At 40.5% G+C, this 72,089-nt stretch overlaps 1 protein-coding gene across 2 annotated transcripts; it reads right to left on the bottom strand.

Annotated features, from left to right (window-relative positions):
- Positions 1-26,964: 26,964 nt before the first annotated feature.
- On the bottom strand, positions 26,965-68,729 carry SYK (spleen associated tyrosine kinase). 2 transcript variants are annotated; one of them, XM_065740662.1, is made up of 14 exons: positions 68,554-68,729; positions 55,992-56,448; positions 55,474-55,634; positions 43,266-43,404; positions 41,580-41,661; positions 40,618-40,661; positions 37,698-37,766; positions 32,891-32,984; positions 32,560-32,737; positions 31,294-31,503; positions 30,672-30,861; positions 29,291-29,431; positions 28,934-29,046; positions 26,965-27,324 (listed from the first exon to the last, which is right to left on the bottom strand). In XM_065740662.1, exons 2-14 carry the CDS (start codon positions 56,403-56,405, stop codon positions 27,252-27,254), a joined length of 1,908 nt encoding a protein of 635 aa, XP_065596734.1. In that variant the 5' UTR covers positions 56,406-56,448; positions 68,554-68,729; the 3' UTR covers positions 26,965-27,251. The 2 variants fall into 2 exon arrangements, with proteins under 2 accessions (XP_065596734.1, XP_065596735.1); XM_065740663.1 differs by lacking the exon at positions 37,698-37,766.
- Positions 68,730-72,089: the final 3,360 nt, after the last annotated feature.

Below are 72,089 nucleotides of genomic sequence, written 5' to 3'. Positions count from 1 at the left end.
CTAAAGACTACATTCTTACAGACACTGTTGTGACCAAACTTCATAGAATAGAATGGCCTGGGTTGAAAAGGACCTCAAAGATCTTCTAGTTTCAATCCCCCTGTCTGTGGCATATATTTTGGTTGTTAAATATCTGAAATAGCATATGACTTTGTCAAACCACACTCAGTAAAGTGTAGATTGGAACAAAGAATGCAATTTAGGATCTGGAGTTTGTCAAAGAAGAAACCCATCCCATGCCACTGTCCCACCAAAGAAAGATGTGATATGCTTGAGATGAAGTCCTCAAAGGCCTCACAGAAGCCTCTTAGTCATTTACTGAGCTGCTAAGTATATGGCTGGATCACAGGGAAGGTACTAATCAAAGGGTTGTTTGGGTGGTCTTCTCCATTACTAAGTATACGTCTAATTTTGCAGACTATGCCAATCCTCTCTCTGCAGATGAGCAAGGGAAAAGATGGAAAAAGATGGAAGACCTTATTTTTTTTTACTATTTTTTTTTTTTTGGTGATATGTAAACATCATTTTCATTCAGCCCATAGCTTGCATGAAGATTCTGTTGGGCACCTCAGTAAAACTGAAAGGAATACTGAGGTCCCCTGCCATGTTGAAAAAGGTAAGGCTTATTCTCCAAAAATACTGTGGTATACAGAGACTTTAAAATGCCTTTCCCTGAAGACTTTTACAAGACATTCAGAGTAAAACTTGAGGGTTGTTCTCTCTTTTATGTGTATGATCGTGCCTATGTAGGACTATGCCCTTGAATAAGCAACAATCCAGGAAAAGACAGTTCCTGGGACTTTTTGGGACAGTTGCTTTGTCTTCAGGAAAATAAGCACCTACAGACAAACAAACCCTCAGCTGGTGGTGACTGGCAGAGACTTGCTGACTGCAGTGTCTGGAGAGACTGATTTATACCTGCTGAGAGTCTGGTACATGGGAAGAAGCGCAAAGGAAGCAGGGCTTGTGCATCTAAAGGTCGTAGGGAGCCCACATTCCTAGACCTGGGGATGCTGCTGGCCTTTCCAGAAGTGCAGAACACCCCATGGCCCTCAGACTGGATGCAAGCAGGATGGTGAGTCTGCAGAATATTCAGCTGGCAATTGTTGTTAACCACTGCATAGATATATTTTTTCAGGGTAATAATCTTGCCACAGATCATCCCAGTTGTTCAGAGTAATCCCACGTGGGCCAGGCAGTAAAACCATGCTAGACTTCTGCTTCTGAAAACATTATGTTCATAGTCAGAAAAGGCTTTTATTCTGTGGGCTTCAGGCTTAGCTGAAAACTGGTTCTGCTTCATTGTCCCTCTTTCTGTTTTTACGGGTCAAGTACTGCCAAAGTGAGCTGTGAAAATGACCCAGGCAACACATTCAAAGAAGCAGAAACTGCACACTGGCATTAATGAAATGATGGCAGCATCACTCAGTGCCTTGGACTGCTGCTTGTGAGAAGGCCAGTGATGCCTGCTTTGCAGGCGGTGTACTTTCCTCCCTTGGAAAATTCAAATGTACTGCAGTCATACATGTATACATGCATGTACATGTATATAAATGTATCTATATATGTATGTGTAATTTCTTTCACTGGTTATATCAGAATCAGAACAGCTCTGTAGCTTTGTAAGTCTGGTGCCTGTAATGATCCTTGCATCTGCTTTTGGACATCACAATATGTCAACTTTATTTACTAAACAGGGTGCAGAAATAGTAAGCAATTAAGCAGGGTGCTCTGAAATGCAATGGAAGTCCTCTTGCATTATTTAAACCTGGTTAATGCTTGGTGCTGTTAACTGAGAAGTGTCATATAAATGGCTTTGTTCCTTTTACAGAAGGCAAATTAGAAGGGACAGTGTAATTATATGGTTTTCCAAACTGGAAATTTTATTGCTTTTTATCTCAGAAAATAAGGCCAGATCTCCACTTTTAAATGTTAGTTAAGCCATAGCATATACTGATATTGAAGGCTACACTTTTTTTTTATATAATAAGGCACAAAATATTGACAGTAATTACTTATTAATATTTTTTCTTCTGGTTGAGACTCACTTTTTATAGCTTGAAATAACATTCTCTGGCTGAAACAGGTCTTTGCAGCTGTTTGGAAAAAAAAACAGAAATCTTGAACTATCATAGGAAAATAATGGATGAACTGCAGTTATGGTATGAATGAGAATAACGCAGAGGACACCAGGTAGTAAGTGATGAGGAAGTATGTTTACCCTGTTTGTACCTGAAACATACCAGGATCAGAGCTGTCTGCAGGTCTGAATGATTGCACACAACTTAGAACTCATAAATACCTTCCTATAAGGATATAAGTGTTTTAGGAGCTTGAGTTACAATAGATATCAATGGTATGCTTTTCACAAATGTCTAAAATATGACCTGCCCCCTTTTTTTTGTAATTAAGCACATGAAACTCTTGTATCCTGTACTTGTATGCAAGCATATTAGCCTTGAAAATGCTTCAACTTAATAATTCTTGTATTTCTTGTACCTCCATCCCAGGAGGAGTGTCGTGGAAAACAATTAGCATCAACATATGTGCTCATACAGTAAGCATATATAAAGGCTGCAGCTTTTCAGATGGAATTTTACATTGGAGTGAAGAACTGCCAAGACCTTTGCGTGCAGAAGGATGTTACCAGAACAGCATGAAAATGGCCACACTTGTTGAAACAAGCCAAACCAACATAATTTATTCCCAGACAATTGCATCAAATAAGTTTCATGTTAATGCATTTTTGCCTGTGAAGGAAGCTAATATACTGTGACCAAAACCAAATAGGAAAGCATATATAAAGGAGCAAAATTACTTTGTAATCTAGTTTCACTGGAATCAGCAGATGTTGAATACGATTCACATGATCTTATAGATCATATGAAAATGACAAATACTACTTATCACTTTTAACAAAGCAATTATTAAATGCCATACTTCCTAATGAGTTAGCTAAAATCTCATAAAAGCATTTGTCTAAGAGCTTCTTTTGAAGTCTTGGGAGACCTTCAGTGAAGTGTCTCACCTGTTCAGCACTCAAGCATTTTCATATGATACCATGTGCTATAGCCCAATCTTTCTGAGAAATGTAATAGGAAAGCTTCATGCAAAAATACCTTTCCTTCTGCCCTGTAAGGATTTTTCATGCAGCTAGAAACAGCTAGTTATAGGCACTGCACCTTAAGAAAATATTCCCCTATTTTTTTCTAAGGTGCATAAGTATTATTTGAATTATAACAGAGAGTAGAAAAAATTCTATATGAAAAAATGCACTGATGTCAGTACTGAGAAGAATAAATATCTGAAGAATTTTGTTGTGTTGTGGTTTTGTGGTTTTGATGCCGGTATTCCACATCAGAGCATCATGCAGCAGTTAAGGAGTTAATGCTGGGGGAGCAGCAGAGGGGAGGGGCGGAGCTCCGCACCGGATGCCAGGCGGCGCTCGGTCTGGGCGCGTTGCTCCGGGCTGCCGTGGAGGTTCAGCACGTGTGCTTCCCCTGCAGGTCCTCCTTAACGTAAGCTCATAGCTTTTGGTTTGGAAATTTTTATCTCTCTTTCAATTGTTCAATTTTATTAGATTTAGTAAAGTTACCGTTCCTTTTCAGATCGTGCCGTTGTTTTCTTGTAGACCCATCTCTTCCCGCCGTTTCCCCCTCCCCTTCCCGGAGCGCGGCTCTGCTCGGGCGGCCGCGCGGCCACTGACGCAGTTTCTTTTTCTCTCCCCTCTCCCTTCTCAGTTTTCCCTTGGGTCACTGTCACGGACAACACCGTGACATGTTGTAATACACCGACTTCTGTCCAAGAGCAATGCATATACATCCTGGACAAACTATTTTGAGTGAGAATGGTTATTCTTTCAATTTAAAAAATAACAACTTTAAAATACAGCTACTGTTTCCAAAATTAAGTTACATGTTCTTATCAGAATGCACTGACTAGGCTGTAGCATTTGACTATCCTGTGTCACTGATGTCTTTCAAAGGCTTTTTCCTTTTTTTGATGTGACTCGAGATTCTTGAAATAACCAGAACCAATTGTGGATAAAAAAAGATACTCTTAAATTTTCATGAAAAAGGCTTATTTTTATTGTCTACAGCTAGTCAATCCAAAGCAACGAACTTCTTTGTGGAGGTCAAGAACATGAAAGGACATCTAGAACATCACATGTATTCACACTGATTTTACAGTGCAAAAAGAACAGCAAAGGAATGAGACATGAGAAAACTGAGAGTTCTCATGTAGGAGTGGTGTATGAGGAGCAAAAATTCATTAGCTTTCCAGATTAAAACAGTTCCAGCTAACACTGTGATCCAAAAGGCAACCAAGTGGAGAACAATGCTGCATTGAGACAACAGGCTTAATCTTCTATTTATATTGTTTATGTACTTCTTCAGTCATATTATCAGACAGGTAATGTCAGATCAGAGTAATAGTGCTGTGGGCTTCATTCAGTGCTTGTCCTCTGCCATCCTCCCTGTCAACACCAGAAGACACCAGCACAGACAGCCACGTGAAGACTATGGCTCAGACAGGACTCATAGCGTCCAATTGCAGCTACTGGGAAATGCCACCCACTGTAAACACATTCTCTGTCCATCACTGGGATGTCCTACTAAAGCACGCAGTTCCTGGACAGCCACAGATACAGACTGACAACAGGCCAAAGAAATCATCAACTCTTTGTGCGCTCACCCTACAAAACAAGAGGCAGGTAGTTTCCTTGATAGTGTAGAAATCTATCTTTGGTAATTATCATTTTCTTACTTAATGCATATACTCATAAAGGTCAGTCAATCACCATAGGTGTAAGTTTGTCTTCAGATCACCAGAGGCCCTAGAAGAATGGAGAAAAAGAATTTTCAATGTTAGCTTTCAAGTAAAGAACCAGGCCTTCTCATACACATGAGATAGATTGAGGTAGATAGGCAAAATCACCTCACTAGAGGATGACACAGCTTAGAAAGATCAGAAGGAGAGGCTGCATATCCTTCTTTTTCTTCTACCGTGCAAGTTGGGATTTTCCAAGCTGAAAATTTTCATTACAAGCTTCACTACAAGAATAGTGCTTATTAAACTTGTTCCATTTTACTGCCTTGAACAAAAGTTTAATCTAGGCATCCAAAAGTGCTTTCTTTTTGTCTGTGTATGTGTGTCTGCCTGTCAAATTATAAAAATGCACAAGAACTCAAGATACTGAAAAGAAGCCCCATAAGCTATTTTTACACAGAAGAGCAGCGTGTTTGGTCTCTTCAGCTCTGTTTTAATTTCTGAAAGGTAGCTTCAGTTTTCTTTCAGAGCACGATTCTTGCTCTTTTGGCTGTTCTGTAAAACTACTCTTTCAAGCCTAGGCATCAACACATTCCTCTGTTCTCTCATTTTTCTCCGTCCATCTGCCTCAGACATTGCATTTGTTCAGCAAGACAGCTAAAGTCACTGCCTTTCAAACTTGTGCTATGCATTACACTTTGAAATCTGACTCTCATTTTAAAGGCAGCTTTGTTCTTCATCTACTCAGAGACCAGGAAAGAGACAATTTGACTGTAAAAAACCACATGATCTCAAATCAGACGCACAGGGTTTGTAGAATGGGTACAGCTCCACATATGAATTTTGATCCTCCATCGTTTGGGGTTCTCTGGATCTAGATGTAATATGAGCAGCTCGTTTTGACAGATTCAGAATGTTTCATTCAGTAATTGGAATTTCACTGCTACAGTAGTCTTTATTCAAACAGTTTCTCTGATCACAGCATTGAAGGGGAAGTCTTATGCTATACATAGTTTTATATGAAAAAGGAGGCTTATGTGATTATGGTAATAGTTCATAAAATCTAGCAGACAAAGAGTAATTTAGAATTCATTTATTCGTAACAGCAGAAGTTAATATTCTTCTTGCCTACAGAAGAGTTTCAAGCATTCATCTTTTCTCATCAGTTTCTGCTGTTTTGCAGAGTTGGTTTTTTTTTCAGTTTTACAGATGTACAGATGCCCTAACATTTTTTACTTTCTTCTTAAAAATAAACCAAAAAATTGTCTCTTCAAGATGCCTTTCCTTAAATAAATGGTGCTGATTCCATGAAGATGATATCAAAGCTGTCCTTCAACTTTCCTGCAGATTTATGTGAACGTTTGCACAGAACACTGCATTCTGTGCTTTGTTTTGCAGCTAAGCATTTTACAGAATAGATCACTTCCTTACTATTGAAGATTTAAGCAATTTAAAATTTTTCTTCATAAATTGAGTATTCCTCTTAATGCTTCAACTGCTTTAGAAACAGGGGTATAGTATGTCTGCATGTCTGTTTCTGTATGTAGTTTGAATTATTTTAACAAGGTACTGCTTTTTCCTTTTTACTTGTCTTGGTTTTGTTGTTGTTGTTGTTTTCCTGTCCTTCTGGTGATTTTCCTCTGTTTCTCCTTCAGTGGTCAATCCAAGATGCTTCATGCCTCCCTAAATTCAATTTTAATCTGAACTTAAAACAGTCTGGCAAGAGCTTCAAATATTAACTAGTTACTTAAGAACAAATTCTACACTTCCATAGCCTGACTTTGTCAAAACCCCTCCAACTGAAAGCAGAAAAAAATAGGAAAAACATGTAGCCATGAGAGAACGGAGGAACAAAGACCATAGGCACAATGTTTCAAATTAATCTCTGCATTGATTTCAGTGGAGCACTGTCTGGAACACAGTAATAAAATTCTACTGTGCGATATGTCAGTTACGTGCTGTCATTCCAGAGAGAGGCTCTTTAAAGTCCTGTTCCCCAGATTAAATGAATTTAGAAATAACAAACTGGCAGATCAAAGAAGATGCATGTTACAGATTTAATTAGGTGGGAATCTACAACTTCTGATGCTAGGCCCAATAGTTTTCCATGTTTTTATCCATAAGCTGAAAACACAGCTAACATTGCTGTTTGTAAAATTTGTAGATAACAAAAGGAACTGAGATTCTTCTAAGGAGATGCAAAAGTTCAGAAGAACTGAACCTGGCCATTTGCCTTCTCGTTAGTGAGATGGGAAACCACCTGTTCGGCTCATACAGGCCCACCTGTGTGTGCTTCACTTTTCAAGGAAATCTCTGCAGTTTTAGAAACTTGTCTGGTTGGAGCTGTTTCTGTTTAGGGTTTTGTTAAGCTTATGGCTAGGGAGCATTGCCTCAGTAACTTTAAGGAGAACAACCTTTTGGTTCATACATTGTTAAACAAAACCTGGGAGAAACAGAAATGAAGAAGCTTTTGTGGTCAGGGCAGATATGAAGTGGTTTTTAGATACTGGCGAAATGAATTCCTGACCTTCCTAACCTTAAAATTTATGAGTGTCTGGCTACTTATTCTGCCAGAGTAATGCCTTCTTTCTGAAGCTATTGGCTTCATCTAATCACCTTACATAAGTTATAAGTTTCTTAGTTAAAAAAAAAAATCCCAACAAACTGCAATTAAAAGGAAAATAAAAGTTCAATTCCAAGTATCTGCTTTGCTGTAGGAAAGACAAACCTTTCCAGAATGTACAAAAAATCCCTACCAACCAACATGCATATCAACCCCCACCTCCGTGTCCCTGTGATTCATCTCCTGCCTCACTTATTCTGCGCTTTCCCTGTACAGGCAGCAACACTGGCCCCAAAACAGGCAACCTTCAATAAGGCAAGATAAAATGATCCACTGAGATGAATACCACTTGCCTAAGAGGCAGATGCAGCATAGTAATATCGTTTTGTTGAGGTTTATGCTGACATCCTTACTATCATTTCCATCTCATTAGCAGCTTGCTGCACTGCAAAACCAGCTCTGGCTGTGAAGGTCTGTGACTCATGTGTTATCCTGGTGTGATGGGATGCATGTACCACATCCCCAGAGCAGTGGGAGGCAGCACCAAATGCTCTTTGCCATTTCAGTCTTCCCTGGATCATAGAATCATAGAATAGTTTGTGGTGGAAGGGACCTTTAAAAGCATCTAGTTCCAACCTCCTGCTACACACAGGGACACCTCTCCCTAGACCAGTATGCTCAAAGTCCCATCCATCCTGGCCTTGAATGCTTCTGGAGAGGGAGAATTCATAACCTCTCTGGGCAGCTTGTTCCAGTGTCTCACCACCCTCACACTAAAGAATTTCTTCCCAATATCTACTCTGAATCTACCCTCATCTAGTTTAAAATCATTCCCCTTGTCCTGTCACTACCTACCCTTAAAAAAGTCCCTTCCCAGCTTTCCTGCAGGCCTCTTGGACCCTTGTCTTCCTCAGGCTGAAGAATCCCAGCTTTCTCAGCCTGTCCTCATAGGAGAAGTGCTCTAGCCCTCTGATCATCTTCATGGCCCTCCTCTGGACCTGCTCCAACATCTCCATGTCCTTCTTGTGCTGGGGACCCAACTCAACTGGACATAGTATTCCAGGTAGGGTCTCATAAGAGTAGAGTAGAGGGGTAGAATCATTTTCCTTGACTTGCAGGTCACACTTCCCTTGACGCATCCCAGGATACTGTTGGCCTTCTGGGCTGCAAATACACACTGCTGGCTCATGTTGAATCTCTCATCAATCAACACTCCCAGGTCCCTCACTGGAGATCATCCAGTGCCCTCTGCACAAAACCTGCCAAAGGGATATGAGTTTCTGTCATTAAGAGTATAACTGATGATGAATTACAGTCAGCTCAGCAATAAGACCAAAGGCCATAAAGCAGAGCAGAAGCAGTGAGCGTACCCTCAATGTTTTCCTTTTGGAATAGGCAGACCTTGGCCAAGCTTGCCCATCTGCTTTGAGTTGGGTTTGCTGTGACTGGCAACATTATCAGAAAATACTACCCTGTTAATTAGTAGTAAGAGTACTCAAACAAGGTACATTTGCACGTAGTTCTGTTACTAAGTACAACTGTCCACATTTCTGCTGGGACAGTTGTTTTCTTCATAGTGTCTGGTATGGTGCTACTATATTTATTACTACATTTGTTAATTATTACAATAATTACTATTATTTCTGTCTTCCTTTTCTGTTTTAGCAGTTTTAAACTCAGCCTATGAGTTCTAATTTTATTTTCTTTTTTTAACTTTCCTCTCCCTCTTCCAGTGGAATGGAAAATGAGTGAAAGGCTGTGTGGTGCTCAGCTGATGCCAGGTTAAGCCACAACAGCTTAAAAAAATGAACAAATGAAGGCACGTTATTTTAATCCTATGTAGACCGGGAACATAAAATGTTTTTTTTTTTTAAACAAAACAAAACAAAACAAAACAAAACAAAATACTGCTTAATCATAATACCCCTACAAAAACAGCGTGATTGCTGGGGTGCAAGGTGAGCCTTACTCCTGTCCTGAATGTCCAAGTCTCAGTTTCCTGCTTGTTGGTGAAAGAGTGGGAAAGGCATTTCTCTAAGTTGTTGCGCTGGTCACCATTTCCCTTTCCCCTCCCTACCCTGGCTTTTTGGAGTTGTTGATTTCCTAGTGATTGCCCAGGAAAATCCCCTAGCACCAGTACCACTGATCCCAGCTCACACAGGTCAGCTGGGTCCACATTACCTGGTAGGGAGAAAAGAGACCCTGCAGGCAGTGGTGTACCACCCTGAGCCCCTGCTGCTTTCTTCTTATTGGATAGGCCCACCTAGCTTTTTGTAGAACATAACATTTCCCAAGTTGGAGGGAACCCGCAGAGATCATGAAACTCAACTCTGGTCTGAACCAGGACTACCTAAAAACTAAGCCTTACATCTGCGAATCTAATCCAGAAAATTGCTGTACTGCATGCTTCCTTTCCTCTAGATTTACCCAAGATTTATACTAAATGGATGCCTACAAGCAACCTTGAGATCTGGAGCCCTGAGTGAAACTGTATATATCTTTAGGAGAAACTGGACATTTTAAAAGTACTTGAGTGCATCTTGCAAGCAGTGGGATTTCATGGTTCACATTGTAGTGGGATGATTTACAGTATGAGCAATGGCTTTTATTTTTCCCCTCAGAGATCTCTGGTACCCAGTTGCAGTGGTCTAAGTTAATCAGCAGTAGAAAATTTACTGGGGTCAGGAGGAGGACAGCCTTGCTCAGAGAGTTGTTCAGAGGACAAAGTGTGATGGAAAAGATGGGGACAGTTTGGTAACTACTTGAAAGAAGGTGTGAAATATGTAGGCAATTGTCTGGGGTCTGGAAGATAAATCTAGTCCTTTTATCACCTGCAAATGCAGGCATTTGTTCTTGAAGCCAAATGAAACTTTTATTTCTGAAAGGTTCAGAAGCTTTGTGTATCCCATTACTTAATGTACAGAAGTGATTAATTGACTCCAAAGCCCTATTTTCACCCCTCCTTTACATCCCTTGGGTCCCAGCACAAGCCCTCTCACACCTGGATTCCGCCCGTTCTGTGTTGGTGCCCAGCTGGTTGCGTAGGCAGCAGCATGGTAAAACAATGCCCACTGTTGATGTCACTTGTTCTGAAGAAGACCAGCTGCAAGTGGGACGTGGATGTCAGTCTAGCAGCTCTTTTCCTGCTATCTCATAGATTCAAAGATTCATAGATACATTAGTTTGGAAAGGACCTACAAGATCATCTAGTCCAACCATCCTCCTGTCACCATCCCTACCCACTAAGCTATTAAAACAAATCCCTTAGTACCTCATCTAAACTCTTCTTGAACAGCGCTAGGGATGGTGCCTCAACCACCTCCCTAGGCAGGCCATTCCAGTGCCTGACCACTCTTTCAGAGAAAAAATTTTTTTCCTCAAATCTAATCTAAATCTTCCCCAGCGCAACTTCTGGCCATTGCCTCTCGTCCTGTCATTATTTATCAGGGAGAAGAGGCCCACCCCCTCCTCACCACAACCACCCTTCAGGAAGTGGTAGAGTGCAATAAGGTCTCCTCTAAGCCTCCAGACTGAACAATCCCAGCTCCCTCAGCTGCTCCTCATAAGACTTGTGCTCCAGACCCCTCCCCAGTTTTGTTGCCCTTCTCTGAACACGCTCCAGGGCCTCAATGTCCTTCTTGTAGTGAGGGGCCCAAAACTGAACACAGTACTCGAGGTGCGGCCGCACCAGAGCTGAACAAAGGGGGATGATCACCTCCCTGCTCCTGCTGGCTACACTATTTCTAATACAGGCCAGGATGCTGTTGGCCTTCTTGGCCACCTGGGCACACTGCCAGCTCATGTTAAGCTGAGCATCAACCAGCACCCCCAGGTCCTTTTCCTCTATACAGTCTTCAAGCCATTCTGCCCCAATCCTATAGCATTGCATGGGGTTATTGTGGCCAAAGTGCAGGACCCAGCACTTGGCCTTATTGAACCTCGTCCCATTGAGCTCAGCCCAGCTATTCAGCCTATCCAGATCCCTCTGAAGGGCCTCCCTACCTTCAGGCAGTTTGACACATCCTCCCAACTTGGTGTCATCTGCAAACTTACTGAGGGTACACTCAATCCTCTTGTCTAGGTCATCAATAAAGATATTAAACAAGATGGGCCCCAATACTGACCCTTGGGGGACACCACTCATAACGGGACACCAGCTGGACTTAACTCCATTAACCACTACCCACTGGGCATGGCTCTCTAGCCAGTTCTCCACCCAGAGAAGGGTGAACCTGTCCACACCACAGGCTGCCAGTTTCCCCAGGAGAATACTGTGGGAGACCATGTCAAAGGCCTTGCTGAAGTCCAGGTAGACAACATCAACAGCCTTTCCCGCATCTACCTGTCTGGTCACCCAGTCACAGAAGGAGATGAGGTTGGACAAGCACGACCTGCCCTTTGTGTGCCCGTGCTGGCTGGGTGTCAACGGTTTAAGGGCAGGTTCAGCCTGGTTCTGTGATGATTAGTGCCAGGGACCCACAGACCCATGCCCCAGGAAAGGGGAAGGGGGAAAGGGGAAAGGGAAAAGGGAGATGGGCCTAGAAACAAAACAGCGACAATGATTTGAGGAGAAACGCTTATTTACTAAATAAGATATTTGAAAGCAAAATAACACAATATAATGCAATATAATTGGAATTGAAGATAATAAATCAAATGAGCGAGTGTCCGATAAAGCTAACGCTGAAGGCGGACAGCAGCGAGCACCCACTGCTGAGTCCATCCCAAAGGAAAGAGAGTGTCCCGTGAACGCAGACAGTTTTTATCTTTCCCTCTGAGCATAAACACGTAAGAACGCAAAGCATCACAAAGTCCTCTGGGGAACGTAATTCTTCTCTTCTGAGACAGGTATACCTGGAACTATCGATGATCCACGGAGCTGGAGCATTAACTCTGTAACTCCAAATGCACTACATGATGTGGAATACCAATGCCAAAAATCATAAAACCATGACATTCCACTCCTTATTCCACATCACTACATCATGCTTGATATATATATATATATAGAACAATGATTAGCATGCATTAAATACACACACAGAGAACATATATATATGTATATACATGGAATTACTGACTGCACTCCCCCAACATCAAATTCCCTTGTGGTACACATTAAACATCCCCATTTTTCTGCATCACCCACCAAGTGGACCCAGGTCCCTGAGCAATGACAGTTCCCCGGAGAGGTTTGCCCTTTCCAGAAGCCGGAAGGACCCAAACCGCTTTTCCCTACATGTTCTTTACATGTACTACAGGGACCTTATCTCCCTCTACAGTAGGTAGAAAGCTGGATTGGGCAGGACCATCGTGATTGATGGATCCTTGAGTGTTGACCAACCAGGTGGCTTCTTCCAAATGCTTCTCCCAGTGCTTAAATGTCCCGCCATCATTGCTTTCAGCATGGTTTTTAACAACCCATTGTACCTTTCAATTTTACCAGAAGCTGGTGTGTGATAGGGGATATGATAAATCCACTCAATGCCATGATCTTTGGCCCAATGATTTACAAGAGAATTTTTAAAATGAGTCCCATTATCTGACTCAATTCTCTCTGGAGTGCCATGTTGCCATAGGACTTGTTTCTTGAGCCCTAAGATGGTGTTTCAGGCAGTAGCATGGGGTACTGCATATGTTTCAAGCCACCCAGTGGTTGCTTCCACCATGGTGAGCTCATAACACCATTGCGAGATCATGGCAAGGTGATATAATCAACCTGCCACACCTCCCCATATTTATACTTTTGCCATTGCCCTTCCCCCCAAAGAGGTTTCATCCTCTTGGTTTGTTTAATTGTGGCGCATGTGTCACAGTCACGGATAACCTGTGCAATAGCATCCATAGTTAAGTCCACCCCTCAGTCTCTAGCCCATTTACATGTTGCATCTCTTCCTTGATGACCCAAGGTCTCATGGGCCCATCGAGCTAAAAATAATTCACTCTTGTGTTGCCAGTCCAAGTCTACTTGAGCCACCTTAACTTTGGCAGCTCAATCTACCTGATGGTTATTTTGTTGTTCTTCAGTTGCCCAGTTCTTAGGAACATGAGCATCTACATGGCGCACCTTTACAACCATATTCTTTATTCAAGCAGCAATGTCTCTCCACAATTCAGCAGCCCAAATAGGCTTACCCCTTCGCTGCCAGTCATTTTGTTCCCATTGCTGTAACCACCCCCATAAAGCATTTGCCACCATCCATGAGTCCGTGTAAAGATAAAGCACTGGCCACCTCTCTCGTTCAGCAATATCTAAGGCCAGTTGGACAGCCTTTACCTCTGCAAATTGTCTTGATTCTCCTTTTCCTTCAGTGGCCTCTGCAACTTGTCGTGTGGGGCTCCACACAGCAGATTTTCATCTGTGGTGCTTACCCACAATGCGACACGATCCATCTGTGAACAGGGTATATCTCTTTTCATTGTCTGGTAGTTCATTATATGGTGGGGCCTCTTTGGCATGTGATACCTCCTCTGCTGGTGTTGTTCCAAAGTTTTTACCTTCAGGCCAGTCCTTGATCACTTCTAGGATTCCTGGACGGTTGAGGTTCCCCATCCGAGCTCACAGTGTAATCAGCACAATCCACTTACTCCAAGTGGCATCAGTAGCATGATGGAAGGAGGGAACCTTTCCTTTGAACATCCAGTTCAGCACTGGCAGTCGAGGTGCCAGAAGGAGCTGCGTTTCAGTACCGATTACTTCGGAAGCAGCTTGAACCCCCTCATACTCGGCTAAGATCTCCTTCTCAGTTGGAGTGTAGCGCTCCTCAGACCCCCTGTACGCCCGACTCCAGAATCCAAGGGGTCGGCCTCAGGTCTCTCCAGAAGCTCTTTGCCACAAACTCCAAGTGGGACCTTCCTTCCCAGCAGCAGTGTAGAGGATGTTCTTTACATCCTGTCCTGTCCGCACTGGCCCCAGGGCCACAGCACGGGCTATCTCCTGCTTAATTTGCTCAAAAGCCTGCTGCTGCTCAGGGTCCCATACAAAATCATTTTTCTTCCGCGTCACCCAATAGAGAGGGATCACAATGAGACTGTAGTTTGGAACATGCATTCTCCAAAAGCCCACTACACCCAAAAAGGCTTGGGTCTCTGTCTTATTGGTGGGGGGAGACATGGCAGTGATTTTGTTAATCACATCTGTTGGGATGTGACAACGTCCATCTTGCCACTTTATACCTAGGAACTGAATTTCCTGTGCTTTCACTTTGCTTTGCTTAATAGCAAAGCCAGCTCACAGGAGATCTGGATTATTCTCTCTCCTTTGTAGAAAACTTCCCCTGCTGTATTGCCCCACACAGTGATATTATCAATGTATTGTAAGTGCTCAGGAGCACCTCCCTGTCCCAATGCAGTTTGGATCAACCCATGACAAATGGTTGGGCTGTGTTTCCACCCCTGGAGCAAACGGTTCCAGGTGTACTGAACGCCCCTCCAGGTGAAGGCAAACTGGAGTGCCCTGTGCACCAGTGTCCACCAATGCCTTATATTTTTGTGGTTCTGATGTGCCAGGCCGTCGAATCCACACAGTTCAATACACTATTATCTCTTTCCCCCACCTGGCTGGGGGCAGGGGCTATTGTGGCTGGTAGGTGCCTCGCTCAGTTCTGAAGGAGTCCCGTTCAGACAGGAGGACATCTCACTCAAACTGGAGGGTGTCTCTTTCAGATTGGAGGGCACCTTGCTCAAATTGGAGACCATCTTGTTGAGACTGAGGGTTGTTGAGTTCGGACTGCAGGGCATCTCTTTCGTGTTGGAGGGCATCTCTCTTGAACCGGAAGTGTCTCACTCAGTCTGGAGGGTGCCTCACTCAGTCTGGAAGGCATCCATGTTGGATTGGAGGCTGTCTAAATTAGACAGGAGAGTCTGACTATCAGCTAAAAGACTCTCTTTCTGGATCTGGACACTATCCCTTTCAGCTCGGAGACTCTCTCATTCTATTTCCAAAACTCTATGCCTCTCTGGGACAGTATTGAATAAGGTCTGATTGGCATAAGCCAGACCCCAAATAATTTGGGCCTCCTCAGATCTGTCTGAGCCGCAACATCCCTGTCTCAAATATCTGCGTAAATTCTCAGGATCTTGCAAGTGCTCAGGGAAAAAGTTCCAGTACATCTTGAGCATTAAAATGGAAAAAAACAATGAAATGCAGCCCCTTTAAGAGCAGTTTTAAAAGAGAAAGCATTTTTTTTTCTTTACTAAAACAAGCTAGCAGCACCCACAAAAGTTTACATATATCCCAGAACAACTGGCAGTACGCTCAGACTTCAAGGTTGTATTTTGCCGTACAGCACCTGCAGTACAGATAAGCTTCCTAATGAAGCTCTCTGAGATCAAAGAGAAATTTGTTCTAAAAGTTCTTTGCCCCACGTTGGGTGCCAAAAATGTCAATGGTTTAAGGGCAGGTTCAGCCTGGTTCTGTGACAATTGGTGTGGGGGACCCTGGTGGAATATCAGTACCAAAAATCATAAAACCATGATACTGGGTCTGATCCCTTGGTTGCCATGCACGTGCCGTGTGATCTCCCTCAAGATCATCTGCTCCATAACTTTCCCTGATACTGAGGTCAGGCTGACAGGCCTGTAGTTCCCTGGGTCTTCCTTACGGCCTTTCTTGTAGATGGGAGTCACATTGGCAAGCCTCCAATCTTGTGGGACCTCTCCAGATAACCAGGAATGCTGATAGATGGCAGAAAGCGGCTTGGCAATCACCTCTGCCAGCTCCCTCAGCACCCTTGGGTGGATCCCATCTGGTCCCATGGACTTGTGGCAGTTCAGATGGAGGAGCAGGTCTCTGACTGTCTCTGCTTGGATCACAGGGGGTGCATTATGTGCTCCATCCCAGACTTCCAGGTCAGGGCAAGTACCCTGAGGATAACTGCTCTGTCTATTAAAGACAGATGTGAAGAAGGCATTGAGAACCTCAGCCTTTTCCTTATCCTCTGTGGTTACATTCCCTGCCGCATCAGATAAAGGAGAGAAATTTTCCTTAGTTTTTCTCTTACTGTTAATATATTTGTAAAATAATTTTCTGTTCTCCTTTACTGCAGTAGCCAGTCTAAGTTTGAGCTGGGCTTTTGCATTTCTAACTTCCTGCCTGCAAATCTTGGCAAGTTCTCTGTAATCTCCCCAAGTAGCCTGAAGGAGCCAAGAAGCATGGACACCACAGTGAGTAGGAGCTTCTGTGTCCCATGTGCACCTCACATTGCACATGCAGCTCACATGCAGCTCACAGGGGGTGAGCCTGTCTGTGCCTGTTCCTAATTCTGGTTGCTGGTCTCCTTTCTTGCAGTTACCAAGGCTGCTGTGGTTGCGAGGCTGACAGACACAAGCAAATACACTGGCAGACGAAAAGTGTGCTTTGATGAGAGTGGCAAAGGGAAAGGCCTTGCTGGCTGTGAGGACCTGGGGGACAACAGTGGCTATGTTGGTGCCTACAAGGGAGCTGGGACTTACAATAAGACACACAAGGACTGAAACTACTTAAGGAAGCAAGGATCTTCTTCCCCTAATACATGGGAGGAGAGGCAAATAAAGTCTCACTGAGCTGTCTTTCTGTGTCTACGTACTGCCAATCTGCAACCCGACAGGATGGGAATGGCTGGGATGCACACAGGATGACCAGCAGTGTTTGACCACAGCCTAAAGAGCACACTTACAGTGCATAGGATGTGATGTAGGCCATTCCCTGGGAAGGATAGGGGTCCCAATAACACTAGTTGTTGCCTTTTGCCAGTCTTGTTCCCTCAGGTTAAAACCCTGTGCAAATACAAGGAGGTATATTCAGTGCAGGAGCTGTGGAGCAGGATAAACACCATGAGAAAGGAAGGACGCTCCAGAAGAAAAGGAAAACAAGTTCAAGTAAGCTGTGTGATGGCTGACCCAAACTGGAGGAAGAGTATGTGGAACATACTCTTGGAACAACTCATGACCCTGATTGGATAAGTGCATGCACAGTTAAGGAGTACGTGTGGAGTATTTTGTTGACATGTAAAGGCGGGTGGGAAAGTTACAAGAGAAAACTTTTGAATGTATATAAGGGATGCTAGAGCCTGTAATAAATGATTTGGATCATCCACATCTGAGTCAGTGCCTTAGACACTGCAAATGGCACCCACTAAATAGGGCAAACCACACTGAGGCTGAGTGAGCCTGATCTGGCAGCACCACCCAGCTGAACTACAGAGAGGCTGTTTGGCATGTGCCAGCACCGTTATGCAGGACAGAAGGTGAGCAGTTGAGAACTACGGGGAGTTAACTAACGAAGGAGCAACAAGTATATCTTGAAGCGTTACGGATAACTTTGAAGCTTCAGAGTGTCTACCTGTCTACCTGTGTCTACCTCAGCTAATTTTCTTAAATGGATAAGCAAAAATTCCCCCGAGATTCCAATAACTGGGTTTTCTTTTAATGGGGAGCTTTGAGACAAAATTGGTACAAAACTCTGGGGGGCTTCTACTAAAGACAAAACGGCTGCCAAACTTTTACCCATATGGTGCCAAATTTCAGAAGCACTCAAAACAAATTTGGCAAGGAAGGGCAAATTCTTCTGACTGTCTCTCATCACCCCCACCCCTGCTACTGCCCTTTGGAATGGGAAGCAGCTCCTGACCAGACTCGATCCAGAATTCTAACCTCATCCCTGGCCAGGGAAAAGTAAAATTGTAACCCCCTGCCATTCTGCCACCCTCCGCAACCCCCCCCCACTGCTTGCCATTCTGCCCCTGGGGCCCACGTGTAATTTGGATAAAAACAAGGATGGACCAGGACCAGAGGATCTGTTTGATCCTGGTTGAGTAAATCCAGAGGACAAACTGAACTTTTTCCCTCCTGTCAATAATTTGAAGGAGGTGAGAAGGAGAAATTGTATTATTCCCACAGTGTGCTACAGTGCTTTAGAGCAGTGAAGGAAAGAAGCATTAGCATGGGGTGATTCTGAGATGCTGCAAGCCCTTCCTGTGATGTATCGTGCACATCAACCCCCCTGGTGGGCATCCCTCCCTCATGAGGTGGTGAAGGAAGTAAGGAAGTCAATGAAAGATTATGGAATTCAGTCCACCTTTGCATATAATCTTTTGTTTGCAATTGCTGACAGCTATGTTATGACCACTTATGATTGGAAAATTTTGTTACGAATGATTCTGTCTCCCACTCAACACACTGTGTTTATGACTGAATACCAAGAACAGGCTACATCCAGGCAATGAATAATTTGACTAACTTAAATCACACTGACATGGAGGTGCTCCTGGGGGGGGGGGGGGCAGGCAACACTTCAAGCCCAGTCACAGATCGATAGGCAATGCTTTGAAAATAGCCCAAAAATATGCCAATTGACAGTGGCAAATGGATTACAACCAGCGTGGAAAGCTAGACCTTACATCCTTATTTATCACAACATGATCTATTAATAGCAACAGAACAAGAAGAGAGTCTAAAGGACACTTGACCATTCATCCGGCAGGCAGTCCAATCTGTTGGTTTACAAATAGTTGAAGAAAAGGTGCAACTCAGCTCTCCATGGAAATACTTAGGGCAGAAAATCACGTCACACCATTCAGCCACAAATCCTCAAAACAGCACCTCATGTGCAGGCAGCAACTGATCTTCAAAAATTAGGGGCCATCAGCTGGCTGCAACAACTGTTGGGTATTACTAATCAAGAGCTACACCCTCTATTCCAGCCACTCAAAGGAGACCCAGATCTAAACTCTAAAAGACAATTAACACCAAAAGCACTACAATGTTTAGGTGTAATAACATCATTGCAACACCAGTACAACTATCGTGTCTGTTTGTCCCTCCCAGTATTTCCTATAATAATATCAAACTCTTATAAACCATATAGTTTTTCATGTCAGCGATACCTCAAGAAAAGATCCTCTCATCATCCTCAACTGGATATTTTTACCACATACTTTTTCAAAAACCATTACATCACAACTGGAGATGTTTGCAATGCTAATACAGCAAGGTCGACAGCATTTACAAATTTTACAAGCTTCTGATCCTGATTGCATATACATACCTGCTACTAAAAAAGATTTAGATTGGATGCTCGCTCATTTGCTCGCTTTGCAAACTGCCATGGCTGATTATACCAGACAAATCTCCACTCATCTCCACAAACATTGGTTACTGCATAATTTGAGAGATCTGTCCCTTACTAGAAATGTTTTACTTTCACAAGTTCCAATACCTAATGCTGCTACCGTATTTACAGATGGCTCTGGCAAGACACACCAAGCAGTGTCTTTTTGGCATGCAACTGCTACACGATGGCAGTCAGACATGCATATCATCAGTGGGTCACCTCAAGTTGTAGACTTGCTGTGGTGGCTTGAGCCATTTTAATTTTCGCAGAACAAAAGCTTAATGTAATAACCAACTCTTTGCATGTTGCAGGTATTGTTCAGTGTAATGAAGGATCTTCTTTTTAGGAAGTGAACCACCCTGCCTTTTTTGCACAGCTCAAGCGAGCTCTGCATTATGTGTCTCAGTGTACTCTTCCATATTATGCATATTTGATCACACACTACATTGCCTGGTCTGTTAACTGAGGGCAGCCATAAGGTTGATCAAGACACAGTCGCCATTGCTACCCCTCAATCATTTCAATAGGCATGACTCTCCCATCATTTTTTTCCATCAGAATAGGAAAGCTCTACAGAAACAATTCCAACTGGCAGTATGTCAAGACAGTAACATTATTCTAACGTGCCCAGATTGCCAGGCAATTGCCCCTTTGCCTCAAATAGAAATAAACACCCATGGCACAGCATCTCTTCAACTCTGGCAAACAGGTGTCAATCTTGTTCATGAATTTGGCCACCTAAAATATGTGCATGTAACAATATATACTTCTTCTTACATGTTTACCACAGCACATACAAGCAAATGCAGTTGTGATGCCTGTAAACATTGGTTATTTGCTTATGCTGCTATGGGGATCCCAGGTACAATAAAAACAGATAATAGACCTGCATATACTTCTAAGGTCACTCAGATTTCCCTCCAAGAACGGGGAGTTAGACATGTTACATGCCCTACTCATCTCACTGAACTTCAGCTGTACAGGTAAATTATGGCAGAATCTGCAGGACTCCTTGATTGTAGGACCCTTGGTCTGGACACAGCTCTTCAGTGCCTTTCCCTGCAGCCCCCTGCTGTTTCCAGGATGGATGCCTTTTTGGCTTTGGGGCGTGCAGCTAGTGTGCTTTTGAGGTTCTTCAGTACTTCCCAGCCCTATTCCCACCCCTTACAAAGGCTTGTTAACACATCTTGGGCAGCAAGCACCTGGCTTCATGCAGAAATCCATACCGGATCCACCAGCACTGCAGGCTGCTAACATCAGACTGGAGAGTGCTCAGGAAGAAGATGCAGGCAGCAGCAGTCTCACAGCTGTGCCAGTTTCTAGGCTTCATTGTGGTGCTGAGCGCCTCCATTCTTCCCTGCTGCACTTCAAACAGCTCAGGATCTTTACACTTTGCAGAAGACAACAAAGGCTGCCCTCAAAACTCAAGCAAAATTTCATTATATTTCTTTGTTAAGGCAACACTTTCCTTGCAATTAAATCAGACAAGAAATAGCCCACATAAAGTTCTGCCAATGCACACAGGAGTGTGTTGTAGTACTAGGTCTTTTAGTTGTTTTTTTTTTTAGGATTTGTTTTAATATAGCTGGCACAAAAAGAAAAAAAAAGAAAAAAAAAAGCTCTGTGAATTTAGGGAACAAACTGAGAGCTTTGTACTCATGCTTGTGTACTCTGAGTTCTATGAGTTCTGGTTCGCATTAACTGGGTACAATGTGACACTGGAGAGTGAATTTCTGAGACATGATTCAATCTGTACTTCATCCTGTAATCTAACTTGTGCAGCATTTCATCTCCAGCAAGAATCCCTAGTTTGTCCTGCCTATTTCTTATAAGCAGAAACCACAAAAAATTGAGGAATGCCATGCTTGCTTCTTACAGCAGCTACAGAGCAGACAGATGAAGAGGAAGTCACATTTGACTAGGGAGTTTAAAAGTAGTACCTGATTGCTACATGCTCATGGGGAAGATTTATTAAAAAAAAAAAAAAAAGAAGACATATATGAATCAATCACAGCATCAGTAACACATCCGCAAAAGAAAGGGGAAAATAAACGTTTCTTCTCTGGTTCTCTAGTACCCTGGGAGCCTGCAGAAGTATAGAACATACTCCACTGCCATCTGGTTCCAATTGTTTCTACGATTTTGTATTTCCTTTAAAGAGGCTATATTGTTCAGCAAAACAGGAAGAAAAAGGGTAGGAGTCATCCTCTGTCAGAGGCAGGGCTGCACGGTGCTTCTTCTCCTGGTGCTGCCTATCCCCTGACCTTTGGGGAGGTGAGGATGGCTGCTATACTCTTCTGCCACTAGTGGAGCTCTACAGATGTAAATTACTGGATTTGGGGAGTCTGGTAGGAACAGTGGAAAACTTACTGAAATAGAGTAGTAGTCATCCAGGAGTTCATACTGAGCTGTGGTTAAGACCTCTCATGGAAAAGCAGAGAAGCATTGGCTTCAAATTATCTATCTACTGGGGAAAGAAACATTGGACCTAGACATTCTGTCAATAATCATATTAAGGCAATCAGGATAAAATGCCTCTGAATCCCACTCCTTGGAAAACTCAGTGAGCTGGTGGCTGCGGTGTATCTCTTCATGTCCCTTCTCCTGTCCCTGGCCCTCAGCCTCTCCTATGCAGTTTTCTTGCTGTCTCTAGAAATATGACTCACAAATGAGCTCAGTAATTCTTTGCCAGGTGGTCATTGCTTCAGGATGCTGGATCACGTTGCCTGATATTCCAGTCAGATACAAATCATGGGATTGTACTGATGAAATCTGCACACAACGTAGAACAAGATCTGGAGATAAAGCTTTATGCCTGTGTAGCAAGGGGAGGTAGTAGCACAGGGAGTAATCTAACACAGGTAGGAGAAAAAGATAAGAATGTATAGGTGCACATGCATCAGGTGCAAACCAGCTCTTGCCCTAAAAGCTCATGGCGTCTACAGTAGTAGACAGACATAGGGAGTTAATCGTCCTTACACTGGGCTGGTCATCAGAATGATATTTAAAATCAAAGTCATAAATATTAGTGAATGACATTGTGCAATGCTTTCCCTCATTTTCCCTGCTTCTCTGATTAAGCATGTCTGCTGCCTCAGGAACCAGTGGTTAGACTGTGCAGAATAAATGACAGGCAAAGTAAGCCAGTTGGTACTTGCATGATTTACATTGGTTTTCTCCTTACTAAAGATAAAGCTGCTAATTTTTAATTGCTGACTCAATATCTTGTGTATTCAACACAGCTACAGCTTTTTTCCTTTAAAAAAAAAAAGATCATAGAATCATAGGGGTTGGAAGGGACCTCAAGAGATCGAGTCCAACCCCCCTGCCAAAGCAGGTTTCCTACACCAGGTCTCACAGGTAGGCGTCCAGGTGGGTCTTGAATATCTCCAGAGGAGATTCCACAACCCCCCTGTGCAGCCTGTGCCAGTGCTCCGTCACCCTCACCGTAAAGAAGTTCTTGTGCACATTCGTGCAGAACCTCCTGTGTTGCAGTTTCTGTCCGTTCCCCCTTTGTCCTGTCTCCACACACTTCTGAAAAGAGTCTGGCCTCTACACTTTGTCCCCCACACCTCAGATATTTATAAACCTGGATCAGATCCCCTCTCAGTCTTCTTTTCTCAAGGCTTAAGAGACCCAATTCACTTAGCCTTTCTTCATAGGGGAGATCCTCCAGGCCCTTCACCATCTTTGTGGCCCTGCACTGGACTCTTTCCAAGAGATCCCTGTCTTTTTTGCCAGCCCAGAACTGGACACAGTACTCCAGATAAGATAAGATGATAAGATTCTTGAAGGGCCTTATATGATGTTATATGTGATCTTTAGGCTGTGTCCATTTAATCCCTGTTAAGACCTCTGTCAGTCCATACCACGCTCACACCCTACCATGTGCCAGTGGGACATACTCTGTAGTGTGCTACTGCAATTTCCCACTTGGGGCATCACAAGGAACTTCAGAAAGACTTTGCTAATATCCACAACCAGCCCCTCACAGTATAAATCATTCGCAAACTGTACTCACGTGGAGCTTTGCTTTGCAGCAAGCAGTATCAGCAAGTTCTGCTGTGCTGCAGTGACACAGCAAGAATCAGGATGGGACGGAGAACCAGCAATATTCAGACAAGTTCATCAGTCTAAAAGTGTTCATGTATTGCCACCTCCTGGGAGGGCCATGTACAGCTGCCTGAGTGCAGAGGCCCTTAGATGCTCAGTTTTTTGAACTTGCACTTGTCACGCTCCAATATAAAGGAGGGAGACGAGGTTCTTTATATGTATATGTATACCCGATGGCGAGATTAAGACACAACGGGTCAAATGTTAGCCCAACCAGTTTATTACAAATACTAGTTGCTTAGGGATATGGGAAAGGGAAGGTGGGCGATAGAAAAGAGATGAAAAGCAAGGAAACTTGGCAGATAGCAAGAGAGATATAATCACCACCGCGGATCCAGCAAGGTTCGTAGTAAATACGTTGATCTCAGGAACTTGTCTGGTCACCACGGGGGATGGGAGATGGCAGCAAGCAGGCCTCAGGGTCCGTCCTAAGTCTCTTCGGGAGTTCTCCTCAAAGATCTTTTCTTTGGGAGTTCTTCTCCAAAGTCCTTACTTCAGTGAAGGCCTTTTATCCCCCATTTCTCAGGAGTTTATTTGTGTGACATGTCTGGCCCAACAGATAAGCCAGCAGCGGATGTTGCCTTCATTGCCATGCAGGCGCATTGTCTTTGTGGTGGTCAGCTTCTCCAAGCCGTACTCCCATGGAAAAGACTATTTGCACCTATTTCTGCTTATCTTTACAACCGTAAGCAGAGACAATGGCACCATAACACCCATCCAGATAACCGGCAGTTATCAGTCAGAGTCTTGTCACCAGAAAAGGCCTTACGAAGCAAGCTTTGAGACAAAGAAAAACAGTTTCTGTCTTTCACAGCACTCAGTTCATAAAGAACAATTATGAATATTTTCCATTATCCAATTAAAACCCCCAGTTCTTAACAATGTTTGAGGCATGTGGAGATTGGTGCAGGGATTTTTATACAATTTGGGTGGGTGTGTATTAAAAAGGTGTATATACTCCTGTGCTCTGAAGCAACCACACATTCATAGATTTGAGCTCTAAATTACAAAGTTGTAAACATACAATTTCCTTCAAGGAAAAGCTGGTTTTATGTGTTCTCACCTTCTACTTCTCCAATGGGTCATTCACATCAGTTCCCCTTGCCCTACACTGCAGTCTGCTAACCTTTAGCTCTGCTGTGAAAAATACCAGTGAAATGATATTTCTGGTATTAATACTAATAAATCCACACAACCAAAGAGACACAAGCTCCTTTATAACAGTGTAGTCCACCAGCCTCGTGGACACATCTCTGAAGCAGTGTCTCCCATGACTGGGAGTCTTCCAGTACCTGCTGGAGGAGCTGTTTCCCTTTCAGCCTTTTTTTATCATTATTATTCAGGCAATGTCATTATGTCATTCAGTGACATTATCCAGCACAATGTCATTGAATTAGTTGTAAAAACAACATGCATTTTTTTAAGGATTTTGGGGGATCAGTGGGCTTATCTGTTCTGTCAGGTACCACTCAGTGCCAATAAGGGAGCCTTCAGTCTTCCACAGCAATCACAGTAATTCAGCAGATATACAAGCTTTGCACATCATCAGCAATTTCAGAAATTTGAATAATTCTTGATAAAAAAACAGATAGTCTAAAACAGTACATTTAATCTCAATTCAAAAAACTTAATCCAGTTATTTCACAATATTTTATATTCTTAATGTAATTACAGAGTAGTGAAGCTAAAAACAAGTAACGCTAGAAAGAGACAACTGCTGTAAAGACAGGGGAAGAACTATTCCTCCAGTTTAATTTTCTTGTATTAGGCAAAACTTCTAAACACACATATGTATTGCAGGGAAATAGTGCTGTCACTCACTGAATGTACAATTGGTTTTGATTTGTGCAACTGTTTTGTGACTGATATCCCCATGAATGTAGTAATTGCACATGTAGAGCTTGACAGTTTCTCTGCAATAGGGATAATGATAAAAAATGCCTATATATAATCACAAGCAACATCTACATGAGCTGTTCTTGTAGAAAAATGTTTGTTAAAAATAAAACAAAAAAATGGAATAATCATCGATGTAATTCATGCCTGAATCACATTTAAAACAAGACCTGTTACATTCTGTATCTTTCAGGAGCATGTACTTTCTGTAGTATCTTGCACTGGATTCCCAGAAGTTAAACTACCAAAATCACCTAGCATTTTTTTTTAATAAACCATAAAATTAGTATAAAGAAGTACATCGCTTCACAGTATATCCACCATTTTTGTATTTTTATTTATACAAGTTACTTCAATTTCTCAGTGTAACTGACCAAAAATATCACTGCACTGCTCCTGTTCACATAACAATTAAAAATATATGTTCCAAACAGCTGTCTGCAACAGGTATACCTAACTCTAAATCTTATTTTTCATATTCCTCTAAAATGTTTGTATCTAGTAGACTCCTGAAATACACACAGGTGCCTGTCAAGTGGCTGCCTGTGGGGAATACACAGGAATAAATTTTGATTTATAGGATGTTTAAAATGAGATTAGACAAAAAATGCATACAAGTAAAAAATGGGGACAGAGGTTGATTACACGATTCATACTATCATTGCTATACCCACGCAGTAGCAGAAACTCTGCCTGGTACATCACAAAAGATATGGTAAAGCAGACACCTTTTTCTGAGATGTTCACAAGGATTAATAACAGAACAAATACTAAGGAAAGGACAAAAGTAAATTGAATATTCACAAGTCCATTTCAAAATATTTGAGCTGAGAGTGAAACTGAGCTTTGGTGAATAACCATAGATGCTTTCTAAGAAAGGCTTGAAAAAAGAAATAGCTGTTGCTTAAAACAGAACAGAAGGAGCTCTGGTATTTCCAAAAATACATACTGAAATGATATATCTAGGGAAGGCTGAAACAACATGAAGGAAAGTTGCTGTTCCTTCAACTTCCAAAGCACAATTGTCTTTTCAGGAACTTCAGTGATGGACTTCAGGTTAAAAGACAGAAAGAATTGCCTTAGGTGCTGACACCTTTTATCTCAAGCTGACAGCAAGCCCATGAATTCCCAGGTTTTACCATGAATAAAAGCAATTCCCAGTTGGAGATTCCACAAGAGATGAGGAAAGAGAGGAGCTAGTAACACCTAATGGAGTTGATCATTCCTTTTCGTTTTCTACAGTTTAGAAATTCACATCTCCCAGCTCCTCACTGCAAACATTACTAACGAGAAGAATACAAATATAAAATGACTTGGGAGTAAAATTAAACATGCTGTCAGTCAAAGTGACTGACGCTGTCACAATGAATTTCTTTTATGGTGAAAAATGTTTATGCTATTCCTTCTCAGAGAGGGAGAAGGCTGGAACAGCACAGTTTGAGAGCTAAGAATACTAACAACAAAAATTTAAATCCCCATCTGCACTCAAATACATCCTTTGCACATCAAATACATACTTCCTTTTGGAAGGCAGCTGAAAGACAACCTATTTAAAAATAGGTTTTACATGACAGAAGAATGTTAAGATTATAAAGCTGTAAATAAAATGGAATGTAATGGAAGTCTACTCATCTGCACTTATGTTATGCCGCTCTACTCTGGAGCTTGATATTCTGCAAGAAAGATAAAAAAAAAAGCACACACTGGGCTTAGCTCTCCACTTTATATGGTGAAGGTGACAGTACAAAAATCAGTCACTTGGTTTCAGAATCTGGACTGCTTCTCTTTGCTGAAGAAAGGCAAACTGCTGTTCCCATGTTAGTGGGAAATGTCATAATAGTAGTTCCGTAATCGCAGCTCCACAGCAACAAATCCTGGTCTGTCATCAACACTGTGGAAACATAACATGTATCACCACAAAGGACTGAGAAAGTTGAAGAGGTATGTGAGCCCTGTAATAGCTGGGACTTCACTGCAGTGACAACTCTGAGAGGCTGGTACAGTATTTTAAGGCTACCAAAATGTTGCTACAAAACGAATACCAAGAGGCTAATATCATTGCAGAGCATTCAGTCGGTGGATTTATTGTCATGAAACTTATTTTGTGGTTGAAGGTACAACAAGAAATGGTAAATCAACCTCATTTAATTTGCTACTTCATTTACTTCAGTATTAATCTAGAGGAAAGAACAATTATAATTTATTAGCTTCCTTATAATGAGTTCTACAGCCATACATATAAGCTTTGTGCCACTAAGAATAGACTACACTAGCACTGCATGGCTGTACTGTCTTGATTTCCTCTGTATCTCACCTGTGTTCATTTGGGACAATACGATGAAGCTGACAAGATGTTCTGACATATTCAATACATATTGAAATAGCTGCACCGTAAACTGAACACTGTGGGTTTTTTTGTTTGTTTTGTTTTTTTTAACGTTCTTTTCATTTCAAATATTCAGGATATCTGAGGACAACTAAATAAAAAGCAATACCCCTTATAGTATCTTTACTAATCATAATGAAAATTCCCGTCTCCCTATACAGCTACCACAACATTACTTTGGACCAAAAAAAAAAAAAAGGCAGAAATCATTTAACAGTTCCATGTTCTTTCTGGAATACTAGATGTAACAAAACTAACAAAGAAGCAAGGTACGGTCATGGTTTCATGATTTTTGTTGGTGTTCCACATCATAACATCATGTAGTGCACTGGGGGTTAAAGAGCTCATGCTTAAGTTCCATGGATTGTCAATAGTTTTGGGTATACCTTTCTCAGAAGAGAACTACGTACCCCAGAGGACTCTGCATTTCTGTTTTCTGTTCAGAGGGAAAGATAAAATTGTTCACAGGTCACAAAACAACTCCTCTTCCCTTTCTGCATGTGTCTGCAGCATGTGATTTCTTCAGCCATATCACCTTCAGCATTTGAGTAAGGCCTCCGGTTTCTGGACACTCATTTTATTTGATCTATTAGCTTCAATTCCAATTATATTGTGTTATATGGTGATATTTGATACTACAAATGAGGGGTAGCAGACCTCTCTAGAGAAATGGCATAAGTGACAAATTTGGATATTTGGAGATAATGGAAAAAAAATTTCAAAACAATTAAAAACTGAGAAACAGAATGAATAATTTGACATGGCTTTGAAATTTCTGTTCTGGAAACTAAAATGAACCAAAAACATTTCCTTAATTTCAAACTTACACATCAGACTGACATTTTGGTGGAATAAATTGTTTTGATAATACACTATTTTTTGTACATCTTTGCTGCAGCATAAAACGGTTCATCTGTGCAAAATCAGATTCTTGGACTGTACTCATTTCTTCATGTCATTCTCATTTGAAAGTGCAACTGACTCCTTCCTTTTCAGGTTGCTTGTAAGCTAAAATCTAGCTTATAAAATATGCTTTGACATAATCTTATTTCATGCTATTTAGCTACCAACTATCTAGATTAAAATATACTGCTATTAAAAGCATCACACTCACTTGTATGTCCAACATGATTTCATTAAGTCATAGACTTCCACTGGACAGGCTTCAGGACGTTCCATTCGTTCTCCTCTTTCTATCATCTGTGCAACTTCACCACCTTTCATTCCCTGAAACAGGATGATCAGAACAGTCTTCTGAGTTGCAAATGATTACAGCATACATTATTACAGTATAAAACAAAGAGAAGTCTGGAGTTGATCTGGGAGCTGTCCTTTGACTTGTCTGTTGCAACAGATAGGTTCTAAGGCCTCATTTGACCTGCAGCTATCTTTCCAGGTTGGAAAGAAAGGTGCTGGTTTGAATTTGCTCTAAATTTTTACTGTGAAAGAACTGCCAGATAGAATTACTCACTTTATAGGGTTTTTGGCCGTATGAGAAAGCTTCCCACATTAAAACTCCAAAGCTCCAGACATCACTTTTGCTAGAAAACTTGTAGAAATTCATACATTCTGGAGCATACCACTTGACTGGCCATTTTCCGTGACTTTGTGCCTAAAGTAAGGAATAACAGAAAACAAAAGAAGCAGACTTGAGACAGCAGTAAGTAGTAAATAACACTCCAGTTTATCTTGGATTTTCATGCATTTGTACTAAATATTTCCAATAAAGTTGTCCTAACAGAAATCGGTGAAGCTTCTTTGATACCGTTACAAAACTGTTTCTAATCTTCCAAATTTGAAGAAAGCACTGGAATTAATGCTATGGTACAGCAAAGCTTAGTTAAAGGACCTGAAGTCATGTTTGTAGTGGCATTCAATATTAAGCTCTGTCAAAGAAAGGTTTTTCAACACTTACAGAAGGTAGGAGACACCAACTCAGCCAGAAGGAGTCTTGAACCTTATTTTTAGATCTAAATATTTTAGATACTTATTTCAAAGCACAGCAACTGCTTTGTGGCAAACTGATTTGATTAAGCTGCAGTGTGTTACAAAAATGCAAGCATCAAACCCTAATGGCACAGTACCAAATCTGAGATAACCCTGCTGCATTTTGTAGAGTTGTAAATGGAACAAGCCTTTGATACTAGATCTCAACCCCTTGACAAACTAGGCAAGCTGGATTTGATTTAAGTGATTTAAGACACAGCTGCCTTTTCTAGCAGCAGTTAGTTTCCTATAGAAATGTCATCAGAAGGGCATATATGCTTGCTCCTCCTCTGCAGTGTTTCATGGTCTGGCTTATTGGTTTTAAGCTACTGATTAAAGGAAAGGCAGTAGGATGAAATGTGGCACTTATTTTAGCTTCTTTTGCTGTATAAAGATCATGGTAATTTAAAACCAATTGAACAAAATTTACCTAGGTCAAATGAACATTTACCTTCTGTACTCCTTTGATAAATGCCCCAAAACTGATTCTGCTAGTTAGGTTGACAGTTTGCCAGCCTGTATTTTCCTTTGACATGATGTAAACCAAGTGCTAAATTTGTATTTGCAACAAAGATATTTTCAACTTTTATGGAAGGAAATATCTGATTTACACAGTAATTTCATTCTTCTACTGTGAAATTTACCAAAGAAACAACTAAATAATGGAGTAGCTTTTCCCTTACTATTCATTTCTTAACTTTGATCACACATTTTGAAAAATCATGACAACTAATAGTAGGCTATAAAATAATTAGTATATATGCTATATTTCTTACTTCCAACTTTTAAACACAACTGCTCTTAAATAAAAAATAATCTTCTTAGGCTATATTAGTAAACAGCTTTGACATCTGCGCAAATCTTACCTTGTAATAATTTTCATCAGCACTAAGAGCCTTAGATAGTCCAAAGTCACTGATTTTGGCATAATGCTGGGTGACTAATAGCACGTTCCTTGCAGCCAGATCCCTATGAACAAAGTTATTCTCCTCCAGGTATTTCATCCCCATGGAAACCTGATGAACCAGCTCTGTTATATTCTTTTCTGTGACATGTCTGAAAATCATAATCGAATCTTTAAGCGGTCAGTTGTTCATTTCCATTATTTTTCAAGGAGTTCAAACACAAACTTGTACAATGAACTTCTTCATATAACAAGATCCATTTATGTTTAGCTAAGATTCCATTGGAAGAGGCAGCATAAGAATGTCTTGATCATATCAATAAACTGTGAACATATTAATAAACTGAAGAACATCTGAAAATTCTTTCTTTTATTCAAAATGCACTACTATAGAATAAATATTTGATACTTAGGATACATTTGCAATATAATTATGTCTCAGTGAAGAGTATCTACAATAGCTGATTATTACATAGATTATATTTCAAAGCAAAATGTCCTAACATCTTAAGATAAAAAGATTTGATTTTTCTTTTTTTTTTCCCTACCCCTTTCCCTGTGAAAAGGAATTAAAGCTTACAAACCTATTTTTTTGCAAAAATTTGTTCAGTGGTCCAAGTTCAGCCATTTCCATTACTAACATCCAGGCCTCTGCTTCACATATACCTATCATTCGGACAATATATGGATTGTCCAGTTGCTGCATTACATTTGCTTCTCTCAGTAACTCATCCTTTACAGTTGGATCATTACTTTCATTCTTAAGAATTTTTACAGCCACTGGCTTGGCTCCCCTGCAAAAGAGAATCTCCTTGGATTAGTTGCTGAAAAATCTACATGTAAATGTACACAATCGTCAAGTGATGTTTCTGCACACATAGTTTGAACTGTGACAAAAGACAGAACTGAACACTTGGATGGGAATCTGATTACAATGGGAATAACTCTCTACCAAATGATCAGAAGATAGCTAAGCAGAAGAAAGAAAATAGAAATAACGAAAATTAGAAGTAATCATTAGAAAATCTAAACAAGTCTGAAAACAAAGGCACTGAACAAAATTATCTTGCCCATTTTGTACAGAAAGATGTGTGTTATGATGAGAGTTCCCAGTGGAAAAGCTGTAAGGGCTTTCTCAGCACTCGTGTTTTGGACTAAGACACTGCAGCATTGCAAAGCCCAAAGGCAGTGCTCTGACCTGCTGAGAAACTAATCCTGCTTCTGGAACCTACAGCACACACATGTGAAAAAGTCACCGATGAGCTGACAGAGCTCAAATGTGAACAACTACTGATAAACAAGACTACAGCCCTTCAAATCCCCTTAGATTACACTGGAAAATGAAAAAATCCTCCTTGGTTCTGAAAATCTGGGTTAAAGAACTGCCTCCAGCTTTGACTGGTGAAAGCATATATGTAATCAGCCCATGCATTTAAGCAACATACTGATAACATTTTATTATGAAAATGCATGGTCAGGTGACCTGGCTCTTGTCAGTATAAACAGGGTCTGTTCCTACTGTAATTCCATGATAACAGAGGCCACATTTCCTGTCCACTTGAAAAGCAACGTTGCAGCTTCATGAAACAGGTATTTATCGTATTTATTTTAGATGAAAGTCCAATTGCTAAAGGTGAGCTGTATGTGGCTCTCTACACTATATCTCACAGAGAGAATATGCAGACAAGGAACATGAATGCCCACACAATATCTGCAGAAGAGCACAGTGCTTCTTACTCTACTGTATTTGACAGAGTCAGAGAAGCATAGGAGGCACTTCCGCACTTAGACAAAAATAATAGCTGGGCAGTGACTATGCTGCACTTCATAAAACAGAAGGAAACACTTACTTTTTCATCTTATAGAACCCTTTCTTTACAGTACCAAAGTTGCCAGAGCCAAGTTCTCCTTCTTCCAGGGTTAACAATTTCCTGTCAAGAGTGACATTTTTTGGTTTAATTTCATCTGGATCAGCATATGGACTTTCATAAACCTCAGTGTCCATGGGTAAGGCCTCTCTCTGATCACCTGTAGTTCAATGAATAAACAAATCAGAGATTATGTGAGCCTATTTTGCACTTACAGGTGCTACATTCAACATATCCATGCTACACACATTTTAGAACATTTTCAAAAAGTGTGACTTTTATCCAGTGACATCCTTAATAAATTACTGCCTACCTTTCTCCGCTCCTATTAGACCTCTTGCCCTTTGCAGTACATAAGGATTAAAAGGTGTCTGGTCATCAGATGGGGGACCAATAGGTGTCTGGAGCTGTAGCACACAAATAGAATTTTTAAACTGCACATATATAGGTAAGTTGAAAGTATTTTTTTTCCAGAAGATTATGGCATGATTGCAAGAGAAACACAGATGAGAATCAAAGAGTAAGATAGGGATTAAAAAAAAGCTTATTTAACTCTTGAGGCTATTCCTTGAGTAAATACGCAGGACAAATAACAAATATATCGATGCCTCTCAAGAAGTTATTGGAAATATTTCACAACATTTAATCTGGGAGATGTAACTGGAATGGGTCATGCACAAATCTTATCCTGCAGATGTTAAATTTACATGTGGTTTTAAATCTGCCATGTAATATTATAAAATTTAAGGATTTCCCTTTGATTTGTCCTTCTTCCCCCTCCAAGTTATCTCTCACCATATCTGGCCCTTAGAGACATTCCCAGAACTAATGAAAAAAACAACCCTATCCTTTTTATCTTGTGGATGTTATGAAATAACTCCACTTGAAAGAAAGAAGGGTAAAAAATTATTTTAATAAGTTTGAATAACTGAACATCATAGAGTAATCTGTTTGCTCTTTCTGGTCTGAATAAGGAGAAAATGACCTGATCACTAGTATATAACTTACAGATATGTAGTGAAGCTGTTCAGGGAGAAAATTAGAAGAGTCAAAGCCTAGCTAGAACTGAACTTGGCCACTAAAGCAAAGGAAAACAATAAATATTTACGTAAATACATCCACAGCAAGAGGAGGGCTAGGGAGTATCTCCATCCCTTGTTGGACGCTAAGTGTAACTTGGTGACAAAGGATCAGGATAAGGCTGAGGTGCTTAATGCCTTATTTGCCTAAGTCTTTAATAGTAAGACTTGTTGCTCCCTGGGAACACATCCCCTCACACTGGAAGATAGGGATGGGGAACAAAATAGGCCCTGCATAATCCACGAGGAAGTGGCTTTGGATCTGCTTCAAAAGCTGGATGCTCACAAGACCATGGAGCTGGATGGACTGCACCCTTGAGTGCTGAGGGAGTTGGTGGATGTGACTGCCAAGGCACTCTCCATTATCCTTTGTCAGTCCTGGCTAACTGGGGATGTCTTGGTCAACTGTAAACTGGCTAACGTGATGCCCATCTTCAAAAAGGGCTAGAAAGATGACCCTGGTAGCTACAGACCAATCAGTCTCACCTTGGTGCCTGAGAAGGTTCTGGATTGGATAATCTCAGGAAACATCACAGACCAGTTAAATGTCACCCAGGGGATCAGGCCCAGTCAGCATGGGTTTATAAATGGTAGATCCTGTCTGACAAACCTGATTTCACTATATAGCAAGGAGACCTGCTTAGTGGATGAAGGTAAGGCTGTCAGTGTGGTCTACCTGGACTTCAGTAAGGCTTTTGACACTGTCCCCCACAACATCCTCATGGAGAAGCTGAGCTAGTTTTGTTAACTAATTGTTACATAATTATGGAATGATATTCGTTATTGTTGCAGTTCAACTAAACAGCTTATCAATGCGTTATCATTGTATTTTGGTTTAAATTGTAATTTGATGTTTCAAAGGTACTTTTTTATAGCTCATATTAGTAACAGAAGAATATTGGCTAGCATTCAGAAAACTTCAAATAGCAATTCTCTTCCATAGTTCTGCCAATTATGTATTCATGGCATGTAGCACCCTTCAATCCTTTGAACAAATTGTTCAACCAGTAAGGACAGAATTTTTCTCTTGCAGTTAAGAGTAGCTTTCTATAAATGGAAGAAGGAGGTATTTCTCCCTGCATGTACGGTGGTCTGAGTAATAATATAAAAAACTCTGCTTTTTATTGAAATGTCATTTAAATTCAGAGTCCTTTCTGACCTATGCTTTAACAGCAGCAAGTTTAATTGAGCAGGTCTTTCTGTGGAAGGGAGCTTTGTCTTAATACAACCAAATTATAGCCTAGGGGATTGCTCTCTGCATTCTTACCAGAATAGAGAATGAGCAAAACACCTATGGATTTGCTCTTACACTTTAAACAGAATATAGGAAAAGAGTCTGCCAGAGGAACCTATTAAAAAGGCACATATGTGACATCTTGTGGTATGCACACTGGTAAACTGTGAAGCATGGTGTTATTTAGGATGAGAAGTAATGGTGTTATTTAGGATGAGAAGTAATGGCTTTAAGTCGTGCCAGGAGAGTTTCAGGTTGGATATTAGGAATAATTTCTTCTTGGAATGAGTGGTGAAGCACTGGAATAGGCTGCTCAGGGAGGTGTGTCACTGTCCTGGAGATGCTCAAGAAATGTGTGGATGTGACACTGAGGGATCTGGTTAGGGGACATGGTGGGGATAAGTTGATGGTTGGAATAAACGATCTTCTTACAGGTATTTTCCAACCTTAAAGATTCAATGACTCTATGATCTTATTGTCATTTTATGTCCTCATACTAGAACGTTATTTCACATGAATGGATTTTTCAGCTAGTGTTTAATATCACTTGGTTAATTCTCAGATGTACATAGTTAACCTAATCTTGCCACTCTTGCCTTAATAAAGGACTGGCTATACTGTTGTAGCAGTCCTGTGCTAATATCACAATATCCACAATAAGAGGAAAGCAGAGGAGGCAGAGTTTGCACTCAACTGAAGATAGCTTTGCAGTAGAAGGAATACCATTTTCTATTTATGGATAAGGCCAAAGCGAGATAACCCCACAGGAGCTATGACAGCATCTAGTTTAATGAGATCCACTTACTGTTTGCTTTAAAATATGAATGAAATGGCTCAATTTACTCAATCTCATTTTTGTAGTAAAAATTCTTATTTTGTAGTAGAGATTTTTCATTTATGAAATTAATCTGTACAGTGAGTGTTATTTCTTTTTCTTTTCTTGTTAAGAATTCTGATTTGAAATAACCCAACTGTATATGCAGGACAACAAAAGTCATCTTACAGCCTTAGCAGCCAAGTCCTCGATGACCTTCGGCTAAAACTTAATAGTAACCACTAGATGGCATAAGTTCACTTATAGTCTCATCAGAAAAGAAAAATTTATGAGTACAGCAGCTATAAAAAAATTGTTCAGAGTGCTAAAAAGGCATCTAAATAACCAGTCTGTGAAATGAACAAATAATTCTTAAAAAATCATGCAAAACTAACACATTTTTCAAGTCTGAAAAAATATAACATTGTAAATCTTATATTTTACTGTCTGAAAGGTTTTGATGCAAGAAAAGCAACTCTAAGTGACGAGGTGTAAAGGTTTAAAGTCAATTTTGTGTTTGGGCTAAAGGATGGCAAATCTTAGGAATGTTAAAAATCTGACCTTTAGATAATAAAATATATCAGTATGATGAAATTTGTGCTTTTTAGTATTCCAGGGTAACTACTCAAAGTTGTAGCAAATCATATTTCTGAATTATTTTTTTTTTAGATGATATATCCTTTTCTGTCAATATGCTTTAGGTTCTACTGGTGTGTGTGTGTTCCCTAGAAGGTAGAATATAGGTACTGGATTGCAGGACATGACCAGAAAAAAGGCATGGGCTTTAACAGGTGAACAGAGCAGTGACCAAAACCATGTCTAGATGATTCAGCTCCATTTTTCTGAACAAAGCCAAATCACAACTCTCTTGTCTAATGTATAGGAGTATAATATATAGCAAGGTATTTTTTTTTTTCAGATAGCTTTAGAATATATCCATATATTATGCATTTAATTGTAAAAGATGACAGAGCACAGAAAATTAGACAAGGGTCCTATAAGGCCTTGGAGGATACACAGATGATGACAGCTACTACTACCTTAGTGCAACAGTGAAGTGAAGTTATAGAGAAAAAGAATGTATATATATATATATCTATATATAAATCAGGATTACCAAGTACAATATCAGTAAAACAGCTTTTCACTCTGAACAGCAGTATATCACTAGGGCTTTTTGTGCCACTCATTTTTTTTTACAGAACAAATGGAATTAAACAAACAAATAAACAAATAGCAAAATGAAAGACTCATAGAACTAGTTCTAGGTAGAAAATGGACACAAAGTTATTCTTAGCATGAAAAAAAAAAGCCTATAACTGCATGCTTAACAGGTATCCTAATTATTGAACATTTTCTGTCCATGAAACATTTTTACTAGTACCAGACTATTTCTCTTGACTCCCTGGCATCTTACCACCTTTCCCATTCTCCTTGGTTTTGTAACACCTCATACTTGTTTAAATGTAATTTACTTCAATGCATAACAAGATTTGTGCACAAGTTCTGTAGGAATATATTTTGTGTTTGTTATTAATAAATGGTGTCCTTAAATGTCTTCTGTCATAGCTTAGTGAACAAGCCAATTTTCTGATTAGGAATTGTATTTTCCTTTAGAAATGTTACTTCGTTTTTTTTAAGTGACTATATTTTGTGAAATATATTTTATCGCTCACATTTTTTATTTTTATTTTTATTTTTTGCAGACATGCTGAGAACAGTACTGATACTATATTTTGGGATGTGAAAAATCACTTAAAAATAGCCTCTGATTTTCAAAACTTCTTTACAAATTGCTTTAGTTCTATAAAATTAAGGCTGCAATTGTGCAGATGATTTGTAAAGAAGGCTTACAAAATCTTCACAATCTGCTTGTTAGTAGTCAAGACACACATTTAGTAGTAGCAAGCAAAAAGGAAAAAGAAAGAGTGAAATTAGTCAAGTGTAAGTCCTTTTAACTCAGTCGATAACCTAAAAAGACTGTATGAGGCACCTTTTTGCTGCCAGCCTTTGGAAAGGTGTACGATTTGAGTCTTGAGATAATTCCACCTCTTGCCCAACTCTAGAAACCACAATATCAAAGAGGAATAGTAAATGTGTCAGGAAAATTACTAAAGCTATTTTACAAAACACATGTAGTATACAAGAACAAAACACTTCCAACATTTCTCTTTTATATGCCTGGTAAGTATACACATGAAACGTCAAATAAATGTAGTATATGAAATCCTAACAATAAAATTGCTTTAAATTACATTATTCTTAAACCATCTTGAATCTGTACATATACCTTAAACCAGCTTTTTAATTCAAGCAGGTTGTCCTTTCCCCAGTTCTTTTATACAGTATATTTCCTTTGACTCTGTCACTGAACCTCTTCCAAATATATTTAGCAACATGATTCAGTTTATAAGTTTAGTGTGTTGAAGGATGACTCATTTATCAAGCAAGATTTGAAGCACTCTGCTCTTACAACAGACAATATGGCTATTGAAGCAAGAAGTACAAAAAATGACGTTAACTGAAAACAAAGATGAACAGGCTTTAGATTTTTAATGTGTGCTAATTATATAAAACGTTATAAAGATACTGTTAAAAAATTCAAATATTCATCATTATTTATCAATATTTCCATATGAGTCATGAATTTTCCTGATGCTTTGCTCTGGATTATCTCCTGTTGGATAGCATTTTACAGTACAGTACCAAAAACAAGAGAAAGCAATCCAGCTGAGACCTTAGTAGAAGTGAACACACTGGAAACACCTGTGATGTTTCACTTCCATCTTTCACTGTGTTGCTGCATGTTTCCCATCCTGTTTGATCTCTTATAGCCACCACATCCTCTGAAAAATTGCAACTCTCATGCTGTATTCTGCAGTTGATCATTGTTCCTATTGAATTTCATTGTCTGCTTTTTCCAAAACTCCTTGATTTAAACTTACTGGCAGTAATATAATTAAAATACAAATACACATCTTCTGCATAAAGGTTTCTAATTTTCCTTTGTTCTTTTCAGGATACATTTCTGGTTTTACGATCTGAATTCATTACTTCCAGGCTCTGCATATACGAACACCTACACAAATGGTCATTAGTGAGTTACAGTTTTTGCACAAATTTGTTCTTGCATGAGAACCAGCAATATTAACTGAAGTCCTTCAGCTCCATCAATAATAATATTAATTTGAATTTTTCAATTACATGTTTTTATTTCTTTCAAATTCTTTGTGTTTTTTCTTCCATCATGGTAAGTCTTCAGTATAACGACTACTGATCAATTCTGAAAACACACGTGCATGATCAAGCACCTTTTATCAATGACCTGCCAAGGAAATACAGGTTCAATACTGGAAGTGATTCCATCCAACAGTGACTACTTATAACCAAGGTATGTAATACTGACAAATCATCACGGCCCCGTCTGAGTGGAAAGGAGTAGGCACATGCGAGTGGATAGTAATAGATTTTAAGCTGACGTGACCAGTAGGTAGGTTCTCCCTTTTCCATAAAAATTGCTCAAAAACAAGCCTTCTGGATTTTTTAAGATTGGCTGATCTTTTGAGTTGAATTATGTTAGGCAAGACTTAATCATAGCTTATTAGCAAGTCTTTTACCTGTAAAGCACCATTTGCAACTAGAGTCGTTATTACTGCAACACACTGATAAAAAAAGAGAAGATTTTGGCCCATTTACTTTCTTTACTCAGTCAAAAACATCTTTACTCAGTCAAAAACAATTACCTAGTCAAAAATATCAGTGTAGTCAGATATTTTTTTCTTACTACTGCTTTGAGATGTTGAACATTTAAAGTAAGACTTTAAATTATTTCTTGCATTTAATTTCACTTAAACAACAGAATTTTCTGTGAATAGCCTAATTTTTATGTAATATTACTAAACTGAATGTGCTTGCTCTGTCACTGTAACTGTGTATATACTAGATTATATGCAAGTGGCCTGATTAGTGTGCTTAAACACCCCATTCATACTTGTAAACAGCATAAATCCAAACCTCGGGACATTTAAAAAGCAGCACTTATTTTGACAGTGTAATTCCATTACTTTAAATGGGTGCCTGATTTTCAAAAACAGATATGAAAATGATTGGTTATGGGCCAACAAGAACTCAACAGCAAAATAAATGTAACGGGCTTATTTGAATGAAAATGTTTCTTTTTCTGTAATTTGGAACTACATCAGCTGTAGAGATCCACGTAGCAAACTCAAAAACCAAGATGATTAGGCTGTACAGAGAGTGGTGAAACAACTAAACTGAATACTCTGTCTCAGATTAGATCAACTATAGATGAATGAGAAGGTGTTACACATCTCTCCTCAGATGACACCTGAAATCAAAGGAGTCTAAGAGTGCAGGCAATTCTAATCACAAATGGGCATGCTAACTCACTGAGCTGATGAAAAAAAAAATCCATTAATTTCACTTCATGAGGAATCAAACCATCATGCAAAAACGAATGTTAACTACATACACAAGGTATGGAAACATCTGATTTTACTCAGTAAAGTGAGCCTTCATTTTTGCTTCAGCCACCAATGTCTTGAGATGTACAATTTAAACAGTGTAGTATCTGTCCTCCTGGTGTTGATACAGTCACTAAAGAACCTGGCCCTTAACGTTCATTGTGGCATTTTACATATGAAACATACTGATTTTCTCATACATTACATATATAAAAGAGAGTCACAAAATTAAATGCTTAATATCTCAGTACAAAAGTCTTAGGAAAGCAGTATGCATGACAAAATATTTATAGGCTTATTTTCCATCTCCTGCTTATAAACAATCTCTAGAAAAAGATGTTCTCTACAATAGGATAAGCATTAGAATTCCTAGAAGATTATGTGACAACAAGGGTTCTTAAATAAATTTATTGCTAACTCACCACCTACCTTAGAAGGGGTTCCAGGAAGAGGGCGAGTGTCAAAAACATTATCTGTAAAAGAATGAAATATGTGAAGATACTAAAAATGGTAAAAATATACCACAATTATAATATAATTTAAATGAGAGACCAACTTTTTACTTTCAAATCATATTGCAGCATTTCTCTTAGCCCATCTTCTTGGGTTCTGGCTTTAATGTGCATCACTCACACTTTGATACTTAATGCCACAGAGACAAAAGTACATGCAGTGCCTTAATAATGATTCCAAAGGAGCATGTAAAGTAAGAGCATGTATGTTCAGCATGTCTCTGGTTTCCAGTAAGAAAAACAGAAGAGGGCCCTTACAGAGAGAATGCCGCTTCCGAAAGAGAAGTGTCAGAAGAGGATTAGGCAGAGAAAGAGGGAGTGGATGCGATTTCATTTGTGTAAACACACATAACACATGACATTAAAGAAGAAACAGGTCCAAGACTGCACCGGCCCTTGGGACACCTTTAGTCCCAAAGATATGAGTCCCTCCAGGCACTGTAAGCAGGTGGCATTTTAAAGACTATCTTTCTCAGCATCAGGTGTAGCCAAACCTTCATCTCACTGCACCCAAATGCCTTAACCAGCAGTGCTGGCATCTCCCTGGAGTAAAGTGTGCTGGAGGAGTGTCAGGACATCCAGCATGGTAGCCCAAGCAAAACAAAGTGCCACTCTAAGTAGTAAAGTGCATTTTAGATCTGATGTTGGTTTTAGATCATTTAGAGGCAGTATTCCTCCCACAAAATAAAGGATCTGCTTCCAGTCCGTGTGATTTGGAGGACTTCAAGTCACTTGAAAATTTAGTATTTTATTTTATTTTTTTAATTCAAATTTATATTACACCTATGGCAATCAGCACCCATCCAGTTTGCAAGTGCAAAAATTACATACATTTTATATGATCTATATATACATTCCAAAACAATAGGAATAACTTACCACTTTCTGAGCCATGCCGTGGACAGGGAATGGACAGAACCCTTAATAATCCATCTGGTTTGTATGAATAATGCTCAACTAACTACCAGAATGAGAGAGAAAAAAAAAGAGAGAAAGAACAAAGAGATACCAAGAGGTAAGAGTGGTATAACTGACTGTCTCCTAATCATGTGCTTATGTACAGTAATTGATTTGTTACAACAAATGACCACAAAATCACAGAATTGTAGGGGCTGGAAGGGACCTCTAGAGATTGAGTCCAACCCCCCTACTAAAGCAGTTGCCCTAGGTTGCACAGGTAGGTGTCCAGGCCGGTCTTGAATGTCTCCAGAGGAGACTCCACCACCTCTCTGGGCAGCCTGTGCTGGAGAGGCACAAGGCTGTACAGACTCAGGTCTCTCAGCCTCTCTATATAAGAGAGCTGCTCCAGGTCCTTTATCATCTTCACAGCTAACCTTACTGTGGATATACTAGGCCACATTTACTTTTCTCTAGCAGAGGTGTGTGTCTCTGAAGGATGTTTGTGACTGAATCTGGAACCCAGTCCAAGAACAGGATTTGTGACATACTATTTTCCCCACCTGGCTCTGCCATCAAAAAATTATAGGTCTGTGTAAATAATTTAGTTTTAAACCTCCGAGTTTCACCTTTGTTTGTTGCTATAGTGAGTTTTCTTTGTTTGTTTGTTTCTTGTTTTGAAAATGCTGTCTTTGGCCTCAGACTCATAAAGGGATGTAAACAGTTAAGAAATATAAAGTACCAGTTTTATGCTCCTGCATTATTCATGCTTTTTGTCATTACATCACAGAAACATGACTCCTATTTTGGCCTTGGTGTATTTGGGTAGAAAGGAAGAGGTTTGCAAATGAAAGTTAAAAATACTTGCACATTTTGCAAGTTGCTTAAAATTTCCAATAACTCAGGGAAAGAAAGATGCAGGGCATCCACAAGAAATACTAAGAGTTAATATACAGAGGTAGAAACTTGTTTTTAAAATTTATGACTCTTTTTTTTTTTTTTTTTGTTAGAGTTTTAAGAAAGACGACACAGAATTCTTCATGGCTTTTACTTCCTTTAGCCTTGTCATCCTAACCGATAATTTCTCCAGTATTCAATTTTATTACCAACTATGTCATAGTTAACTATCCAGTTCTCAATTTTTTTATTTTTAATTGAGTTTAGATATCTTGTTGTGATAACCATTACAGACCACACTTGTTTAGACTATAAAGTATGGAATTTTAAAGCTAAACAGTGCATTATATGTACAGCACCCCAAATCATCTCATGTGCTTTCTAAAATGCTGCTTATCATTAGTATGAAGGACATAAGCCAAACACCACACCTAGCATGTTACTAACAGTATGTCTTTTACAAATTAAAATAAACTTCCATTCTAGAGAATGTCCAGTTAACTGAACTATCATTACAGCAGTTTAAAACTCAGTGAAGCTACATCACATTTAAACATGATTAATATCTTTACATTTACTTAGCTTTCTACACTAATTAACATTTTATTTGTTTTGCAAAAACACAGAAGTCATAAGGAGGACAAATAAATTGCTCATACATGCTGCTATTTAGCTAAAGACAGTTGAAACACAGCAAAGTAAAAGAAACTGCCTAATTGGGTAAAATTGTAACATGATGGATGATGCCCAAGTGATTCAAATTGAACAGACCTGCCAGAGGGTGTCAAATCTTTTTCCATCTGGTATGGAGAGCTTTCCTGTCTTATCTCTGTCAATACGGTAATGCAGTACTTTTCCATCATTCAGCAGACACAGGGCATAGGAGCCATTGCTGTCCCTTTCTCGGATTCTGTAGGATTAAGAGAGAATTTTAGGGTTACTCTTTACTATCAATGAGGAGTTGGATTGAACATGCTTTTTAAAATCACATTTTCCTTTAAGCTTTTGAATTTAAAAGCAGTAAAGCCTGCACAGCAATTTCAGAAGACATTTTGTTAAACCATTCACTTATTTCTTAGTGTAATTTGTTTTTAGATAGACTTCTGTACTGTTTCTCTTTTTTTCTCTTGAAAGTCATTTTATCACAACAGAAAACCCAAGAAGCTCTTTGCTAGGCAGCTACAGAACACTGTGCAGTACACACTCTGCTCCCTGAGCTACGAAGCACATAAAAAGCTGAAGCACTGCAGGCCTACAAAGCCCATGGAAATCCACTGTGTATAAGTAGCTATACGTCAATTCATCAACAGTTGACCTAAAATTAAAAACAATAGATAAGTGTATTCATTAAAATAAGATTCTCTCTTTTAATTCTTAAATCAACAGATGATAGGAAGGGGAAAAAGAAAAACACTAGAAGAAGATAATGAAGAACATAAATAATAGGAAATTTTTCTTCGTGCAGTAGACGAGCTTTTGGAACTGAAAACAACTGTATATTTCTGTAATCATTAAATATAATTTCTGGAAAGACAGTAATTCCTTGTTTTTGATTTCACATAAAATTCACATGAAATTTCACAGTTTTTTTACAGATCGTGTCTAAATTTCACTAGGGAAAAAAAAAGAATATAATACAAAATAATTCCCTAAAATTCATAGGTACTGAATATTGATATCCTGCTTTTAGAAGATCTGAGATGGCTTTCCTGTGCTGCACAATTGTATACTCAGGGCTAGCTCACATTGAGACAAGATGTTCTCTAGTGACTGGACCTACAGTAGGGAAGAATTTGCTACTGTCATAGTTGGCCTAGCATTTCTAAGTTCAGACACCAGCTTTTGGTTTAAGCTGCATGTACTCAGTTGCTGCTGACAGCACTACTGAGGCAACACTAGAGTTAACTGAAAATTTTCTGGAATATATATATATTTTTTTCTTATGAAAAGCCCAGATTCAGCAAAACATACATTCTCAGTTCCAGTGCACACTGGAAAGGTGCCCACTCTCCATTGAGTTTTTCTCCTTCCCTCTTCATGCTACTCACTTCAATGGCAGGGGGGTTGAAATTAATTGTTCGTTAAGGTCCTCTCCAGCCTATGACATTCTATGATTCTATGCTGATCAACTTTGACAAGCTATGAAGCAACACACTTGACCACTTGATTTCCTAGGGCAGTGTGGGACACTGAGCATCTCACTGATTTCCCAAATCAATGGAACCTAGATTTGAATGACCCTCAAGAGGATTTTCAAAGCACTGCTCAGAAAGAAAGGAGAACAGTGTATACAGAATTCTTTTTTTTTTTTTTTTCAAGAGGAATGACTGTTGCCATCAACTACATCTGCCAAATGGATCCCAGATTTTACACCAAAACTAACCTTAGTTGTCACTATATATACCAGTGGTTATTATCTAGAAAAAGCAAGCATTAAATTCTGTTCCTCAGTCACTCAGCTCTGAACTGAAACTGTTTTACTACTCATACAAGTATTCTTCACGAAGAGCGATTTTTGTTGCCTAAGACGTGGACAACAGCTAAAGGTAGAGGGAAGTAGAGATTTTTTTTTCTGAAACCAAAGTAACTTGCATGCTGTTTCCAAAGCAACTTGAAACACATGGTGGTTTTTCATGACATGCAGGTGTTTTGTTAGCATGCTGATTTCCTGTGCTGACTGACCAGAGGAGAGCAACAGGTTCTGCTGAAATGAACAACTTTGTCTTCCTCTGACTTGCTCTTAGCAAAGACTTGGAAAGATGTTTTTATAATAGAAGACAGTGTTTCTAAAACACGAATATCATTTCATTGTGTTCAGAATATGACACAAGTTAAGACTGTAAAAGTTTAATTGTTTGCTTCCCAGTACCAAGTTTGCTTCATGTTTCACATGTGGAAATGGTGCCTTCAATATGATTAGTCCTACTGAAACTGATTCCCTTTTGCAGCAGTTGTTGCTATCACAGGAGGTACTCTATTAAGCACACAGACATCAGCAAGAAAAGTCCTGATTTTTTAGGACCATGGCACAGATCCAAACAGCTCTATCAATATGCAGTGCAGGATTTAAGCAAAATTCATGTTTGTAAAGTTTTCTCAAGCTGTGCCCAGACAACTCAAGTACAGTTTGGATCTCTAACAAACTCAGCAGCAAAAGACACTTGTACCGTTTGAAACATGTCTGAAGAACAAAAGTGCTTTGAAACTACAAAATACAAGTCTTCATTTGTCAATCACATCACTTATTCATACAAAAAGTGCTCCCACAGAACTTACCATTACAGCTCAAACTGGAAACTTTTCTGCCTCCATTGACTATCTATCATAGGACAGATTTCTCAATTTAATTATAGTCTTGTAGACTGTGATAACAGCTGCATAGGTTAGGTTAGCCCTCAAGAACTGAAGCTGGATATACAGTATCCAGTATTTTACATTTATTATAAAAAAAAATAAAAAAGAATCACATAAAAAGGCTTCTCAAAATTAAATTCTGAAACCTATCAAAAAAATCTATATTGTGACATCATCTTAATACTGCCTGAGTTACTCAAAGTCATCGCATCAGTTCTAGGGGCTCTCTTCATAAGTGCAAATTTGATTCTATAAGAAGTGAACATATTTAGAGTGCGAGCGCGTTAAAAAATATATATCCAAAATTCAAACTGCACGATGTGTTTTAATGTCCTCTGAAGTTAAGCTTGATATTTTCTATTCTCCAATACAAAATGAAAGCAAAAAATCTCCTTAAAAAAATTAAAAAAAAAGTATTTGTACAAGAAAGGATGACAGCAGTGAAATATCACGCAGTCTTCCATTTCATGCCATCATACATAACTATGGACCTGCATAAAAACTTTGGGAGAATAAAGAAATAACATAAAGAGAATAAACAACTGTGAATAAAAACTAGTGAAATGCCTGAAATCTTCTTGCATCCCTTTAAGGATACCTGCACCTGCTGCTTTCCTAAAGTGTCTGTATACTAATGCATGCAGCGTGGGATATAAACATAAAATGTTTAGAGATCTGTGAGCTGTCACAAGGCCACAGAGCAGCTGGAATGTATTGAACATCATCTGGGGGAGGGTGATGTACCAGCAGAGAACTATAAGCAGCTGGAAGAAGGCTCACGATCTCAGGCACTGATTCTTATGGAGGACTTCAATTACTCAGATGTTTGTTGAGAAAACAACATGGCCAAGCATGCACACTCCAGACGGTTCCTGCCATGTATGGAAGATAACATTCTGATGCAGGTGGAGGAGCTGAAGAGGAGTGGGGTGATACTGGACCTTGTTCTTACTAATAAGGATGGACTTGGGGAAGTGAAGATCAGGGACAGATTGGGATGTAGTGATCACAAGATGGTGGAGTTCAGGATCTAGAGTGGAAGATACAAACCAAAAAGTAGGATTGCTACCCTGGACTTCAGGAGAGCCTATTTCGATTTCTTTTGGGGCATTCTTGGAGCTATCCTGTGGGCTGGGCTGTTAGAAGGTAAGGGGGCCTGTGAGAGCTGGGCAGCATTTAAACAGCTCTTCTTCCAAGCTCAGGATCAGTGCATTTCTCTGAGTAAGAAGGATTTGCTAATGATACAAAGTTGGGAGGAATGGCTGACACACAGGAAGGATCTGATCAATGTCTATAAATATCTAAAGTGCAAGAGGCAAAGAGATGAGGCTGGACTCTTTTCAGCAGTGTGTGATGATACAATGAGGGGAAATGGCATAGGAAGTTCCACACAAATGTGCATGGGAACATCTTCACAGTAATGCTGACAGAGCACAGGCACAGGTTGCCCAGTAAGGTTGTGGAGACATTCTCTCTCTGGAGACATTCAAGACCTGCCTGGACATCTACATGCGCAACTGGTCTAGGGAGCTGCTTTGGCAGGGGGGTTGGACTTGATGATCTCTAAAGGTCCCTTCCAGCCCCTACAGTTCTGTGATTCTGTGAATACAGCTTTTCCACCCACTGACATAAACCTTGAAACCTCAACAACTTCCATGAGTGGAAATTTGAATTCACAGATATAAAAAAAAATCATTAAAGTATTTGAATTTTATACTACATATATTTTCAAAAAAGGAATGTTAGAAATAATGGAGAAACTCAAATTGCTATGGAGTGCAATGCAAAATAAGTGATTTTAATTTTCTGACATCAATGCTTGAATATATGCTTTTCTGTCTGCAATTATTAAGTATTTGGAATATAATTATAAACTTTGTAAATTGCTACACATTCTTTTTTTTTTTTTTGGTAGAGTCTCTGTATTCGCTTGAAAGCAACCACAACAATGCCTCATTTTTTTCTGCTTCCAAGTGAAGAGTCACATGATCTTTCTTAATAAATGAAAAAAATCCCTGAAAGTAAAAAACAAACAAATAATAATAACAACAAAAAACCCTATTAAAACATGGCTCATTGACTGTATTAAAAAAAAAAAAAAAAGACACAGCATTTTAGCAGAGAATAAGGGAAAACAATTAGCTAAATGCTTGATTTAGGAATGGTGTGAAATTAATATCACTCTTATATCCCAGGGTGTAAGTAAGTTGGGGTTTTTTGTTTGTTTGTTTTTTTCTTGGTAGTGCTTTCCCTTCTCAGTGATAACAGCTTCCCTGATGCCAAAGATACTGACATTTCCCATAAACATCAAGACACAGCAATTCCCTGCTCATCTGTCCTTATGACCATCTTTCTTGTGAAGTTTTTCATAACACTGTTCTTCATTTTCACTTCAGGTATCCGCAGCACACTGCACACAATCCAAATTTGAGGACAATATGGAATGAATATGGTGCCAGCTGTAATACGACCACACAAAGGTAAAAACTGACTGTAGTCTTCTACTATACCACTTCTCCTTCCCTCTTTAAGAACGTATTGAAAAGCACTTCAGAAATGTCAGCATACTACAGAATTTAAGAGCTTGATCAGCCACATACTGTTGTTATCGAAAATATAATGCAAAATTTGATCTCCTTATAAGACTACTGAGATTTTCTGCGGCGATGAAACAACTTGGCAAGCAGGACTGCATCACCATTGTCACTGAGTACTGCATCCAGACCTGCAGCCCCCAGCACAAGGAAGACTGAGCACTTGGAATGGGTCCAGAGGAGGTCCACTAAGATGATCAGAGGTCTGGAGCATCTCACCTATGAAGAAAGGTTGAAGGAACTGGGCTTGTTTAGCTTGGAAAAGAGAAGGCTCCAAGGAGACCTCATTGTGACCTCCCAGTGCTTGAAGAGAGCGTATGAACAGCAGGGGGAATGACTTTACATGGGCTGACAGTGACAGGACATGGGGGAGTGTTTTTAAACTAAGACAGGGGAAATCTAGGTTGGATGTTAGGAGGAAGTTTTTCACTCAGAGGATGATGACACACTGGAACAGATTGCCCAAAGAGGTTGTAGATGCATTCAAGGCAAGGCTGGATATGGCTCTGGGCAGCCTGCTGTACTGGTTGGCGACCCTGCCCATAAGAGGGGTTGAAACTAGATGATCTTTGAGGTCCTTTTCAACCCAGGCCATTCTATGATTCTATGATTCTCTTTTGCTCAGAGCAAAACATTCTATACTGCCTCTAAGCCCTACTAAATAGCTTTCCTGTTAAATTGCATCTGCTATTGGGATTTTTCTCACTATAGCTATTTCAGTCAGTTAACAGACCTTTTCCTGATACCTCTGACCACCTTTGATACACGCTGCTCCTGAAGTGCACAGCATAGAGTTAGCCTTGAGAAGTCAAGGCCTTGTTGCAGTGGTTTGCAAGTGGCATCTACCTATGGACCTAACGGAGGACAAATGAACAGCTCTTCTGAAGACCTCTTCCCTTCTTGTGGAATGAAATATAACACCTCCAGGAGCATGGTTAAAAGTTGTTATTTTGTCATTTGTCTTATAAAATTGCTATAACTATATAAGCCCAGAAACTGCTTTGCATCTCAAAGAGAAACTTCATCATTAATTAATGTCCCTGAAATTAAGGTCATGCTTATTAGTATTATTTTCATCTTGTCTGATGTCAACCATGCCAAGTTCTAACGGTGGGTACAAACATAATAATGATAGATGTACTTAAAGAATACTTTACAAGGTCAGGTAAATGACCCACATAGCTCAGTACACAGCCACTTAGTGACAAATGAAGACATAAGAGTAACATAAACACAAAAAGCTACAGGTATCACTAACACAGAATTTTCTCAGACAAAAGAGAACTGCACTTTAGAACTTGTTATTCCAGAACAGTGGTAACAGTGTTGACTGCTGTGACTTGTTAGAGCCAGCTGGGTCCCTGAAGGTCATGAGATGACATGGTGAGTAGTGCTGTGCGCCACCTTCATGGTCTACACTAGTCCTGTTTGTTTTAGAATGTTTAGTTACATATTAAAGATGATTTTATGACACTAAGATAACGTTTAACTTTTCACATATTATATGAATTACATATGGCTATGGACTGATATAAAAGGTTTATAGAAGTTAAACTGCTAATTGTGTAATGTCTTCACTTTCCTTAAGGATGAGCTTTTATGTTAACAGTATTTCTGAATACTTTGTATCTTCCTTTCAGCTTCAGAATTTCTGATTCTTAACACATAAAGACATATGTTTAGTAGTTTGCCTACCTTGTACATAGTTTGCCTACTAGCAAAATTTAGTCTATTTTTCAACTACTTCATGCATACATGCACTCATATTGATAACACTATTAATAATAGCAATAAAAACAGTAATATTATCTACGATCACCTAGATAACATGGATCACCATATCTATAATAACCTACTACCACATAAAGCTGAATGAAAAATTAATGCTCATCAAAATTCTGATAAAAACTAGAGTCCTATACAACATGAAAAGTAATGCTAATGAAGCCAACAGAGGCTTGAAACTAAATTTAAATCCTCTATTTTCAGTTGCTCTTCAGATCATTTAAGGGATGTCATATTTGTCTCAATTCTGATGCTGTAAATATTCTTCCAAATTTTGTAGCTATAAAGGCAATCCTTTTCTTGTGTTCTTTTTGGAGGAAGTGGGTAAATCTTCCAATTTTATGTCATGTCATTGTCATGGCATAGTTTCTATACTTGGATTTGAAAACAAACTCTATAGCACTCGAATAAGCTCTTATTTCCATTACTTTTCAGTCATGACAAAAGCTTTTAGAAGACTTTTGAAAATTCTTTAGCAATACGTTCACAGTTAGCTCAGAACTCCTCCAGCAGCTTGAATGAGTGGCAGTTCTAGACTTATGATCTCATTTGGGACATCCTGAAAAGCAATCAGAAATCTTTTCAAGTATTTCCACAATTGTTGTGTATAAGCATCTAGATATAATGATCTTGTAGTGATGCAAGAAGTCTAAGGATTAGATGTGGTCTAATGGAGATCCCTGCAATAGATTTTGCTGCAACAAACATTAAACAGAAGATTTCTGGTGTGATTACTTTTTAGAGAGCTTTGAAAAAGAACACACAGAAGTATTATAGCCTCCTAAAATTTACTATCTTTTCCAAAGCAAGTTAATATTTGTCATATGCCAGCATTATTTCAGGCCTGATTGTGACCTTGATTAATCCCACAAGTTTTCAAAAGCTAGTTTCTATTTATGCTCCCCAACTGCCCTCTAATTTCTTGCTCAACAAGTGACCTTCTTTTAGATAGTAAATATTTCTAAATTTTACCCTTCAGTCAGCTATTAGGCTTGAGTGTCTCAATCAGTGTGAGAAAAAAAGTCCTTCATCAGCTATATTTGTAAGCAAAATTCTCAGTATTCAGACCACAGATGTGCAGAAGATTCCAACATGCACTGTTGTGCCTGAAAACAAACACAGTGCTCCTCTCTAGCACTCACTGTAATTTCACTTCTACTGGTTCAGTTAGCTTACAAATTATTGGTTTATTTATCAGTATCTGCTTAGCAATTTCATTTAGGCAACACTCTGCAGAAAACTAAAAATGTCTCTGAAATACACAACTGCTTTTTTATTTACTATGAGTCTCTAGTCTCCTGATCTGACCTCAGAGCTAGAAGAGCTCCAGAATGGAAAACAAATTTCTAGTACAAATAACCAATAAATTACCTCTCTTGCTGAATTATGAAGCAGTCAATGATCTTACCTTGATTCTTCCCTAGGAGCATGAGATTCCATAGCAGGTAAGTGGATACTGAGCTCTAAACCGGCCAGACAGGCAGCTCATACAAGAACAATTAGTGTGTTTTATAGAATCTATCCTGCAGATGGAACAATATGTATTGCTGACCTTAATAAGAAGAACATAAGCTGAACATATTATCAGTTATATTTTGGTACTTTTAAAGCTCCAGAGACACTTCTCATGGTTTAAACAGAACATCAAAGCTAGAATTTTCACTGAGGTAATCTCCCCAACATCAAATAATCCTTCTGAGTTGTGGTAGAAATACATAAGTCACATACCCATTGACATAATCAGTCCCAAGGAAGGTCTGACCATGCCTGCCACAGTTCATCAAGCATCACTGCAAACAGTGAATCAGAAATGCCTCCTAGGCCATCTAAGTGAAGGAGGAAAATGCTGGAAAATAATTTCTATTTAAAGCTGTAGGAATACATAAAAGAAGATGAAAAAAGACAACAGGGTCTAAAATGGAGACTGGAAATGTCAGATCTGCTAAAAAATGCCCTAACTCCAAACCACATCTCTATTCTTAAGAAACGTTACCTAAGGGATCTGCTTTTTTAAGAAAACTAGTTTCCTTTATTCATCCGAAGAGAAGCACTATGACTACACACAAACCTATAAGTGCTGAGGTAAACTGGAAAAGATGCAAGTTTTAATATATTATCAATGTCATGACTCAGATGATGCAACAATAATTTGGTAAGATTTTGCTCCTATTGACAGAAAACAGTAAAAGAGATGAGCAAAGTCACAAGGGAATGAAAAGAAGGAATGTCATTGCCGTGCTGTAGTAATCTACTATGTTGATTACTTAAATCAAACCAAATGAAACCTGCCTAGTACTCCTGAAAAAAGTGTTCAGAAGTGGTGAATCTGTGACATTCTTCAGCTGCACAAACTTGTAACATTTTTTTTTCTTATAATCTGCCAAGAAAACAGCTGAGTCGGTGACCTGTAGGGTGTCATCCTAAGAAACAGGGCCAGAAGCAAAAATATGAAAGTGCACTGAATTGTGGGTGAAAGTGGTCACGAAGTATAAAAACCTCAGAGATTGAGACAGGGAAGATATTTCAAGAAATTATGTTAATACACTTGAAGTATTAGTAGGCAAGACATGATAGGAAATAACTCAGCCTGAAAGGAAGATTTAGAGGACCTAAAATAAATAATTAAGATGGGATATTTAAACTGTCTCATATAAAAAACCATGAAGGCTGCAACTCCATTAATTTGCCCATTAGTTGGGCTAAATAGTGGCAAATCAGTAATGCAAAAACAGTTGGTATTGAAGCATATCCACCCTGTGCTCACCTCTGGGATTCTACCTTGGACAATCTATAGAAAAGTCAAGGACAGATGAATACGGAAGGTTACATACACAGATGAAATTCTGTGTGCCTTTGAGATTCGTTTTTTTTTTTCTTAGAGGGTGAGGGGTTGGTTAGGGAGGAGAAGGGAGGATGGCAAAAGACATCTCAGTGAAAACATAAGAACCTCTGAAATTAGGATTTCCAGAAGAACTATTTTGCTGTAATGTTTTGCCTGGCTCTGATCCTGACAAGATGACAACTACAAGCCACCAACTCTAATAGTGAGTCTACATTAACACAGAAAGTGACAAGACACAAAACAGTCACCACCCCCAGTAACACTGACAGCTATGGGCACCAGAAATGGTTAACACAGGCAGCCTATTAGTATTTTTATGTTATTAGTAAATCACTATGTTGGCTGTTGGTGGGAAGGCTTTGGCTTAGGAGCACAGTGGGAGGAGGCCAGAGCTGCCCTGGGTGGGTCTCAGCTCACACTGGCCCATTACAGATAGCTCCATGAGATATCCCTAGGGCACTTCTCAGCCTCTCAGCTGTGCTCACCAAGTGTTACCCCCTAAGCAGGTGGATGGATCAAGAAGGAAATGCATACTGCCAAAAGCCATCATTGCAACAGGAAGTGTGAGAAGAAAGGAGCAGTAGAGGGAAACTATTATGGACTGACTAGAACCCCAGACCCTATCCCTCTGTACTGTCTGGTAGAGAGAGGAGCTGGCCATGAAGAAGTGAAGATGAGTTTGCAAAAAAGGAAGGGGAGTGTTCTGTGGGTGGTTTATGTTTTTGTCTTTTTACTTACTATCCAAATTCAGTTTAATTGGTAATAAATTAGTTTTCCCCAAGAACTGGTAAATGGTTTCTCAGTTCTCTGTCCTTGTTCTGACCATCAAGCTTTTCAATCCTATTTTCAGAATTGTCATCCAGCTGAAGTGGTGGAACAACTTGGTGGGCTAAGGTTGACCTGCCACAGCCACTTAGTACTCGCGGCTTAACTCAGCAGGCAACTAAGTATCACAAAGCTCTTTGCTCACTCCCCTCCTCTTATGGGATAGAGGAGAGAACTGGAAAAAAAAAGTAGAAATTGTGGCTTGAGATAAAAATTATTTACTAAGACAGAAAAGGAAGAAAGAAATAACAGTAATGATAATCATATGTATATATATATATAGGAATCATGGAATCACTTAGGTGGATAAGACCTTAAAGGTCATCAATACCAACCATCCACTTTAAAGTCCACTGCTAAATCACGTTCCTACATGCCACATCCTTGTGTCTCTTAAATTCCTCCAGGGTTTGCAAAGCCACCATGTCCCTGTGCAGCCTGTTCTGATGCCTAACCATGTTTTTCATGAAAAAATCTTCCAGATATCCAATCTAAACCCCTCCTGGTTCGAGTTGTTGCTGTTGCCCCAAAACTGAGCACTGTATTCAAGGTACAGTCTCACCAGTGCTGAGTACTGAGGGAAAATCAATTCCCTGATCGATCCCCTGAAGCATCTGATACAAGCCAGGATACGAGTAGCCTCAGCCATCCAGGCATACTGTCAGTTTATAAGTTCATAAGTTCATAAGTTCATAATGTTGGAAAGGACCTATAAGATCATCTAGTCCAACCATCCTCCTATCACTATCTCTACCCAACTACTAAATTAAATCTTTTAGCACCTCATCTAAACGCTTCTTGAACAGCGCTAGGGATGGTGCCTCAACCACCTCCCTAGGCAGGCCATTCCAGTGCCTGACCACTCTTTCAGAAAAGAAATGCTTCCTCAGGTCTAATCTAAATCTTCCCCGGCGCAACTTGTGGCCATTCCCTCTCGTCCTGTCGTTATTTATCAGGGAGAAGAGGCCCACCCCCTCCTCACCACAACCCACCTTCAGGAAGTGGTAGAGTGCAATAAGGTCTCCTCTGAGCCTCCTCTTCTCCAGGCTAAACAATCCCAGCTCCCTCAGCCGCTCCTCATAAGACTTGTGCTCCATCTTAAGCTTATGTTCAGCTTATGTGCTCCATCTTAAAGCTTATGTTCAGCCAGCTGTTGACCAGAATCCCCAGTTCCTTATTTTCCAGGAAAATTGCCAGCCGATCTTTTATAATGCTGCATGGGGTTATCATGATGCAAGCGAGGCACTCAGCACTTAGCCATGCAGAATGCCACAATAACTGGATATGATCCACTGATTTAGCCTATTTAGATCCATCTGCAAAGCCTTCCTACCCTCAAACAAATCAACAATCCCCATTAGTTTGGTGTCATCTCCCACCTTTACGTAAGTGAAAACCCAATTTTGGAGACATTTGCCTAATGTAGGATTAGTTATGTCATGTAATATCTATCATGATGGACTAGGGTCTCATTGGGAATAAGCCACCTCTTTGGGCATATTCTCACTTGCTATTCATTCAAGTGATCTATGTAGTGATGCTAGCAGCAAACAGCAGTAATGCAGAAAAAAACACTCACAAAAATTTTCCATTGTTTCTTGACCCAATGAGGATCCGGTGCTCTGATTCTTCCCGAGAGATCCTCCCATGGAACCAAGGCATCTTCTCATGGGCTGTAGTGGCAATCAGTTTCTCCAGCTGAGGCTTTTGGCTAATGATAGCTTGTTCAAGAGCGTGACCCTAGAGTGTTAAAATAATGAGTCAGTCAAACTGTCTTCTGCAGTAGAAAATGTACAGATAGAATCCAAGAATTGTATTGCTTTTGGGACATCTAAAACATGTACATAATTTATTTTATATGAAGAAAAATACTAGTTGCTACACAGACACTAATAAAGAAACTATGATAGGGTAATCTAAATGTCACAAAGCTGCCTCCTCTGATGCGACTCGATGCCGTTCCCTTGGTGGGTCCTACCACTGTTATCAGAGAGCAAAGATCAGCACCTTCTCCTATGCTCCCTTATTGTGGAAGTTGTAGGCTGTCATGAGGTCTCCCCTTAGTCCCTACTTAATGGCAAATTCTCCTGGATTTACCTGCAGATTCCATGTTTGTTTGACATACTCTCTGATGAGGTTCTCTTTTAAATCTTCAAAGGGCCCTGTTTTGGGCTCGATGCCTGGTGGTCGATTGAAAGATTTTCTCAGTAAACAGATAAGGCCGTCTGCTTCCTCTGAATGATAGTTAATGAGTTCAGCAGGACTTGTATGCGATTTGCCTCCTGCAATAGCATATGTCCCACTCAGCTCTCTCTCAATTGTGTAATGATGAACCTTCCTTCCATAGGCCAAGGATAATGCAAAGCCCCCTAAGTAATTCCGGCTTTGGCGAAGCAGGTATAGTCCATCGTTCATTCCTCCTTGCATCAAATACTCCTCAGCTTCCTCGCGTGTAATATTGCCAAAGAAGTATGGCAAATGGTTAGCAGGGTTAGCCATGTTGGAAGCCATGATTTCTTTTTTTCTTTCCAAGTAGTCAATTAACGTTTAATGTCTGAAATGAAAGAAGGAAACATGAGTATCAGCAAAAATAATTAATGTGATAGTGTCATCTTGAACAGCCTTCATTTCAAATTCCTTATTTTGGAATAATACAAAAGAACACTGACAAAAAAATACAGAAAATAATGAAGTTCAGTATTTCCGAAGAGTAATAGTGAAGACAATATAAATAGCTTAAATTATTTTATTCTTAATGTAACAGTTAAAATTAAAAAAATATCTTATAATTATGTATTTCTAAAAAATGTGTGCAGTGTCTCTACAGAACTCTAGGTACAGGAGTACAGTGCTTGTTTCCAGTCTTCCCTTGAGTTACCTAAATCTTTGACACTGCCATCAGAGAAACTTACTTTTATTAAATCCTAAGACACATTTACACTGCCTGGACAGATAGGCACTGTGCTACAGAAAAACACTGTTGCTTCTTTGTCTTTACAAGATCACTGCACATCTGATATTCTTTTTTTTTTTTCCAGTGCATGTAAACAAAGAAAAATGTATGCACGCTAAGTACAACAATCTAGGACATTAATGTAGAAAACATTATTGGTTTCATTCATCTTACTGTTACTCTCTCTTCCTATCTTCAATTACTTTGAATAAAGGCTGACAAAAGAATCAGAAGCTCAGCTATTGTTTCAGTTGGTGTGCAGGATCTTCCTGTAGGGAAGGATTGGAGGGATTTTTAGGAAAAATGGAGGGATTTTTAGGGAAACCAGGCAGAAGTCCACAGAATCAGCATTAAAAAAAAGCAGGTATATGTGAAGAACACTCAGCTTGCAGCTGGCTTAAATGTGCAACTGAGTCATGTGAAAGTGGGTGGAGAGAATTTTATGGAAAATCATGTAAGAAAGGAGGGTCTTTGGTGCAACCCAATGAAGAATCTTTTGTCACAGTGTGCTTCAGGCTGACATTTTCCCTGGCAGCATGGCTCTGGCCTGCTCCATTCACAGACAGCTCATTAGCAAACTGCGGCCAATCTAATATTTCTTCTCGCACATGGGGCAAGAAACAGGTGAGAAATACCTTTACTACTCTGTATATGCCAGGTAGGTGCAGTGTGGGAAGCACAGAAGTAAATTAAACAAGGATCCCACAATACAAAAAACAATACAGGAAACTATAGACAGGACTCAATCAAGACTGAGTCATGTCTTTTGCAGATTCTCTGGTTTTCTCTCACCTTCCTGAAGAAGGGAGACAGAACAGCTGCAGAAGTACTACAGCCCTACAAAATGGATTTGTATACAGCTTATTCATATGGTTTGCCACAGCTGCACCCCAGCAGAAGGCTAGTGCCAGGAAATGTGTAGATGAAGTCCCATGTACACATAAAAGGAGGGCTGCTAACAAGAAAAATGTGGAGACCCAGACAGATATCATGCAACAACAAGCTAGTGCACAGGTCTCTGGCTGCAGTGAGTGCGGTGCAAGGTGGCGGAGATAGCACTTGTGTTAGATATGACCAGATGAATGATGTGCTCAGCTAGTAGCTGATCTAAGAAGGAGTTGGAGAGGCTGAGGAGTGTTAAGGAGTGGGAGAGGGAGATTGATTGGTGGTGCCAGTTCCTATCAGCCCTGAGATGTAGGCAGCCAGCCGAGATTCCACATGAAGCACATAACCCCCTAATTCCTTGCAAACAGGTAATGGGGGGGAGGGGGAACCTGCAGGCTGACAGTGTTCCTTCTTCAGTGAATGCCCAGTTCTCTCCTCCCCCTAACAATAGTGATGATGAATTAGGGGACAGGGAGCAATGGCAAAAGGTCTCCGTTTGGTGATGTAGGTGCATCTGCCCAGGGATTTCCCTACCTCCCCAGCTGCCCCTGAAGAACAGCGACAGTGCTCTGCAGGGACAACTGGATGATGGTGGGGATGATGTTTCTTCCCACTTGGATGTGTCACTGAAGTCTAGCCAGACTATCCTATCCTTAGCATTAAAACCTCCTCAGCAAAAAAAAAAAAACAAAAAAAAAACACCACAGATCATTGTCATTGGTGAATCACTGCTGAAGGGAGCAAAAGTACCAATATGCAAACCAGACCTGCTACACAGAGAGGTCTGCTGCCTCCCAAGAGCCTGGGTTAGAGATGTAAGGAAGAAACTTCCTTCCCTAGCATGGCCCTCAGGTTATTATCCCCTACTGCTGTTTCAGGTAGGCAGTGATGAAATAGGAAGAACTTCCTTAAGGACTATGAAGAAGGATTTCAGAGCCTTGGGGTAACTGGTCAGGGGCTTGGGAGCACAAGCTGTGTTCTCCTCTATCACCCTGTTATTGGGAATGACAAGCGACTGGACATGATGGGGCGACAAATAAATACTTGGCTTAGAGCCTGGTGTGCTCAACAGAGGCTTGGGTTTTTTGACCTTGACTCAATTTACGTGAGACCAGGCCTGTTGGCAACCAATGCAAACAGCTTATCCCATGGGTGGATTACTGTGAAAGGAATTGGCTAGGTTTGTTGACAGAGCTTTAAACTAGGAATGAAGAGGGGTGGGGGTGAAACTGGGGTCAGCTGAATGCTCAGAAGTCCATGTGGCCAGATGAACTGCACCCTAGAGTACTGAGAGAGTTGGTGGATGTGGTTGCCAAGCCACTCTCTATCATTCTTTGGCAGTCCTGGCTAACCAGGGATGTCCTGGTGGATTGGAGACTGGCAAACATGACACCCATCTTCAAAAAGGGACGGAAAGATGACCCTGGTAGCTACAGACCTATCAGTCTCAGCTCAGTGCCAGGGAAGGTTATAGAACAGTTAATACCAGCAGCCATCATGGAACAATTAAATGCCAACCAGGGGACCAGGCCCAGTCAGCATGGGTTTATGAATGGTAGATCCTGTCTGACAGACTTGATTTCACTATATAACAAGGTGACCTGCTTAGTGGATGAAGGTCAGTGAGGCCTACCTGGACTTCAGTAAAGCCTTTGACACTGTCCCCCAGAACATCCCCATGGAGAAGCTAGCTACCCATGGTTTGGAAGAGCATATGCTCTGCTGTGTAAAACACTGGCTGGATGGCCGGGCCCAAAGAGTTGTGGTCATTGGAATTAAATCCAGTTGGTGTCCAGTCATGAGTGGTGTCCCACAGGGCACAATATAGGGGCCAATCCTATTTAACGTCTTTATCAATGACCTTGATGAGGGGATCGAGTGCACCCTCAGTAAGCTTGCAGATGACACCCATCTGGGAGGGAGTGTTGATCTGCCAGAGGGAATAAAGATGCTAGAGGGACCTGGACAGACTGGATCGATGGGCTAACTGTATGAGTTTCAATAAGGCCAAGCGTTGGGTCCTGCATTTTGGTCACAACAACCCTAGGCAACCCTACAGGCTTGGGGAGGAGTGGCTGGAAAGCAGGCTGATGGAAAGGGCTCTTGATGGACAGTCAACTTAATATGAACCAGCAGTGTGTCCAGGTGGCCAAGAAGGCCAACTGCATCCTGGCTTAGTATCAGGAATGGTGCAGTGAGCAGGACGAGGGAAGTAATCATGCCCCTGTATTCAGCACTGGTGAGGCCTCACCTTGAATACTGTGTTTAGTTTTTGGCACCTCAGTACAGAAAGGACACTGAGGTCCTAAAGCAGGTTTGAAGAAGGGCAATAAGGCTTATGAAAGTCTTGGAGAATATGTGCCCTGTTTAGTCTGGGGAAAAGGAGGCTGGAGACCTTATGGCTCTCTTCAAGAATCTTAAAAGTGACTGCAGTGAGTGTGGAGGTGACAGGACAAAGGAAAATGGCCTCAAGTTGCACCAGGGGACGTTTAGGTTGGATGTAAGGAAAAAGTTCTTTACAGAAAGGGTCACTGAGCACTGGAATAGGTTCCCTAGGGAGGTGGTTGAGTCACCATCCCTGAATGTGTTTAAAAACTGTCTGGATGTGGTGCTCAGGGACATGATTCAGCAGTGGGTTGTTAAGAGTTAGAGTAGTATGGTTAGGTTGTGGTTGGATTTGATGATCTTTGAGGTCTTTTCTGACTTCAGCAATTCTATGATTCTATGATTCTATCTTTGAAAGGCCATTGCAACTGATCTATTCTGTATAGATAAGGAATAGCAGCTTTGCTCCTAGACAACCCTCCTGCTGGGGATTTCACAACCTAAACCTACTACCAGAATCAGTAAGTACCCAATGGGATTATCAGTCTATGCCAAGCTTTGTGTTGTCACAATTCTATATGTTAGTGACATTGCTATTATCTCTCTCAGCTTAAGAGAAAACATTTGCTTCAATTAATGGTCCTCCTCGCTTGGGTTACATGAGAACATTAGAGTGTGTGCTGAACAGGTGAGACTTCATCTACCAGCTTTAGAGTGAAACAGCATTAATCTTCTCCTATGTAACCAACAACAAGCACTCTTAAAAAACTTGTATTTATTGGAAATATTTTACTTTTTTGAACTGTATTGCAATTCTACACATTCCATTTGAAAATACGCAGATAATGTATGACTGAAATTTGATGCTGATTGGAAACGTAATGATTTTTTTTGCAATTTTGAAACCTGTTCTCAAATTCCTTTATCAAATCAGAAAGCACGGTTGCATATTTTTTGCTGTTCACAGGACTGCGGTTACGCAAGGTATCAAAATGTGTACAATTTTTATGCTAATGCTATGCTATTCAATTTATTCCACTCTGTCATCTCAAGCGATATCTCTCTGGCTTTCCCTGGCAGCCCTCACAGGAGATGAATTAGGGTGCACCAGCAGAGCTGAGGAGGTTCCCAGGGCTCACAAGCCTGCATTGCTTTCCACTTCCAGTGCTCCTCTCCATGCTATCTGACTGTTGGGTGCTGTGGGCCCTATTTGGCAGCTGTCTTAAGGCTCCAAACAGTGCTGAAGATTCCCAGCAGGTTCCTGTGCCTTTGCCGAAGACCTTCAGATACCCTGTGGTAACTCAAGTGTTGCTTGGGATAAAGCATTGGGGTTCAGGGATCTTGTGTACGTCAATTTAGAGCCCAGCCCAGCGTGAGCACTATGGAAAGGAGGATGATAACAGGGCTTCCCCTCATGCTCCTCCTTTTCTCCTGCCTCCTACTTTCAGGAGGGCACAGAAGCTCCTCCCATCCTGCCCCACATCTCTCTGCCCCGCTCCCCCGTCTTCTGCACCCTTACTGAAGCCTCCCAGCCCAGACCTGCATATGCTCCTCCTGCCCAGGGCCCTTTTCCCAAGCCTGTCTTCCCCTGTGGCAGGACTGGAAGGGGGCTCTCAGGACTGACTGCCATAAGGACTTCTACTACTTCTAAGCCCACACTCAGGGAGGCCCTGACCTTCCCTCTCCCACACCCCTTTCACATTTTCCTGGCTCTACCACTCAAAGTACAAGAAACACTCAGGCACTGTGCATGTCTCTCTTGGCAGCACATGGTGTGCACTGAGGAATCCCTGGAGGAGACTGGCTCTGCTGTGACAGCCAGCACAAGCCAGCAGCAGCCGGCAGGGCTGGCAGAGGCAGAAACTGACTGACAGTGTCTCATCTGCCTGGATGGCATCAGGGAAGCCACCTTCATGCCCCAGAGCTTACACTACTTTTGCTTTGACTGCATCTGGCATTGGGGCAGAAGGAGCAACACCTGCCCATTCTGCAGGCAGCTGATGGAGTGGCTGCTGAAAATCATGCTAGCAGGCAACCGTGAGGAGTACAGGGTCAGCTCATCTGCCTGGCACAGGAGGAACGGTGCCAGAAAGAGACAGCACAGCAGATCCCTGCAGCAGCACCACAATCATTGAACTGAAAGGAGTGCTTATCATTGCAAGCATTTATGTCTTAAAACAGGTAGCTTACCCTTTTGGGTAAAGTAGTTTACTTTGATTAGTAAATTAAGCTACCACACAACAGGGTACAGGGAGAACTTTCCCTTTGGAGCACTGACAAAAAAAAAAAAAAAAAAGCCTGAGCAGTTATGCAATTAAAAAAGCCTATTTAGGGAGCCAAAAACTATTTCTGAATACTTCAGGATAAACCAAGTTGAGTTAACTTCAATCCATGAAGATGCTCTCTGGTTTTGTATCACTTACAATGTCTGCAGAAATAACATTATTCAAAAGTAAAAAGTAAATCCTTTATATGTACCATAATGACTATCATTGCTTCTAGACAGAGCTTTAAAATGAGCTCTAGAAAGTCAGCAAGAACACATTAAACATAAATACCAGTCTACTTGCAAGAACTGTAAAAACAACTGGAACTGCAAGACCAATGGCTTGACTATTTTCAGGTTCAATCATAGAGTGACATTAAGGATGTCAGCACAGATAATTTCCAGATGAAATACGTTATTTTTTACAGTAGACTGGTACAGAGAGTGACTGCTAAAGCAGAACAGTGATGAGAAAGAAAGCAGAGTAGAATGAAGACACATCAAGATGTCACTAAACTTTCTCTAAAAATGACTTCAAAATCTCTTTTGAAGGTTCACTACTGTCAGTTGTTTTTCACAAATTTATCACCTACTGTGAATGAAAGTGAGGCAAAGGTTTCACTGATAAAGCTAATGGTGAAATAAGAGGAAGAAGTAGGTAGGCACTTGACCACCTTAGATACCAGAGGGACATCAGCACATATCTATGGGTCCTTGAGAAGGAGTGAATATGCATGCCAATGTACTGAGTATGTATGTCTGAACTGTATAAACTCAGAACCTGAACTCTGAGAGGGTGTGCTTGCTTGTCAGGTTGCTCAGTGCGCATTGTTGAGGAATAAAGGAATGCCACTATCTAACACCACATTGGAGTTCCCAGATTTCAGATGACACTCCACGAGAAGCAGATCTACCAGAACACTGTACCAATAACAGTGTTTAAACAGTGTTCCTCTTTCTCCAGGAAGGTAAAAAAAAAAAAAGAAAAAAAAAAGATCTGCAATCCTGATCACGTAGCTGCTGATTTTTCGGATTTGTTCTACCATCGTAATAGAAAAAGACTGGTTTGTTTCAGAAGGATGAGGCCTTCAGTGTGTGTATTTGCATAATCCCTGACATAGTTTTCATTTATTGGGATTTTTTAAGCATCAACTGATAAAACAAGATATCCTCTAAAGAAAAAACATCATTTCCCTCATTTCCCTCCTCTTCCTTCCCCTATCCTCTCTTTTTTCTTCCCCCATTGTCTCGTCTCTTTTCTTTTTCATGGGGGAGAGGGAAGGAAGATCTGATACTAGCTTACACAGCTTGACTACCAACATTTAAGATTTGTTTCTTAATCAACATTTAAGAATAATTTTTGAATTAGGATCCAGATCAAAGGAAGTGCTTTTCAGAAATAGTTTCTACCAGCACTGGAGCTAGAAAGGCAAGCTGTAAAAAAATGCACCTACTAGCAATTAGCATGTCAGTGAATAAGCAATCCAGTCTCTTAAGGAACAGGAATCCCTTTTATTTAGTGGATAATCACTTGGAAGAACTGTCACCTCACTTCTCACAAAAAATCCAAGAATGTTTGAGAAATGCTATGCAGAGAGACAAGAGCCCTCTGCTTCTTCCTCCGGATGAAGTTTTTTGCAGCACGTGGACCAGTGAAATACTCTTGATACGGCACATTTATCTCTCTGAGCAGAGAAAACGCACCTAGGCCAACTTGTAGTACTTCGCTAGTGACAAATATGACAAACAGCCTTTATTCATGATGTGCAGTGCTCTGTGCAGTGCAAGTGGTTACACTGCTAAATGGTTCAAAATGGTTTACTACATCAGGTTATCAAAATACTGCATCCTTTGCAGAGGGAAGACTCCAGTGGATTTTGAGTGCACTCTTTCCCTGCTTTTGAATCCCTGCTGCACCAAATCTCTGTTACGCTCACTGGATGGAGACAGTCACAAAGTTCAGCTAACTCAAAGCAGCAGAAGGTTAGTGAGATTTGAGGACAGAATATTCACACAATGCCACTTGCCTCACTGTTCTCTTTGGTTCTGTGGCTGCCCCGATGTGTTCATGGTAACAATTGGAATTATTCCTCTTGACGTGCATTAGTTTAAATAAAACATAATACTAAGAAGCTTGCAAGATGATTCTCCAATTCAAAAGGTAGCTAATTCCTTTATCCAATTTCCAAAAATAATCCTTACTTAAACATTTAATTGGCTTATATTTGAGCAAAATATAATGAAACTCATATGTATTCTTTGAAAAGTAGATGTAACATCTAACACTCTACATCAGAGATGGGCTGTATTAATGTAGCTTCCTTTACTTAGTTCTTAATATTTCAGATATGGGTGATCTCCACCTTGTCAAAGCTGGTTTTGTTTTTACACAGAATGAGTGGTTGTTTTGATTCAAATTATCAAATCTGGGCTGTGTTTCCCAGAGACGGAACTCATCCACAAACACATTTTGAGTACTTACTACCTTGCTTTTCCACATTCTTTTTAAACAAAATGTCAGAAAGCATTTTTCAGTTAAAATTTTCCTGAACAAGATTTTTTAAAGAGCTTGAAGTCTTTATCGCAAGTCTCCAGCCCCAAATAAGGAATAAACTTTTCATTGAGCCCTACCAAAAATAAAGAGAAAAAAGTTTCTGGGGAAAAAAAAAAGACAGTTTTAAACTAAGGTTAACTACTCTGAAATTTGTAGAGCCAATTGTGAAATCTGAGCTACTATTTTTAAAAGCAGAACTTTGCAGTCAGTGGTCAACAGCAGCACCCATTTTATCACTCTACCTCTGGCATCCTGCAGTATAATTTTGCACTCAGATACTCCAAATTTAACAAAAAGAAAATGCATTGGATTTTGTGTGTTCTAGAGGATGTGGACTAAAAAAATGTATGTATATATATGTATATATATATTTTTTTCCCCACTAGTTCATTATCTCGTCCAAAGAAGGGGAAAAAAAATAAGAAAGACTAGGAGGGTGGGTGCAGCACAGCTGTGGCTGATGTGTTCAGAGATAAGCTCTGGATCTTTCACTCATTTTACTGAATCTGCTGCTTAACATAACAATTTTAAAGTATTTTTCCTTTAATAGTCAGACTCTATTTTTACTTAATTTATAACATAAAAGATATTTAGGTAATTTTACAGCTCTTTTCCTTGTATGTATTCTCTGTATCTCCAAACAGCTGTGATTCTTAAAACTGCAGCTCTATCTTCAGCCTAGTATTTACTTCACAGATTTACAAGGATGAATTTACATACAGTACCTTAGTACCACTTTTACACAAAATCTTTTAGCACCTCTGAGTTTCTGAATAATGAGAATCAACTCTGAAAGATTCCTTGTATCATCTTGCACTTTGGAAGGTAGAGAAGTTGTTGCATGTACTGTGAGTTATCCTTATGGTACAACACTGTCCCAAAGCAAATTAGGACAAAGCAGGAGGAAAGGAAGTCTAGTCCTTGCTGTTCAAATGAATACATTCCATCATCAGCTAGACCCAGAGTGCTAGTGAAACAAATGAAGTAATACCCTGTAACATTTCTGCACACTGGCTATTTATGTTCTAATACTTACTAAAATTGAAGTTGCTCTGTTACCTGGTACAGAGGGAAGGAACATACCAGGGAGTCCTTACAAGATGAGGACTGATACCCAACTGGTCTCAAAATATTTTTCCCTTTCTTTCAACAAACTCATTTAAAGAAGTGGTCACTTAGTCACTGTACATACGGAGACAGGAAATTCTGACCTAATTTTGGCTTTGTAAAGATAAAGCTATATACTTTCATTTTATTTCTCCAAGGCAGAAATCAAATGTTAACAAGTACCAATTATCCTTCCCTACACCAATTCCTGTATTCCACTCTTTTTTTGTAAATATTAGGAACATGTACTTGTTAACATTCTTAGAAATGCCAACGAAAATGTCAGAAAACTATCTACCATTGCCTCCTCCTCCAAGGTTTTCTTGTTTTATCAAATGTAAGCAAAACAGAACTGTTTCCCTATAATAAAATGGTATTTCCCCCAAATTAAAAATTAAGAGGATCCACAAATCCTTGCAAGGTGAGAAGTTTTCATTCTTATGACTGAAGCACATTTCTCATGCTCACAAGATGATCTTGAGCTTTGTAAAGAGGATCACTGTGCTCAGACTGAAGACATGCACAGTTTGAATGGTGCAAGTAAGTTCACCCCATAGCAGAAGCTCATAAACGTACACAATCATGTGTAGGTACAAAATAAACAATTTTAAATAGCTTACTGGAAGGATCTTTCTGCAATTGTTACTCACATGCAAAGATATGCACTGCATTCCTTGTAATTATGACACAAAACCATACAAGTTCCCCTTTTCAGCCATTTTATCCTGGAGCTAGACATGCAACTGATGTGCACGTAACAGGCATCAAACCACTGATCCAAGAGTCTGTAAAGCTAAACAACAGACACCATCACGTAGAATCTTTCTTCCACAAATAGGATCACAAACAGAACTGCTGACAGTCACAATATTCTAACTATGAATGCAAGAAAACTTACTGCTTTCTGCTAAATTTTGCATAATGAAAAAGCAAAAAGGAACGAAGAATCAAAACTTATAAAAAAACCCTAGGATTGTGATCCCATTAACTCATGATGTGACATACATTTTAGTAGCGACTTCTGCTCTTTATGTCTCTGCACAACATATGCAAAAGAAGGAAGTCTATGGTAATGCTGTAGTATGTGATATGATATGTAAGTCTGTAGCATTGTATTCACTATTGTAGCATTGTATTCACTATCTTCAAAGGTGCAAAAATCCAGCTTTTAATTTTACCATCACTGTTCTAAAATGCAGTTCTCAACATAACCTGCTAGCTGCTTCTAAAATCAGTTTTCTGGTTCTGTCTTCCTGAAGCTTCAGATCCAATTCTGCTCTTCTTTCAGGATCACAGTATGAAAATGGATGAATAGCAGTGCTCACCACTGATTTTATGAAGTTAATACTTTTTAAAGGCAGCAAACCTAGAACACTTCAGCATTTCACATGGGATTTTGCAGTTATTTTGAGTACATTTGAGATCTAAAGCAGTTACTTACATTTTTGGGTATGTTCAGTGATTCCAAACCTTTTAGTTAAAAAGTCTTTACCAAACTATAAAGTTTCTCCCCCACAGGAAAACTCAGAAATAAAGAACATTCAAACTTCCTTATTTGTCTCTATCGCTAAATGTTCAACAGAGCAATGAAAAAAAGAAGTCACAGTTCCTCTAAGTAGGCTGCTTCAATGTATTCTGCTCTGCCTTAGCTCATGGCCTTCAAGCACGGAGTAGTGCACATCTTTAGAGGCCGATACTTGCCTTTACCCAACAGCTGTGTCTTAGGGTTAAGCTGCACATTCAGCCCAAAGAATTGAGGTATCTAATTTTCTTTGGATAAAAAGAGCACAAAAGAAGCCCAACAGAAAAGAACATCAAAAAAGTTATGAGCAATTCATTCCCTCAGAAGGAATAATTTTATTTTAAAATGGAAATACTCTGCAACCTTTCATGTAATCTAGCCAAACTGTGACTGCCACCTCTGGTGGGGTCAGCATCAGCAGACACAAGTGGGTAGCATCACCTTAAACCCGAACCTGACGAACCCTTGCACAAAGTGCATGTAGTCCGAGGCTAAAGAAGAAAACATAATGAAGCACTGAAGTGATTAGCAGCAAGTCAGTCATCATGCCCTTAGTACTGACTTTCAGCACATCTAGCAGTGCTCTATGGTTGTTTAGTCACAAACAAAATCAGGAAGTTTGATAAGAAAGAAGCCCTTTTTAAAAGCCATTTTCCCAGGTGTCATATCTTTGATGCGCCATTCAGAAGCCAGACAGTCACTTACTTTCCTGTAAATCTTGTTTTGTTAAAAACTACCACCACAGCACATCAGAACGCAATTAAATGTATATATTTTCTGTATTTAAGCTCCATACTCTAGTTCCTCAATCGCCGGGCTAACGATACTGTTACTAGAGAAGCACAGAACGCTGCAGCTTGCTCCCAGCTTGGCGCATTTCTCGCCGCTCTCCGTGTTACAGCCAGCCGCTCTTCTCCCGGCTCGAGCCCCCGCCGCTTTGCCGCGCTCCCTGCATCCCGCTCGTGTCCCCGGAGGCGGAGTGCAGACCCCAGCCCAGCACGCTCGCTGCTAGCAGCCCGCCCCCAACCCGGCGTGGCCCCCACTCACCGCTGCCACGGCCGCTCAGCTCCACGCGTGCCGCCGCCCACCGGCGGCTCCTGCCGGGAGCGAGCAGAGCGGAGCGGCTCCACCAGGAGCGGAGCTCTGGCCAGGCTTTCGGGAGCCGCGGCTTCCTCGTTTTCTCTCGCAGCCGCGACCACTTCCTCAACGAACTGTCAGCGCTCTGCCCCCTCCCTCGGGGCAGTCCTTTTTCCGGCCCCGGCTCGTCAGACCCTCCGTCGAAGGGGGTGCGCGGTGTGGGACCCGCGGCGCCCCGAGGTGCGGGTCGCCGTGTGCGGTAGCGTGCGGTGAACATGGTGCTGCTCGGCAGCGCGGGGAGGAAAGCGAAGGGAGAGGCAAGGATGGTCGTCTCCTGGGGGAAAACGAATAGACCTGCTAATTGTCAGCGTTGAAATTCGATGTATTTCGATGCTTTTGTGTTTTGGTGAGAAGATCGCTTCTGGAGGAGCAAAAACGGTCAAAAATATATTGCGGTTAGAAATACGCGTCTTTACTAGCTGCATGGCTCCATGCAGAGAGCTGAGAAAACCACCTCTCGAAGGCTCCGTGTACCAGGGAGTCAGCTCCGGCCGCAGATGTCTGCACGGCCAGAAGGTGACGACAGCCTTCGGCAGCGATACTCCCTGGCACCTCAGGCGCATCCACGCTTGTCCTCCGCCCATGGCCGCCGTGTGCCCCCATGTCCCGTGATGGGCAGCGCTGGCAGGAGGCGAGGGCTGTTTCCTGCTCCCTTGTTGTAGATCATTGCTGCAGTGAGAGGGTCGGCTTACTGTAAGAAAAACGCTGCAGAGAAGCACTGCCTCTCCCTCTACATCCCTTATAATGAGTAGAGCTGCCCAAGGGCAAAAGCCTCATGTTTCATATCGGTTAAAAAGGTCCCTGGTGTTTTGGTCTAATTGTGATAGTGGAGATACATTTCTGAATTGGCGCTGCCTATGGTGCCTGTGTTGCCTGTTTGAACAAGGCAAAGAGAAAACCTCATTTTTGGCTGTCTTTTAATGGCACCATTCAAAAGCAGAGCACAGTCTGCGGGAAATGGCTTTTGTAAAGTCATTACTGTGCTATGCGCTTTTAAGCACAAGTTTCATCTTAACTTGGTGAAAAAATATAAATATGACATGACTTTAAATAATATGTGAGCAAGAGCACTGGACCTAGCAAGGATGGAGTTAACTTTCTGCAGCAGCTGATATGGTAGCTGTCAGGGATTTTGAGTAATACAGTATGAGTAACACATTTTCTTTGCTGCTGGGCACTGCTGCTCAGTGTTGAGGTTTCCTGTGTTTTGCACTCTGCCCCAAGTAAGCAAGCAATGGGCAAGCAACAAAGATGGAAGGAGACACTGATGGGACCAGCTCTGGCAGACCAAGGGTTATACCATAGCCAAAAATCAGAGTGGGGATAGATGGAAAAGGACAGGGGCTAGTGCTGTCTTCCTGCTCTCAGTCCAGCCAGACATCACTCACCCCATGGAGGAGGTAAGTGGCTGGATCAGTAGGATCTTCCCCCTTCCTTTTCCTGTTCCTATCTTGTCACACATTTTCTTGCTTTTCCCCTTCCAGTTCCACCATCTGCTGAGCAGGGGAAATTTAACAAGTGGTTATGTGGATGCTTGTCTGCTGGTCAAGATTAATGCAAAACAGCAGTCAGGGAAGTAAATATTTTGTAATGCTGTGTTTGTTACAGAGTTCAGCTACCTTTTTTATTTTATTTTTTATTTTTTGGTAAGGGGCACAAAAATCATTGTAATGTACTATTTTATGTGTTATCATTCTGAATTTTTTCAGTGATCAATTGCTGTACTCTGTAGGAGACCAGATACTAATAAATAATTTTGTATAATTTATGTCTTGGGGGGAATTAACGTCTGGTAAAATTAGGCAGATTATGTCTACAGTTCTATAAAGATTCAGTAGATTTTGTGCAATCTCTTGCCCAGAGTGAATGCATACAGTAGAAACCAATAGTTGTCTGTAGCCTCCCACTAGCTGTTCCATATAATAACTCCAATAATTTATTTGTAAACATCTAAGGGATGCTTCAGATGCTTACATTATTTGAAGGACAACTGTTTTCAGAAGTTAATGCGGGTTTCCTTATGACAGGGATACAGGTACTGTGGTGGGAGGCTTTGCATCATTACTGCTATGTGCCATATCAATCAGTGTGAGTGGGAGAGGAGACAGGCAGAGTCTGACTGAAACGCTGCGACTTTGGTGAAACAAGGCTGATATCCTATTGGAAGTCAGTAAGAGACCGCTCAACAAGGATGAAGAGACAGATGAAGTACCCTGTGAGCTGCTGGCAGAAAGTCACACCATTGGTAGATCTTGTTGTTTTGGAGGACTTCAACTTACCCAACATTTGCTGGAAAAACAATACAGCAGAGACAAAGCAGACTAGGACGTCGCTGGAGTGTATGGAATTTAACCTTCTGAAGTAGCTGGTAAGAGAGCCTGCCAAGGGAGAGGCCCAACTTAGACCTGCTGTTTAGAAACAGAGGACTGCTGGGAAATGTGGTCAGAAGCCATCTTGGCTATAGTGATCACAGAATGATTGAGTTCTCAGTTTGTGTTTAAATCAGGAGGGAGGCGAGCAAAACTTGGACTTTTAAAGGTGTACTTTGGACTGTTTAGGACATTGGTTTGGAGAGTCTCTTGGGAGGCAAACATGAAGGGCAGAAGTATCCAGTACAGGTATCAAGCTGGACATACCTCAAAAACAAAACCTGAAGGGCACAGGAGCAAGCCATCCCTGTGTGCTGTAAGATGAATTGGTGGAGAAGAAGACCAAGGTAGCAGAACAGGTAACTTAATGGCCCTTTATGATGGAGTTACAGTGTCAAAGGATAAAGGAAGAGAAGCTGATGTCATCTACCTGGCCTTGTGCAAAGTGTTCGACAATCTCCAACATGACTTCCTGGTTGCTAAAGTGGGAAAAAAAAAAAAAAAAAAAAAAAGGATTTGATGAACAGACCACTTGCTGGATAAGGAGTTGGCTGGATGGTTGCACTCAGAGAGTTGTGATCAATGTCCAAATGTTGACTGGCGATGGGTGACATTCCTCAGGGATTGGTGCTGGACTGTTGCTATTGAAGATCTCTGTAGGTGACACAGACAGTGTGATCAGGCACACCTTTAGCAAGTTTGAAGATGACACCAAGCTGGTTGGTGCAGTTGACACCCTTAGAGGGATGAGGATGCTATCCAGAGGGACGTGGACATGTTTGTGAGGTGGGCTGGTGTCAACTTCATGAAGTTTAACAAGGCGTAATGCAAGGTCCTGCACCTGGGTAGGGCATTCCCCAGCACAGATACAGACTGGGTGGAAAATGGCTTGAGAGCAGCCCTGAGAAGAAGGATTTGGGAATGTCAGTTGATGAAATACTCAACATGGGCTGACAGTGTGCACTTACAGCCCACCCAGGCCAACAGTATCATGGGTTGCATCAAGGGAATTGTGGCCAACAGGTTGAATGATTCCACCCCTCTACTCTGCTCATGAGACCCCACCTGGAGCACTCT

This window comes from Cyrtonyx montezumae, unplaced genomic scaffold (genome assembly GCF_038088225.1).
Source record: "Cyrtonyx montezumae isolate F1298 unplaced genomic scaffold, pur_monq_1.0 scaffold_29, whole genome shotgun sequence".
NCBI classification, from domain to species: Eukaryota; Metazoa; Chordata; class Aves; order Galliformes; family Odontophoridae; genus Cyrtonyx; species Cyrtonyx montezumae.
Note: the sequence above shows the minus strand (reverse complement) of the source record. Positions and strands in the feature narration are given on the sequence as shown.

What these genes read in the sequence shown, in the direction of transcription:
- SYK (XM_065740662.1), bottom strand. Translation starts at nt 56,405, where the DNA reads ATGGCTTCCAACATGGCTAACCCTGCTAACCATTTGCCATACTTCTTT. An exon ending in GATTTGACACCCTCTGGCAG is followed by an intron (nt 41,662 to 43,265) that starts GTCTGTTCAATT and finishes TCATTCTGGTAG; the next exon opens with TTAGTTGAGCATTATTCATA. An exon ending in TCTAATAGGAGCGGAGAAAG is followed by an intron (nt 32,738 to 32,890) that starts GTAGGCAGTAAT and finishes ATTGAACTACAG; the next exon opens with GTGATCAGAGAGAGGCCTTA.